A 72089-nucleotide genomic window follows, 5' to 3' on the forward strand; every position below is an offset into this window, starting at 1 on the left:
TGTTCTAAATTATTATTAGAGGCTGTTATAAATTATTATTAGGCTGTTCTAAATTATTATTAGAGGCTGTTATAAATTATTATTAGTCTGTTCTAAATTATTATTAGGCTGTTCTAAATTATTATTAGTCTGTTCTAAAGTATTATTAGTCTGTTCTAAATTATTATTAGAGGCTGTTATAAATTATTATTAGTCTGTTATAAATTATTATTAGGCTGTTCTAAATTATTATTAGTCTGTTCTAAAGTATTATTAGTCTGTTCTAAATGATTATTAGAGGCTGTTAGAAATTATTATTATATCAGTCAGATTTGTGTTCTTTTTCTGGATTTGTGTAGAACTCTAGAACTCATTGTAGAACTCTAGTGGTGATGAATGACTGTCTGACTGCCTTCTGACACATCATTTATAAACTGTGTTCTGTTCAGAGAGGCTGGAGAGGAACAGGGAACTGCTGTACACCGTAGTACTCACTAGGGGCTTAATTAAATTAAATTAATTCAATCTGTAGCACTGAAGATCCGTGGTACAAAGCGTTTTTAAATGTAAAGGCAATGTTCCAACGTTCTTGGTGACTGCATTCACAGTAAATGCTGCATCTGTCGACTCAATGGGACTATAAGTCCACACAAGGATAGATAAACATGGACACTTCGGACAAGTGGGGGGCATTTTGCTGGTCCCCATTAGAAAAATAGCTTTTTTTAGGCGTAGGGATTAGGGTTAGGGTTACAATTAGGTTTAGGGTTAAGATGAGTGTTAGTGGTTAGATTTAGGGTTAGGAGTAGGTCTTAGGTTTAGATTTAGGGTTAGGAGTTAGGTTTTAGGTTTAGATTTAGGGTTAGGAGTTAGGTTTAGATTTAGGGTTAGGAGTTAGGTCTTAGGTTTAGATGTAGGGTTTTGGGATTAAGGTTAGTGTTAGGGTTAAGGTTGGGTTAAAAAGGGTTAGGGGTAGGAGAAAATAGGATTTTGAATGGGAATCAATTGTTTGGTCCCCACAAGGATAGTGTGTGTGTGTGTGTGTGTGTGTGTGTGTGTGTGTGTGTGTGTGTGTGTGTGTGTGTGTGTGTGTGTGTGTGTGTGTATGTGTGTATGTGTGTGTGTGTGTGTGTGTGTGTGTGTGTGTGTGTGTGTGTGTGTGTGTGTGTGTGTGTGTGTGTGTGTGTGTGTGTGTGTGTGTGTGTGTGCGTGTGTGTGCGTGTTGGCATGCAAAATAACGCTCCCTCAGACTGATGGGTGTAAAGTTAATTGTGTTAGTGTGCCAAATGCCGCTGCATCAGACAGTCCCTGATGGGACAACCTACTCCTGTCTCATATAACATTACTAGCATATCCAACCTACCTACATATCCAACCGACCTACATATCCAACCATATCCAACCTACCAACATATCTAACCTATCTACATATCCAGCCATATCCAACCATATCCATCCTACCAACATATCCAACCTACCTACTAATCTATCCATATCCAACCATATCCAACCTCCTACATATCCAACCTACCTACATATCCAACCTACCTACTAATCTATCCATATCCAACCATATCCAACCTACCTACATATCCAACCTACCTACATATCCAACCTACCTACTAATCTATCCATATCCAACCATATCCAACCTACCAACATATCTAACCTACCTACATATCCAAACTATCTACATATTCAACCATATCCAACCTACTCCTCTCTCATATATCATTTCTAGCATATCCAATACTGAAGGACACATTTCTGTCTTCCAAGCTATGAACTTGACTGATCATCTTTGCAATAAGAGACTGCTATTAAAGGGGGAATCTGCCAAACAAACAATAACAACGCCTCTGTTTTGGTAAACAGTTGAGGGACGGGGCTGGAGAAATGTAACCACTATCGAACAGCTGAGGGATGGGGCTGGAGAAATGTAACCACTATCAAACAGCTGAGGGATGGGGCTGGAGAAATGTAACCACTATCAAACAGCTGAGGGACGGGGCTGGAGAAATGTAACCACTATCAAACAGCTGAGGGATGGGGCTGGAGAAATGTAACCACTATCAAACAGCTGAGGATGGGGCTGGAGAAATGTAACCACTATCAAACAGCTGAGGGACGGGGCTGGAGAAATGTAACCACTATCGAACAGCTGAGGGACGGGGCTGGAGAAATGTAACCACTATCAAACAGCTGAGGATGGGGCTGGAGAAATGTAACCACTATCAAACAGCTGAGGGATGGGGCTGGAGAAATGTAACCACTATCAAACAGCTGAGAGGACTGAGGGGGGCTGGAGAAATGTAACCACTATCAAACAGCTGAGGACGGGGCTGGAGAAATGTAACCACTATCAAACAGCTGAGGGATGGGGCTGGAGAAATGTAACCACTATCAAACAGCTGAGGGATGGGGCTGGAGAAATGTAACCACTATCAAACAGCTGAGGACGGGGCTGGAGAAATGTAACCACTATCAAACAGCTGAGGGACGGGGCTGGAGAAATGTAACCACTATCAAACAGCTGAGGACGGGGCTGGAGAAATGTAACCACTATCAAACAGCTGAGGGACGGGGCTGGAGAAATGTAACCACTATCAAACAGCTGAGGGATGGGGCTGGAGAAATGTAACCACTATCAAACAGCTGAGGGACGGGGCTGGAGAAATGTAACCACTATCAAACAGCTGAGGGATGGGGCTGGAGAAATGTAACCACTATTGAATTCATAGCCAAATCTATGGATGCAGGGACTGACCATCCATGATATTGAAATTGTGGTTTTAATTAACTACGTTGAGGCTGTAAAATGTTTGTTTATAATTACATTGTTTACAAACATTGGAGTATTTTGGGCTCTGATGGAGTGTGACAGTTGAACTAATCTCGAGGCATTTAAAAGTTACATTCTTCAAGAAACAAAGGTTAATTAAAGAATTTAAAAGTACAAAAATGTATGTAGCACTCGCATATTACTGTCACGTTCTGACCATAGTTCTTGTGTGTTTTCCTTGTTTTAGTGTTGGTCAGGACGTGAGCTGGGTGGGCATTCTATGTTGTGTGTCTAGTTTGTCTATTTCTATGTTTGGCCTGATATGGTTCTCAATCAGAGGCAGGTGTTAGTCATTGTCTCTGATTGGGAACCATATTTAGGTAGCCAGTTTTGTGTTGGGGTTTGTGGGTGATTGTTTCCTGTCTTTGTGTTGTCTGCACCAGATAGGACTGTTTGGGTTTTGCCACGTTTATTGTTTTATATTCAGTTCACCTTATTAAAATAACATGAACTCTAACCACGCTGCGTTTTGGTCTGCCGTTCCTTCCCAGGAAGAGAGCCGTTACATGTCTAAATAAATGTATTGCCACAGCTCAATTTATGTAGTTTATGTAGTGCGGTTTCAAAATAGAACAGCAAGGTCAGATAAAAATTAACAAATTTACACAGAGGGAAAGACGTAGGAGTACGGCTTTTTGTATCTTCTCTGTGCGCTGGCCTGCTCTCACCATCGGTCTGTAATTCAAGCATCTGGGAGACTTAGGGTTACTGTAATATTGTCTGTGCCAGTACATGTGCCTCCTACCTACACAAATTACTCATCATGCAAAATAGATTTACAAGACTAGCTGCCTCATCTAATTACCTGGCTCCATATGCACCTTCGCTTAAAACTTCTTATGGCTGCAGGGGCACTATTGAGTAGCTGGGATGAAAGGTGCTCAGAGGTGCCCAGAGTAAACGGCCTGCTCCTCAGTCCCAGTTGCTAATATATGCATATTATTATTCGTATTGGATAGAAAACACTCTGAAGTTTCTAAAAGTGTTTGAATGATGTCTGTGAGTAAAACAGAACTCATATGGCAGGCAAAAACCAGAGATTAAATCCAAACAGGAAGTGGAAAAACTTAGTCTGCAACTAGGGAACGCCCTTCATGACTTTGGATTTGTTTACCAAACTTGCTAACAGAAGTAGCTCTTTGGACATAAATGATGGACATTTTCGAACTAAATCAAACATTTAATGTGGAACTGGGATTCATGGGAGTGCATTCTCATGAAGATCATCAAAGGTAAGTGAATATTTATCATGCTATTTCTGACTAATGTTGACTACCCAATATGGCGGATATCTTTTTGGCTGCTATGTTATCTGAAATCTGTACTCAGATTATTGCATGGTTGTCACGCCCTGGTCTTAGTATTTTGTGTTTATATATTTATTTGGTCAGGCCAGGGTGTGACATGGGTTTATTTTGTGTTGTGTTTATGTATGGGGGTTTTAGTAGGGATTGGGATTGTGGCTAGTAGGGGTGTCTAGCATAGTCTATGGCTGCCTGAGGCGGTTCTCAATCAGAGTCAGGTGATTCTCGTTGTCTCTGATTGGGAACCATATTTAGGTAGCCTGGGTTTCACTGTGTGTTTGTGGGTGATTGTTCCTGTCTCAGTGTGTTTGTATTCACCAGATAGGCTGTATAGGTTTTCACGTTCCGTTTCTTGTTTTTGTATTTGTCGTGTTTTTTCATTCATTAAACATGTATCGAACTAACCACGCTGCATTTTGGTCCGACTCTCCTTCGACGGAAGAAAGCCGTAACAATGGTTTGCTTTTTCCGTAAAGTTTTTAAAAAATCTGACACAGCGGTTGCATTAAGGAGAATTGTATCTATATTTCCATGTCTAACAATTGTACTTTCATCTACATTTATAATGAGTATTTCTGTAAAATGATGTGGCTCTCTGCAAAATCACCGGATGTTTTTGGAACTAGTGAACATAATGCGCCAATGTATACTGAGATTTTTTTATAGAAATATGCACTTTATTGAACAAAACATATATGTATTGTGTAACATGAAGTCCTATGAGTGTCATCTGATGAAGATCATCAAAGGTTAGTGATTCATTTTATCTCTATTTGTGCTTTTTGTGACTCCTCTCTTTGGCTGGAAAAATTGCAGAATTTTTCTGTGACTTGGTGGTGACCTAACATAATCGTTTGTGGTGCTTTCGCTGCAAAGCCTATTTGAAATCGGACATTTGGTGGGATTAACAACAAGATTACCTTTAAAATGGTATAAAATACATGTATGTTTGAGGAATTTTAATTATGAGATTTCTGTTGTTTGAATTTGGCGCCCTGCACTTTCACTGGCTGTTGTCATATCAATCCCGTTAATGGGATTGCAGCCTTAAGAAACTCAATATCGTGTCTATTTACAACATTACTGTACACCAGTTAAGCACTTTATCTACAAATAGTCATACCCCCCCCAGACAGTTCACCTAAACCCTTCATTGGATAATTCCAGGTTAATTCTGAAATCTATCTATATAACACAACACTGTGATGACACTTCACCCTCTCCACAGCCTCACCTCACATAGTCAATACAATACTCACAGTCAATATGAGATATAGAGGTACCATACTCTGGAATTAGTATCTTCACACTGACATAACGTCAACATCCTTTCATAACTTATAACCACTTATAACCACTTAATAACCACCGGTGGCCCCCAATCAAGTTGTAGAAACATCTCAAGGATGATCAAGGGAAACAGGATGCAACTGAGCTCAATAGCAAAGGATCTGTATACTTATGTAAATAAGGTATCTGTTTACATTTTTTATACATTTGCAAAAATGACTATAAACCTGTCACAATGGGGCATTGTGTGTAGATTAATAAGGATTTTTAGTTTATTTGATCCATTTTAAAATAAGGCTGTAATGTAACAAAATGTGGAGAGAATCAAGGGGTCTGAAGACTTTCAGAATGCACTGTATATTACACTATGGGGTACATCAGCATGTCTATAACTAGATGGGGTACATCAGCATGTCTATAACTAGATGGGGTACATCAGCATGTCTATAACTAGATGGGGTACATCAGCATGTCTATAACTAGATGGGGTACATCAGCATGTCTATGACTAGATGGGGTACATCAGCATGTCTATAACTAGATGGGGTACATCAGCATGTCTATAACTAGATGGCTAGATGGGGTACATCAGCATGTCAATAATATGAACTAGATGGGGTACATCAGCATATCTATAGCATGAACTAGATGGGGTATATCAGCATGTCAATAACATGAACTAGATGGGGTATATCAGCATGTCAATAATATGAACTAGATGGGGTACATCAGCATGTCTATAGCATGAACTAGATGGGGTACATCAGCATGTCTAGAACTAGATGGGGTACATCAGCATATCTATAGCATGAACTAGATGGGGTATATCAGCATGTCAATAACATGAACTAGATGGGGTACATCAGCATATCTATAGCATGAACTAGATGGGGTATATCAGCATGTCAATAACATGAACTAGATGGGGTACATCAGCATGTCTATAGCATGAACTAGATGGGGTACATCAGCATGTCTAGAACTAGATGGTGTAATTCAGCATATCTATAGCATGAACTAGATGGGGTACATCAGCATATCTATAGCATGAACTAGATGGGGTATATCAGCATGTCTATAGCATGAACTAGATGGGGTACATCAGCATATCTATAGCATGAACTAGATGGGGTATATCAGCATGTCAATAACATGAACTAGATGGGGTACATCAGCATATCTATAGCATGAACTAGATGGGGTACATCAGCATGTCTAGAACTAGATGGGGTATATCAGCATGTCAATAACATGAACTAGATGGGGTATATCAGCATGTCAATAATACGAACTAGATGGGGTACATCAGCATGTCTATAGCATGAACTAGATGGGGTATATCAGCATGTCTATAGCATGAACTAGATGGGGTATATCAGCATGTCTATAGCATGAACTAGATGGGGTACATCATATCTATAGCATGAACTAGATGGGGTATATCAGCATGTCTATAGCATGAACTAGATGGGGTATATCAGCATGTCAATAATATGAACTAGATGGGGTATATCAGCATGTCAATAATATGAACTAGATGGGGTACATCAGCATGTCTAGAACTAGATGGGGTACATCAGCATGTCAATAACATGATCTAGATGGGGTATATCAGCATGTCAATAACATGAACTAGATGGGGTACGTGGAAAGAGTCATAGGATGCAGCACCATCACATGACTCTGAAACCATGTGACCATGTGAAATAGGAACCACAGTCCCGATGTGGTCTCACCTACAGTAACCCTGTTTCAGCACATGTTATCACCATACATTAACCCACATAAGAGCAGATTTCACATGTTAAAGAAAATTATTATTCAATATTTATTTTGTCGTATAAACATGTTTCCATTTAACTATACAATACATACGGTCAACGTCCTTTAACATCAGGAAGAATCAACTGCCCTGTAGACAGTTTTCTACACCATTTATAGATGGCATCGTGTTCAAAATGTATCCACACGTTAAACAGGTATTGAAGGAGTGTTGAACAGGTATTAAACAGGTATTGAAGGAGTGTTGAACAGGTATTAAACAGGTATTGAAGGAGTGTTGAACAGGTATTAAACAGGTATTGAAGGAGTGTTGAACAGGTATTAACCAGGTATTAACCAGGTATTGAAGGAGTGTTGAACAGGTATTAAACAGGTATTAAACAGGTATTGAAGGAGTGTTGAACAGGTATTAAACAGGTATTGAAGGAGTGTTGAATGGGTATTAACCAGGTATTAACCAGGTATTAAACAGGTATTAAAAAGGTATTGAAGGAGTGTTGAACAGGTATTAACCAGGTATTAAACAGGTATTGAAGGAGTGTTGAACAGGTATTAAACAGGTATTAAACAGGTATTGAAGGAGTGTTGAACAGGTATTAACCAGGTATTGAAGGAGTGTTGAACAGGTATTAACCAGGTATTGAAGGAGTGTTGAACAGGTATTAAACAGGTATTAAACAGGTATTGAAGGAGTGTTGAACAGGTATTAACCAGGTATTGAAGGAGTGTTGAACAGGTATTAAACAGGAATTAAACAGGTATTGAAGGAGTGTTGAACAGGTATTGAACGGGTATTGAAGGAGTGTTGAACAGGTATTAAACAGGTATTAACCAGGTATTGAAGGAGTGTTGAACAGGTATTGAACGGGTATTGAAGGAGTGTTGAACAGGTATTAAACAGGTATTAAACAGGTATTGAAGGAGTGTTGAACAGGTATTAAACAGGTATTGAAGGAGTGTTGAACAGGTATTAAACAGGTATTAAACAGGTATTGAAGGAGTGTTGAACAGGTATTAAACAGGTATTGAAGGAGTGTTGAACAGGTATTAAACAGGTATTGAAGGAGTGATGAACAGGTATTAACCAGGTATTGAAGGAGTGTTGAACAGGTATTAAACAGGTATTGAAGGAGTGTTGAACAGGTATTAACCAGGTATTAACCAGGTATTGAAGGAGTGTTGAACAGGTATTAACCAGGTATTAACCAGGTATTGAAGGAGTGTTGAACAGGTATTAAACAGGTATTGAAGGAGTGTTGAACAGGTATTAACCAGGTATTGAAGGAGTGTTGAACAGGTATTAAACAGGTATTAACCAGGTATTGAAGGAGTGTTGAACAGGTATTAAACAGGTATTAAACAGGTATTGAAGGAGTGTTGAACAGGTATTAACCAGGTATTAAACAGGTATTAAACAGGTATTAAACAGGTATTAACCAGGTATTGAAGGAGTGTTGAACAGGTATTAAACAGGTATTAAACAGGTATTGAAGGAGTGTTGAACAGGTATTAACCAGGTATTGAAGGAGTGTTGAACAGGTATTAAACAGGTATTAAACAGGTATTGAAGGAGTGTTGAACAGGTATTAAACAGGTATTGAAGGAGTGTTGAACGGGTATTAAACAGGTATTAAACAGGTATTGAAGGAGTGTTGAACAGGTATTAAACAGGTATTGAAGGAGTGTTGAACAGGTATTAACCAGGTATTAACCAGGTATTGAAGGAGTGTTGAACAGGTATTAAACAGGTATTAACCAGGTATTGAAGGAGTGTTGAACAGGTATTAAACAGGTATTGAAGGAGTGTTGAACAGGTATTAAACAGGTATTAACCAGGTATTGAAGGAGTGTTGAACAGGTATTAAACAGGTATTGAAGGAGTGTTGAACAGGTATTAAACAGGTATTGAAGGAGTGTTGAACAGGTATTAACCAGGTATTGAAGGAGTGTTGAACGGGTATTAAACAGGTATTAAACAGGTATTGAAGGAGTGTTGAACAGGTATTAACCAGGTATTAACCAGGTATTGAAGGAGTGTTGAACAGGTATTAACCAGGTATTAACCAGGTATTGAAGGAGTGTTGAACAGGTATTGAACAGGTATTGAAGGAGTGTTGAACAGGTATTAAACAGGTATTGAAGGAGTGTTGAACAGGTATTAAACAGGTATTAACCAGGTATTGAAGGAGTGTTGAACAGGTATTAAACAGGTATTAAACAGGTATTGAAGGAGTGTTGAACAGGTATTAACCAGGTATTAAACAGGTATTAAACAGGTATTAAACAGGTATTAACCAGGTATTGAAGGAGTGTTGAACAGGTATTAAACAGGTATTAAACAGGTATTGAAGGAGTGTTGAACAGGTATTAACCAGGTATTGAAGGAGTGTTGAACAGGTATTAAACAGGTATTAAACAGGTATTGAAGGAGTGTTGAACAGGTATTAACCAGGTATTGAAGGAGTGTTGAACAGGTATTAACCAGGTATTGAAGGAGTGTTGAACAGGTATTAAACAGGTATTGAAGGAGTGTTGAACAGGTATTAACCAGGTATTAACCAGGTATTGAAGGAGTGTTGAACAGGTATTAAACAGGTATTAACCAGGTATTGAAGGAGTGTTGAACAGGTATTAAACAAGTATTGAAGGAGTGTTGAACAGGTATTAACCAGGTATTAACCAGGTATTGAAGGAGTGTTGAACAGGTATTAACCAGGTATTAAACAGGTATTGAAGGAGTGTTGAACAGGTATTAAACAGGTATTAAACAGGTATTGAAGGAGTGTTGAACAGGTATTAACCAGGTATTGAAGGAGTGTTGAACAGGTATTAAACAGGTATTAAACAGGTATTGAAGGAGTGTTGAACAGGTATTAACCAGGTATTGAAGGAGTGTTGAACAGGTATTAAACAGGTATTGAAGGAGTGTTGAACAGGTATTAAACAGGTATTGAAGGAGTGTTGAACAGGTATTAAACAGGTATTAAACAGGTATTGAAGGAGTGTTGAACAGGTATTAACCAGGTATTGAAGGAGTGTTGAACAGGTATTAACCAGGTATTGAAGGAGTGTTGAACAGGTATTAACCAGGTATTGAAGGAGTGTTGAACAGGTATTAACCAGGTATTGAAGGAGTGTTGAACAGGTATTGAACGGGTATTGAAGGAGTGTTGAACAGGTATTAAACAGGTATTAACCAGGTATTGAAGGAGTGTTGAACAGGTATTAAACCAGGTATTAACCAGGTATTGAAGGAGTGTTGAACAGGTATTAAACAGGTATTGAAGGAGTGTTGAACAGGTATTAACCAGGTATTGAAGGAGTGTTGAACAGGTATTAAACAGGTATTAAACAGGTATTGAAGGAGTGTTGAACAGGTATTAACCAGGTATTAAACAGGTATTAAACAGGTATTAAACAGGTATTAACCAGGTATTGAAGGAGTGTTGAACAGGTATTAAACAGGTATTAAACAGGTATTGAAGGAGTGTTGAACAGGTATTAACCAGGTATTGAAGGAGTGTTGAACAGGTATTAAACAGGTATTAAACAGGTATTGAAGGAGTGTTGAACAGGTATTAACCAGGTATTGAAGGAGTGTTGAACAGGTATTAAACAGGTATTGAAGGAGTGTTGAACAGGTATTAAACAGGTATTAAACAGGTATTGAAGGAGTGTTGAACAGGTATTAAACAGGTATTGAAGGAGTGTTGAACAGGTATTAAACAGGTATTGAAGGAGTGTTGAACAGGTATTAACCAGGTATTGAAGGAGTGTTGAACAGGGTATTAAACAGGTATTGAAGGAGTGTTGAACAGGTATTAACCAGGTATTGAAAGTGTTGAACCAGGTATTGAAGGAGTGTTGAACAGGTATTAACCAGGTATTAACCAGGTATTGAAGGAGTGTTGAACAGGTATTGAACGGGTATTGAAGGAGTGTTGAACAGGTATTAAACAGGTATTGAAGGAGTGTTGAACAGGTATTAAACAGGTATTAACCAGGTATTGAAGGAGTGTTGAACAGGTATTAACCAGGTATTGAAGGAGTGTTGAACATGTATTGAACGGGTATTGAAGGAGTGTTGAACAGGTATTAAACAGGTATTGAAGGAGTGTTGAACAGGTATTAACAGGTATTGAAGGAGTGTTGAACAGGTATTAAACAGGTATTGAAGGAGTGTTGAACAGGTATTAACCAGGTATTAACCAGGTATTGAAGGAGTGTTGAACAGGTATTAACCATGTATTAACCAGGTATTGAAGGAGTGTTGAACAGGTATTAAACAGGTATTGAAGGAGTGTTGAACAGGTATTAACCAGGTATTGAAGGAGTGTTGAACAGGTATTAAACAGGTATTAACCAGGTATTGAAGGGTGTTGAACAGGTATTAAACAGGTATTAAACAGGTATTGAAGGAGTGTTGAACAGGTATTAACCAGGTATTAAACAGGTATTAAACAGGTATTAAACAGGTATTAAAAGGAGGTGTTAAACATTAACCAGGTATTGAAGGAGTGTTGAACAGGTATTAAACAGGTATTAAACAGGTATTGAAGGAGTGTTGAACAGGTATTAACCAGGTATTGAAGGAGTGTTGAACAGGTATTAAACAGGTATTAAACAGGTATTGAAGGAGTGTTGAACAGGTATTAACCAGGTATTGAAGGAGTGTTGAACAGGTATTAAACAGGTATTGAAGGAGTGTTGAACAGGTATTAAACAGGTATTGAAGGAGTGTTGAACAGGTATTAAAACAGGTATTAAACAGGTATTAAACAGGTATTAAACAGGTATTGAAGGAGTGTTGAACAGGTATTAACCAGGTATTGAAGGAGTGTTGAACAGGTATTGAAGGAGTGTTGAACAGGTATTAAACAGGTATTAAACAGGTATTAAACAGGTATTGAAGGAGTGTTGAACAGGTATTAAACAGGTATTAAACAGGTATTAAAAAGGTATTGAAGGAGTGTTGAACAGGTATTAACCAGGTATTGAAGGAGTGTTGAACAGGTATTAAACAGGTATTAAACAGGTATTGAAGGAGTGTTGAACAGGTATTAAACAGGTATTAAACAGGTATTAACCAGGTATTGAAGGAGTGTTGAACAGGTATTAACCAGGTATTAAACAGGTATTGAAGGAGTGTTGAACAGGTATTAAACAGGTATTGAAGGAGTGTTGAACAGGTATTAAACAGGTATTAAACAGGTATTGAAGGAGTGTTGAACAGGTATTAAACAGGTATTGAAGGAGTGTTGAACAGGTATTAAACAGGTATTGAAGGAGTGTTGAACAGGTATTAAACAGGTATTGAAGGAGTGTTGAACAGGTATTAACCAGGTATTGAAGGAGTGTTGAACAGGTATTAAACAGGTATTAAACAGGTATTGAAGGAGTGTTGAACAGGTATTAACCAGGTATTGAAGGAGTGTTGAACAGGTATTAACCAGGTATTGAAGGAGTGTTGAACAGGTATTAAACAGGTATTAAACAGGTATTGAAGGAGTGTTGAACAGGTATTAAACAGGTATTGAAGGAGTGTTGAACAGGTATTAAACAGGTATTGAAGGAGTGTTGAACAGGTATTAAACAGGTATTGAAGGAGTGTTGAACAGGTATTAAACAGGTATTGAAGGAGTGTTGAACAGGTATTAAACAGGTATTGAAGGAGTGTTGAACAGGTATTAAACAGGTATTAAACAGGTATTGAAGGAGTGTTGAACAGGTATTAAACAGGTATTGAAGGAGTGTTGAACAGGTATTAAACAGGTATTGAAGGAGTGTTGAACAGGTATTAAACAGATATTGAAGGAGTGTTGAACAGGTATTAAACAGGTATTAAACAGGTATTGAAGGAGTGTTGAACAGGTATTAAACAGGTATTGAAGGAGTGTTGAACAGGTATTAAACAGGAATTAAACAGGTATTAAACAGGTATTGAAGGAGTGTTGAACAGGTATTAAACAGGTATTGAAGGAGTGTTGAACAGGTATTAAACAGGTATTGAAGGAGTGTTGAACAGGTATTAAACAGGTATTGAAGGAGTGTTGAACAGGTATTAAACAGGTATTGAAGGAGTGTTGAACAGGTATTAACCAGGTATTGAAGGAGTGTTGAACAGGTATTAACCAGGTATTGAAGGAGTGTTGAACAGGTATTAACCAGGTATTGAAGGAGTGTTGAACAGGTATTGAACGGGTATTGAAGGAGTGTTGAACAGGTATTAAACAGGTATTAACCAGGTATTGAAGGAGTGTTGAACAGGTATTGAACAGGTATTGAAGGAGTGTTGAACAGGTATTAAACAGGTATTAACCAGGTATTGAAGGAGTGTTGAACAGGTATTGAACGGGTATTGAAGGAGTGTTGAACAGGTATTAACCAGGTATTGAAGGAGTGTTGAACAGGTATTAAACAGGTATTAACCAGGTATTGAAGGAGTGTTGAACAGGTATTGAACGGGTATTGAAGGAGTGTTGAACAGGTATTAAACAGGTATTAACCAGGTATTGAAGGAGTGTTGAACAGGTATTGAACGGGTATTGAAGGAGTGTTGAACAGGTATTAAACAGGTATTGAAGGAGTGTTGAACAGGTATTAAACAGGTATTAACCAGGTATTGAAGGAGTGTTGAACAGGTATTGAACGGGTATTGAACGGGTATGAAGATGCATGTCAAAACAATTCCTGAAAGTTCCCTCAGTGAGGTAAAGATAATGATCTGTCACTTTCTCTCTTGTGTCCCAATCGGTACCCTATTCCCTATATTAGTGCCCTACTTTAGACCAGAGCCTGTCATAAGTAGGGCACTACATAGGGAATAGGTTGCTATGTTGGATGCAAACTCAGTTACATTGTTCCTGTGTTCCCGTCAAATATACAAACGGAGAAAAACCGCAAGGTTTTATCTTTCATCGTTACAAAGACACAAACACATGAAACAGCTTGAAATCAAAGATTTCCTCTGAATAAAATACAATGAAAAAAGCTCTGTACTTCAATACATTTCAACCCTAAGGGTGTAACGTAAAAGTGCGTCCCAAATCTTCCCCTATATATATATTACACTACTTTGACTGGAGTCTCATATTTCTTTATTGTTCAAACTCTTTACTATTAAACTTCTTTCAAGGATGTAAAATAACCACCATCATCGAAAAAAAAAATGCTTTATTATATTTAGGAGAAACAACTTTGCATATCAGCTTAATATACTGAGAAAAGCCACATGACTAGACCGATAGCATAGAGCACGCTATCAAAACCAACAACAACAAAAATCACTGAAGAAGAAAGACATTTCAATGTAAGGGTGTAATGATCTGTGATAGATCCAGATATAGGTGCAGGTTGTCACCCACTTCTTAAGTGTTTTGGTAGGCCTGGTCCCAGATCAGTTTGTGCCATCATATACCTTGCCACAGCCAAACATATTACAAGGTGTGGAATGTTAGCACAACCAGACTGATGCCCAGGCTAGGTGATATACTAGGTATTAGCCTGGGTGCCAGTCTGTTTGTGCTCTCTTGCCAACTCATTATGGAATTGCCATCCCACACAAATGGCTTGACAATGACAGTTAGCAATGGAGTAGGTGTAATGTGTTTCACTGTGCTTGCTTAACTGTATAGCTTCCTTCCTCACACAGCTGGGAGTTAGCAAGATTGGCAAGATAACACAGAGACGTGGGACCCAGGCTAGCAAAACTGCCCAAGACCAGTATTTAGGGGCAACTTGACCCAACAAATAAGCAGAGCCGTCACAGCTATAGCTGTATTCTATACTGATGTCTAGAATTCTATAGCTGTATTCTATACTGATGTCTAGAATTCTATAGCTGTATTCTATACTGATGTCTAGAATTCTATAGCTGTATTCTATATTGATGTCTAGAATTCTATAGCTGTATTCTATACTGATGTCTAGAATTCTATAGCTATATTCTATACTGATGTCTAGAATTCTATAGCTATATTCTATACTGATGTCTAGAATTCTATAGCTGTATTCTATACTGATGTCTAGAATTCTATAGCTGTATTCTGTATTGATGTCTAGAATTCTATAGCTGTATTCTATACTGATGTCTAGAATTCTATAGCTGTATTCTATACTGATGTCTAGAATTCTATAGCTGTATTCTATATTGATGTCTAGAATTCTATAGCTGTATTCTATATTGATGTCTAGAATTCTATAGCTGTATTCTATATTGATGTCTAGAATTCTATAGCTGTATTCTATATTGATGTCTAGAATTCTATAGCTGTATTCTATACTGATGTCTAGAATTCTATAGCTGTATTCTGTATTGATGTCTAGAATTCTATAGCTGTATTCTATACTGATGTCTAGAATTCTATAGCTGTATTCTATACTGATGTCTAGAATTCTATAGCTATATTCTATACTGATGTCTAGAATTCTATAGCTGTATTCTATACTGATGTCTAGAATTCTATAGCTGTATTCTATACTGATGTCTAGAATTCTATAGCTATATTCTATACTGATGTCTAGAATTCTATAGCTATATTCTATACTGATGTCTAGAATTCTATAGCTGTATTCTATACTGATGTCTAGAATTCTATAGCTGTATTCTGTATTGATGTCTAGAATTCTATAGCTGTATTCTATACTGATGTCTAGAATTCTATAGCTGTATTCTGTATTGATGTCTAGAATTCTATAGCTGTATTCTATACTGATGTCTAGAATTCTATAGCTGTATTCTATACTGATGTCTAGAATTCTATAGCTATATTCTATACTGATGTCTATAATTCTATAGCTATATTCTATACTGATGTCTAGAATTCTATAGCTGTATTCTGTATTGATGTCTATAATTCTATAGCTGTATTCTATACTGATGTCTAGAATTCTATAGCTGTATTCTGTTTTGATGTCTAGAATTCTATAGCTGTATTCTATACTGATGTCTAGAATTCTATAGCTATATTCTATACTGATGTCTATAATTCTATAGCTATATTCTATACTGATGTCTAGAATTCTATAGCTGTATTCTGTATTGATGTCTATAATTCTATAGCTGTATTCTATACTGATGTCTAGAATTCTATAGCTGTATTCTGTTTAGATGTCTAGAATTCTATAGCTGTATTCTGTTTAGATGTCTAGAATTCTATAGCTGTATTCTATACTGATGTCTAGAATTCTATAGTTGTATTCTGTACTGATGTCTAGAATTCTATAGTTGTATTCTATACTGATGTCTAGAATTCTATAGCTGTATTCTGTACTGATGTCTAGAATTCTATAGTTGTATTCTGTACTGATGTCTAGAATTCTATAGTTGTATTCTATACTGATGTCTAGAATTCTATAGCTGTATTCTATACTGATGTCTAGAATTCTATAGCTGTATTCTGTATTGATGTCCAGAATTGTTCTCTGAAAACAGGAGAGGTCTTGAACAGATGAGCAATAAGACATGATAGATAGATATTGAAAACACTGCAAAACGTGTATGTTGATATATTGCAAAGTAAGAAAAACCACCTAGCCTGAAAACCAGTTAAGAAACAATTCATTCGTCCCCGAATGGCACCCTGTTCCCCTATATAACGCACTATTTAGGACCACAATAGAGCACTAAAGTAGAGGTAGTGCACTTTATAGGGAACAGGGTGCTATTTCAGCCAACTAGTTGCTCGTCATTAACATGTTTGTTTTGATTTATATTATTATTATAGGGATACTTGGGGATTTTGGCATTAAGGCTCTTTGTCTACTTCCCCGGAGTCAGACGAACTCATGGACACCATTGTAATGTCTCTGTGTCCAGTGTGAAGGAAGTTAAGAGGTAGTTTGGTGAGCCAATGCTAACTAGTGTTAGCGCGATGACTGGAGGTCTATGGGTATCTGCTAGCATGCTACCTGATCTTCTTCCTTTGGACCAGTCACATGACTCTGTGTTGAGCCTGATGTGGACCATACACAATAATATCATCATATTTGCAAAATGGCTGTTCTGTGTACTTGCATAGCAAAAATATGCAAATGTGCGCAGCTCTGGAGTAACTCGACGCAACTATGCAGGATTCTGACTAACTAATTGTGTTTGCGTTGTGTTTTTGTGGACGGTATGAATTAGGCTGTAGAAACCCTCCTGGCCATATACTGTACACTGCTGTATGTGATGAGCTAGATCTTATAACCTCTTCCAACAGCTAGATCTTATAACCTCTTTCAACAGCTAGATCTTATAACCTCTTCCAACAGCTAGAGCTTATAACCTCTTCCAACAGCTAGAGCTTATAACCTCTTCCAACAGCTAGAGCTTATAACCTCTTCCAACAGCTAGAGCTTATAACCTCTTCCAACAGCTAGAGCTTATAACCTCTTCCAACAGCTAGAGCTTATAACCTCTTCCAACAGCTAGAGCTTATAACCTCTTCCAACAGCTAGAGCTTATAATCTCTTCCAACAGCTAGAGCTTATAACCTTTTCCAACAGCTATATCTTATAACCTCTTCCAACAGCTAGAGCTTATAACCTCTTCCAACAGCTAGAGCTTACAACCGCTTCCAACAGCTAGAGCTTATAACCTCTTCCAACAGCTAGAGCTTACAACCGCTATATCGTATAACCTCTTCCAACAGCTATATCTTATAACCACTTATAAGAGCTACAGTTACAGCTTATAACAGCTACAGCTTATAACCTCTTATAATAGCTAATGCTATCAACCTTTCTCTCCTCTATATGACCCCACACTCGAGTCGTACAACTGGTGTACAACACATTTGGTACAACGGTTGTGATACAACAGAGGATTTTTCAGCATGAAGTATTAGGAAAATATATCAATTGTATCACAACCGTTGTACCAAATGCGTTGTACATCAGTTGTGCAACCTAAGGTCTGGGTTCCATCTGTATGGCTGAAGTTCAGCGTGATTGAAATCTAAAGGCAATGTTCCCGCGTTAGCAGAGACTCCATTCACGGTCAACACTGAGCATGTCGGCTCAATGGGAAATTACCTTTCATTTAGGTGGCACAACCTTCAGCTATACAGATTACAGATGTAATAAAGTCGTCGGTGTGAACGGGTCTATACATGACAGACAGGCAGACAGGCAGACAGACAGACAGACAGACAGACAGACAGACAGACAGACAGACAGGCAGGCAGGCAGGCAGGCAGACAGACAGACAGACAGACAGACAGGCAGGCAGACAGGCAGGCAGGCAGGCAGGACAGACAGACAGACAGACAGACAGACAGACAGACAGGCAGGCAGGCAGGCAGGCAGGCAGACAGGCAGGCAGACAGGCAGGCAGACAGGCAGGCAGGCAGGCAGGCAGGCAGGCAGACAGACAGACAGACAGACAGACAGACAGGCAGGCAGGCAGGCAGGCAGGCAGGCAGGCAGGCAGACAGGCAGGCAGGCAGGCAGGCAGGCAGGCAGGCAGGCAGGCAGGCAGGCAGGCAGACAGACAGGCAGGCAGGCAGGCAGGCAGGCAGGCAGGCAGGCAGGCAGACAGGCAGGCAGGCAGGCAGGCAGGCAGGCAGACAGGCAGACAGACAGGCAGGCAGGCAGGCAGGCAGGCAGACAGACAGACAGGCAGACAGACAGACAGACAGGCAGGCAGGCAGGCAGGCAGGCAGGCAGGCAGGCAGGCAGGCAGGCAGGCAGGCAGGCAGGCAGGCAGACAGACAGACAGACAGACAGACAGACAGACAGACAGACAGACAGACAGACAGACAGACAGGCAGGCAGGCAGGCAGGCAGACAGGCAGGCAGGCAGGCAGCCAGGCAGGCAGGCAGACAGACAGACAGACAGACAGACAGACAGACAGACAGACAGACAGCAGTAATAGTAGTAAGAAAAACCTGATGTCATCGTCCGTCTTCCAACTGGTAAATAAACAACCGACCACCTCCCAACTAGGGTTGCAAAATGACAGTCATTTTCTACAATTCCCAGGTTTTCCATAAAACCTTGAAGAAGGATTCCTGGATGTTCTGCTTGTTGTCTCAATATGGAAATCTCCAAACCAGGATTTTTTTGGGGAAAACCGGGAAATTTAGAAAACATTTTCAAACCTATTCACAACCAACTCTTTCCCTGTGTAGTCACCCACCACCCCACGGGTAGAGAGCACACAGTAGCATGCTCATGTAGAGAATTGGGCTAATATTTTATTCCTAATATGATATAATTATTTAGAGTAATATAATATGTATAATATAGCCATGGCTTGCAGGGTGATTGTTCCCACGATTAAAACTCTTTCGGGGATGTTGGGATCTTTGCTTAAACCAAAATAATGAATCTACGTTCCAAATGGCACCCTATTCCGTCCGTAGTGCACTACGTAGGGCTCTCCAACTCAACTCTGGAAGACAGTTCCATTGCATTTTTGTTTCCCTCTAATCAGGGAATGATTTAGTCCTGGGACACCAGGTGTGCAATTCTTTAGTTATCAGATAGAACAAAAAAACTAGCAGGCTCCGGACCTCATAGGGTAGGAGTTGAACATCCCTGATGTAGGGAGTAGGGGGGACATTTGGGATGCATCCTATCTTTCATATACAATTAAGGAACTAAGCTTTCAATTAATTGCTTCACCCAGCTCAATCTCTGAATGTCCCTTTTCTTCCCTCAATCTCTGAATGTCCCTTTTCTTCCCTCAATCTCTGAATGTCCCTCTTCTTCTCTCAATCACTAAATGTCCCTTTCTGAATCTCTCAATCTCTGAATGTCCCTCTCTAAATCTCTGAATGTCCCTCAATCTCTGAATGTTCCTCTCTGAATCTCTCGCTCTCTCTCTCAATGTCTCTCTCTCTCTCTCTCTCTCTCTCTCTCTCTCTCTCTCTTTATATGTCTCTCTCTCGCTCTTTCAATGTCTCTCTCTCAATGTCTCTCTCTCTCTCAATGTCTCTCTCTCAATGTCTCTCTCTCTCTCTCTCTCTCTCTCTCTCTCTCTCTCAATGTCTCTCTCTCTCTTTCAATCTCTCTCTCTCTCTCTCTATATGTCTCTCTCTCTATATGCTCTTTCAATGTCTCTCTCTCAATGTCTCTCTCTCTCTCTCTCACACACACACAATGTCTCTCTCTCTCTCTCTCTCTCTGTCTCTCTCAATCAATGTCTCTCTCTCTCTCTCTCTCTCTCTCTCTATATGTCTCTCTCTCGCTCTTTCAATGTCTCTCTCTCAATGTCTCTCTCTCACTCAATGTCTCTCTCTCTCTCTTTATGTCTCTCTCTCGCTCTTTCAATGTCTCTCTCTCAATGTCTCTCTCTCACTCAGTCTCTCTCTCTCTCTCTCTCTCACACACACACAATGTCTCTCTCTCTCTATGTCTCTCTCAATCAATGTCTCTCTCTCTCTCTCTCTATATGTCTCTCTCTCGCTCTTTCAATGTCTCTCTCTCACTCAATGTCTCTCTCTCTCTCTCTCTCTCTCTCTCTCTCTGTCTCTCTCAATCAATGTCTCTCTCAAGTGCCAAGAAACGATAGGCTTCACTGTGCAAACTGCATTAGGTCATCTTTACAAACATTGAAAAGAAATGACAAAAACAACCAGAATATTATCAAAAAGTTACTTTCTGTTGGTCTGTTTTTTCTTTAGTTATAATATCTCCTTCAGCTGTCAGTGTGTGTTTTTGTACAGGTAAGAGTATAGTAGTAGTAGTAGTAGTAGACATACATTTGTGTGTAAATATATTCAAATATACAAATGCATACATACATACATACATACATACATACATTCATACTGATAATACGTACTTGTAATTACATTGTTATTAGCATCACTTGAACAGGCTTGTGTTTTGTTTTAATAATAACTTAAGTTTGTAAAAAAATTTGACCAACATTCAATAGAGGGAGACCAGCTCCATACGGGTGAATCCGAGACCCTCCAACACATCATCATCATCATCAAGACGTTGTTGAAGAGCTTGTCCAAGAGGACGACAATGAATCAATGAATGACTGCAGCAGATCCATCTATCTGCGTTTCCCAACTTTGTATGATTCTCTGTACAGTTCTGTACTGCAGCATGAATCAGTCTACATCTAGGACTTCTTCCTTCCTTAGACATAAAATAACAGGCTGGTCAAAAAGATGACAAGATAAGGCGCTTCCCAAACCACTGTGGAGATGAAACAGAAGAACAGTCCTCTTCCTCTCTGAGAGACCAATGATTCAACAAGTCAAACAGACTTCCATTTGGCGTCTGTTCTGCCCCTGTCCTCTTCCCATGTCCATCCACCATCCCAGACTATCCGCTGTCAAAGCCAGCCAGCCTCTGACGATCAGAAGATGAACATTCACATCCAAGTCTCGCCCCTCCTCCTTTTCATGTAGATTCCAGCGTGTCGAGCTGGAACACGTTATGATTGGTTGGCGTGGTGAAGAACAGCTGGTCATTGGTGGAGGTGTGGTTGTCACATGGGCTATTGAGCCCTAACGTTCTCTCAAAGTCCAGAAGCTGACCCATGAAGTTGAAGTTGGGAGAGATGTTGGACTTCTTGCGTTTGACGAAGTCGTAGGCGTCGTTGAGCGACAGGTTGAGCTTCTGCATCAGGTATGCCACCGTGACCGTTACCGAGCGACTGATCCCTGCCAGGCAGTGCACCAGGATACCACACTTTTTGGAACGAGCTTCATCTGGAAGAGAGAAGGTAAAGATGAGTTTGAGATGTTTTTTAATGCAACATAAATTAGTTTTACTTACTTTATTGAACTTGTGTGAAGCCTTTGAGTGTTCAGAAATATTTAAAGGGAACAGCTACAACAACTCCACCTCTGGTTTCAGGAGTTTATAATGAGGGAACAGCTACAACAACTCCACCTGTCTGGTTTCAGGAGTTTATAATGAGGGAACAGCTACAACAACTCCACCTCTGGTTTCAGGAGTTTATAATGAGGGAACAGCTACAACAACTCCACCTGTCTGGTTTCAGGAGTTTATAATGAGGGAACAGCTACATCAACTCCACCTCTCTGGTTTCTGGAGTTTATAATGAGGGAACAGCTACATCAACTCCACCTCTCTGGTTTCTGGAGTTTATAATGAGGGAACAGCTACATCAACTCCACCTCTCTGGTTTCAGGAGTTTATAATGAGGGAACAGCTACATCAACTCCACCTCTCTGGTTTCAGGAGTTTATAATGAGAGAACAGCTACAACAACTCCACCTGTCTGGTTTCTGGAGTTTATAATGAGGGAACAGCTACATCAACTCCATCTCTCTGGTTTCTAGAGTTTATAATGAGGGAACAGCTACATCAACTCCACCTCTCTGGTTTCAGGAGTTTATAATGAGAGAACAGCTACAACAACGTTTTAGGTTATTGTCTTGCTGAAAGGTGAATTCATCTCCCAGTGTCAGGTTGAAAGCAGACTGAACCAGGTTTTCCTCTAGGATTTTGCCTGCCTTGCTCCATTCCATCTTTTTTTTATCCTGAAAAACTCTCCAGTCCTTAACGATTACAAGCATACCCATAACATGATGCAGCCAGCACTATGCTTTAAAATATGGAGAGTGGTACTCAGTAATGTGTTGTATTGGATTTGCCTTAAACATAACACTTTGTCCTCAGGACAAGAAGTTAATTGCTTTGCCACATTTTTATCAGTGTTACTTTAGTGCCTTGTTGCAAACAGGATACATGTTTTGGAATATTTTTATTCTGTACAAGCTTCCTTCTTTTCACTCTGTCATTTAGGTTAGTATTGTGAAGTAACTACAATGTTGTTGATCCATCCTCAGTTTTCTCCTATCACAGCCATTAAACTCTGTAACTGTTTTAAAGTCACCCTTGGTCTCATGGTGAAATCCCTGAGCGGTTTCCTTCCTCTCCAGCAACTGAGTTCGGAAGGACGCCTGTATCTTTGTAGTGACTGGGTGTATTGGTACACCAGTGTAATTAATTATTGCACCATGCTCAAAGGGATAGTCAATGTCTGTTCTGTTTACCTATCCACCAATACAGTGCCTTGCAAAAGTATTCATCCCCCTTGGCGTTTTTTAGCTATTTTGTTGCATTACAACCTGTCATTTATATGGATTTTTATTTGGATTTCATGTAATGGACATACACACAATAGTCAAAATTGGTGAAGTGAAATTTAAAAAATAACTTGTTTAAAAAATAAATAAAAAATGGAAAGGTGGTTCATGCATTGGTATTCATACGTTGCTATGAAGCCCCTGAGTAAGATCTGGTGCAACCAATTACCTTCAGAAGTCACAGAATTAGTTAAATAAAGTCCACCTGTGTGCAATCTAAGTGTCACATGATCTCAGTATATATACACATGTTCTGAAAGGCCCCAGAGTCTGCAACACCACCAAGCAAGCGGCACCATGAAGACCAAGGAGCTCTCCAAACAGGCCAGGGACAAAGTTGTGGAGAAGGACAGATCAGGGTTGGGTTATAAAAAAATATCAGAAACTTTGAACATCCCCCAGAGCACCATTAAATCCCTTATTAAAAAATGGAAAGAATATGGCACCACAACAAACCTGCCAAGAGGGCCGCACACCAAAACTCACAGACCAGGCAAGGAGGGCATTAATCAGAGAGGCAACAAAGAGACCAAAGATAACCCTGAAGGAGCTGCAAAGCTCCACAGCGGAGATTGGAGTATCTGTCTATAGGACCACTTTAAGCTGTACACTCCACAGAGCTGGGCTTTATGGAAGAGAGGCAGGAAAAAAGCCATTGCTTAAAGAAAAAAATAAGCAAAAACTTTTGGTGTTTGCCGAAATGCATGTGGGAGACTCCCCAAACAGATGGAAGAAGGTACTCTGGTCAGATGAGACTAAAATGTAGCTTTTTGGCCATCAAGGAAAACCATATGTCTGGCGCAAAGCCAACACCTCTCATCGGCAGGGACTGGGAAACTGGTCAGAAATTAAGGAATGATGGATGGTGTTAAATACAGGGAAATTCTTGAAGGAAACCTGTTTCAGTCTTCCAGAGATTTGAGACAGGGACGGAGGTTCACCTTCCAGCAGGACAATGACCCTAAGCATACTGCTAAAGCAACACTTGAGTGGTTTAAAGGGAAACATGTCTTGGAATGGCCTAGTCAAAGCCCAGACCTCAATCCAATTGAGAATCTGTGGTATAACTTAAAGATTGCTGTACACCAGCGGAACCCATCCAACTTGAAGGAGCTGGAGCAGTTTTTCCTTGAAGAATGGGCAAAAATCCCAGTGGCTAGATGTGCCAAGCTTATAGAGACATACCCCAAGAGACTTACAGCTGTAATTGCTGTGAAAGGTGGCTCTACAAAGTATTGACCTTGGGGGGTGAATAGTTATGAACGTTCAAGTTCTTTGTTTTTTTTGTCTTATTTCTTGTTTGTTTCACAATAAAAAATACTTTGCATCTTCAAATTGGTAGGCATATTGCATTAATCAAATAATACAAACCCCACAAAAATAGGAAAAATGCCAAGAGGGGTGAATACTTTCGCAAGCCACTGTAGGTGCCCTTCTTGGCAAGGAATTTGAAAACCTCCCTGGTCTTTGTGGTTGAATAGGTGTTTGAAATTCAATTCTCAACTGAAGGACCTTACAGATAATTGTATGTGTGGGTTACAGAGATAGTAGGAGGTAGTCATTCAAAACTCATCTTAAACACTGGAAGTTTTTACTTAAAACAAAGGGGTTGAATACTTATTGACTCAAGACATTTCAGCTTTTCATTTTTTATTTATTTGTAAAGATTTCGAAAAACAATTATTCCACTTTGTCATTATGGGGTAATGTGTTTAGGCCAGTGACACAAAATCTATATTTAATCAAATTTAAATTCAGGCTATAACACAATGTGGAAAAAGTGTGAATATTTTCTGAAGGAACTAAATGACCCACGTTCAGAACTAAATTACCCATGTTCAGAACTAAATGACCCCCTTTCAGAACTAAATGACCCACGTTCAGAACTAAATTACCCCCGTTCAGAACTAAATGGCCTATATTCAGAACTAAATGACCCCCTTTCAGAACTAAATGACCCATGTTCAGAACTAAATTACCCCCGTTCAGAACTAAATGGCCTATATTCAGAACTAAATGACCCACGTTCAGAACTAAATGACCTATATTCAGAACTAAATGACCCACGTTCAGAACTACATTACCTATATTCAGAACTAAATTACCCTTATTCAGAAATAAATTACCTATATTCAAAACGACAGTCGGAAGTTTACTTACACTCAGGTTGGAGTCTTGAAAACTCGCTTTTCAACCACTCCACGCATTTCTTGTTAACAAACTATAGTTTTGGCAAGTCGGTTAGGACATCTACTTTGTGCATGACACAAGTAATGTTTCCAACAATTGTTTACAGACAGATTATTTCACTTATAGTTCACTGTATCACAATTCCAGTGGTTCAGAAGTTTACATACACTAAATTGACTGTGCCTTTAAACAGCTTGAAAAATGCCAGAAAATGATGTCATGGTTTTAGAAGCTTCTGATAGGCTAACTGACATCATTTGAGTCAATTGGAGTTGAACTTATGGATGTATTTCTAGGCCACTGCTCCAAAACCACCATAAAATCCAGACTACGGTTTGCAACTGCACATGAGGACAAAGATGGTACTTATTGGAAAAATGTCGTCTGGTCTGATGAAACAATCCCAAAAATAGAACTGTTCGGCCATAATGACCATCGTTATGTTAGGAGGATAAGAAATGGGGAGGCTTGTTATGTTAGGAGGATAAGGGGAGCTTGCAAGCCGAAGAACACCATCCCAACCGTGAAGCACGGGGATGCAGCATCATGTTGTGGGGGGGGGGCTTTGCTGCAGGAGGGACTGGTGCACTTCACAAAATAGATTTTATCATGAGGGAGGAAATTATGTGGATATATTGAAGAAACATCTCAAGACACCAGGCACATATAAAAAATGTGTATACAAATTTTGACCAGGGCCCATTTTTAAAAGTAGTGCATTTGGGACATAGTCATTGATATAGATGATCCATTATTCACAACCTAGATGATGTTCCTGGGTTTTGTCTGGTGCAACACTCTGCACTATCAAGCCATTAGTGCTTCAAAGGCTACCGCAAAGTAAGTCAGTCCTACTCTCTTTCAACCCCTACTCCTTCCTTCCCTCCCCTCCCTCCCTCCCCAGACCATTAGTCCTCATCCACCAAACTCAGATTTGTCCGTCGGACTGACAGTTGGTGAAGAGTGATTCATCACTCCAGAGAACGTGTTTCCACTGCTCCAGAGTCCAATGGTGGCGGGATTTACACCACTCCAGATGACGCTTGGCATTACACATGGTGATCTTAGGCTTGTGTGCGGCTGCTCGGCCTTGGAAACCCATCCCATGAAGCTCCCGACAAACAGTTATTGCGCTGACTTTGCTTCCAGAGGCAGTTTGGAACTCGGTAGCGAGTGTTGCAACCGAGGACAGACATTTGTTACGAGCTACACGTTTCAGCACTCAGTGGCCCCGTTCTGTGAGCTTGTGTGGCCTACCACTTCATGGCTGAGCCGTTGTTGCTCCGAGACGTTTCCACTTCACAATAACAGCACTTACAGTTAACCGGGGCAGCTCCAGCAGGGAAGACATTTGACAAATTGACTTGTTGGAAAAGTGCTACCCTATGATGGTGCCACATTGAAAGTCACTGAGCTCTTCAGAAAAGGTAATTCTACTGCCAATGTGTGTCTATGGAGATTGCATGGCGGTGTGCTCGATTTTATACACCTATCAGCAACGGATGTGGCTGAAATAGCCAAATCCACTCATTTGAAGGGGTGTCCCGATACTTTTGTATATATAGTGTATTTAAATTAACTCTAGTGTGTCTAGACAAATACAGACAGTAGAACTAATGGAGTCTAGTCAGGAAAAACTCTGGTTCATGTTAGTGTATAACTAGGAGCTAGATGTTTAAACTTGGGTTCCTTCTAGTGTCTAACTAAGACCTGGAGGTTTAAACTCTGGTTCATGTTAGTGTATAACTAGGAGCTAGATGTTTAAACTTGGGTTCCTTCTAGTGTATAACTAAGAGCTAGATGTTTAAACTCTGGTTCCTTCTAGTGTATAACTAAGACCTGGAGGTTTAAACTCTGGTTCCTTCTAGTGTATAACTAGGAGCTGGAGGTTTAAACTCTGGTTCCTTCTAGTGTATAACTAGGAGCTAGATGTTTAAACTCTGGTTCCTTCTAGTGTATTTGATTTGATTTGATTTATAACTAGGAGCTAGATGTTTAAACTCTGGTTCCTTCTAGTGTCTAACCGCCCCAATAGGTTCACTGACGACGCAATCACCATCACACTGCACACTGCCCTATCCAATCTGGACAAGAGGAATACCTATGTAAGAATGCTGTTCATCGATTACAGTGCAGCATTTAACACCATATAGTACCCTCCAAACTCATCATTACCCTGGGTCTCGACCCCGCCCTGTGCAACTGGGTCCTGGACTTCCTGACGGGCCAGGACCCAGTTGGTGAGGGTAGGTTACCTACCCCAAGGTGGTGAGGGTAGGTAACAACATCTCCACCCACGCTGATCCTCAACACTGGGGCCCCACAAGGGTGCGTTCTGAGCCCTCTCCTGTACTCCCTGTTCACCCACGACTGCGTGGCCATGCATGCCTCCAACTCAATCATCAAGTTTGCCGACGACACTACAGTGGTAGGCTTGATTACCAACAACAACGAGATGGCCTACAGGGAGGAGGTGAGGGCCCTCGGAGTGTGGTGTCAGGAAAATAACCTCACACTCAATGTCAACAAAACAAAGGAGATGATCGTGGACTTCAGGAAACAAAAGAGGGAGCAGCCCCCTATCTACATTGACGGGACAGAGTGGAGAGGGTGGAGAGTTTTAAGTTCCTCGGCGTACACATCACGGACAAACTGAAATGGTCCACCCACACAGACAGCGTGGTGAAGAAGGTGCAGCAGCGCCTCTTCAACCTCAGGAGGCTGAAGAAATTCGGCTTGTCACCAAAAACACTCACAAGCTTTTACAGATGCACAATCGAGAGCATCCTGGCGGGCTGTATCACCGCCTGGTACGGCAACTGCTCCGCCCACAACCGTAAGGCTCTCCAGAGGGTAGTGAGGTCTGCACAACGCATCACCGGGTGCAAACTACCTGCCCTCCAGGACACCTACAACACCCGATGTCACAGGAAGGCCAAAAATATCATCAAGGACAACAACCACCCGAGCCACTGCCTGTTCACCCCGCTATCATCCAGAAGGCGAGGTCAGTACAGGTGCATCAAAGCAGAGACTGAGAGACTGAAAAACAGCTTCTAACTCAAGGCCATCAGACTGTTAAACAGCCATCACTAACATTGAGTGGCTGCTGCCAACATACTGACTCACCTCCAGCCACTTTAATAATGGAAAAATGTATGTAATCAATTTATCACTAGCCACTTTATATTATATAATGTTTACTTACCCTACATTACTCATCTCATATGTATATAATGTACTCTATACCATCTACTGCATCTTGCCATCTTGATGTAATGTATCACTAGCCACTTTAAACTATGCCACTTTTATATGCTTACATACCCAACATTACTCATCTCATATGTATACACTGTACTCAATACCATCTACTGCATCTAGCCTATGCCGTTCGGCCATCACTCATTCATATATTTTTATGTACATATTCATATTCATTCCTTTACACTTGTGTGTATAAGGTAGTTGTTGTGAAATTGTTAGATCACTTGTTAGATATTACTGCATGGTCGGAACTAGAAGCACAAGCATTTAGCTACACTCGCATTAACATCTGCTAACCATGTGTATGTGACAAATACATTTGATTTGATTTGAGGCCCTAACTAACTGTCCCTAACTAACTAACTAACAGGCCCTAACTAACTAACAGGCCCCTAACTAACTAACAGGCCCTAATTAACTAACAGGCCCTAATTAACTAACAGGCCCTAATTAACTAACAGGCCCAAAGTAACTAACTAACAGGCCCAAAGTAACTAACAGGCCCAAAGCAACTAACAGGCCAAAAGCAACTAACAGGCCAAAAGCAACTAACAGGCCCAAAGTAACTAACAGGTCCAAAGTAACTAACAGGCCCAAAGTAACTAACATGCCCAAAGTAACTAACACGCCCAAAGTAACCAATTAACAGGCCCTAACTAACTACAGTAGCTTTACATATTTCCCTAAAAGTGGAGCAGCAATCCCTGCTACCACACATTCCAGCGATTGACCCTCCAACTCTGACTCGAAACCTTTCACATGTCATAGTGGGTTTCTTAACTGTGTTTCAAAACAAACACGGCTCAGGATAAATTCCAGAGACAAACCAAAACTCCACATTCCCATGAAGCTGATGAGGGGAATACCCTGGGTATTCGTCTAGTAGTAGGGTGATTAATTAAATACTGAAACTAACCACAAATAGTCTGGTCTGAAATACTGAAATAGTCCTAAGTAAATATTACAAAACAAACCTCTCTGTTATAATTCTTTCACTACTTTATACCAGAGCCCTATTCCCTATATAGTGCATTACTTTATACCAGAGCCCTATTCCCTATATAGTGCATTACTTTATACCAGAGCCCTATTCCCTATGTAGTGGTACTACTTTAGACCAGAGCCCTATTCCCTATATAGGGCACTACTTTATACCTGAGCCCTATTCCCTATATAGTGCATTACTTTATACCAGAGCCCTATATAGTGCATTACTTTATACCAGCAACCTTTCAGTTACTGGCCCAATGCTATGAACCCCTAGCCATCCATCATTCATCAGCCAAAGAACCCTAGTTATCCATCATTCATTACAAACTAACATGCAGACCAGACTGAGCACGTGCGTCTGCCATCGCGCGCATGCTGACTTTGTCCACCCAGACGAGATCAGAACACGCAGGTTGAAATGTCAAAATGAACTCTGAACCAACTATATTAATTTGGGGACCGGTCGATAAGTATTAAACATTGATTGGAATTTAGCTAGCTTGCTGTTGCTAGCTAATTTGTCCTGGGATATAAACATTGGGTTGTTATTTTACCTGAAATGCACAAGGTCCTCTACTCCGACAATTAATCCACAGATAAAACAGTAAACAGAGTTTGTTTCTAGTCATCTCTCCTCCTTCACGCTTCTTCTTCTTCTTTGGACTATATATGACGGTTGGCAACCAACTTTAAGGTGCATTACCACCATCAACTGGAGTGGACCTCAGTTTATTTTCAATCACCCACGTAGGTATACTCTCCTAAAAACCAATGAGGAAATGGGACAGGCGGGACTTGCAGCGCTCCAAGCGTCACAAATAGAACACATTTCTATTTTTGCGCCTGGCTAAGCAGATGCTAGTTGACGCGTGCAAGTAGTGTGGGTGGAACAATTGTATTAATTATGGATCCCCATTAGTTCCTGCCAAGTCAGCAGCTACTCTTCCTGGGGTTTATTATGGATCCCCATTAGTTCCTGCCAAGTCAGCAGCTACTATTCCTGGGGTATATTAAGGATCCCCAATAGTTCCTGACAAAGCAGCAGCTACTCTTCCTGCGGTTTATTAAGGATGCCCATTAGTTCCTGCCTATGCAGCAGCTACTCTTCCTGGGGTTTATTAAGGATCCCCATTAGTTCTTGCCAAGGCAGCAGCTACTCTTCCTGGGGCTTATTATGGATCCCCATTAGTTCCTGGCAAGGCAACAGCTACTATTCCTGGGGTATATTATGGATCCCTGTTAGTTCCTGCCAAGGAAGCAGCTACTCTTCCTGGGGTTTATTAAGGATCCCCATTAGTTCCTGCCAAGGCAGCAGCTACTCGTCCTGGGGTTTATTATGGATCCCCATTAGTTCCTGCCAAAGCAGCATCTACTCTTCCTGGGATTTTTTAAGGATCCCTATTAGTTCCTGCCAAGGCAGGAAGCTACTCTTCCTGTGGTTTATTATGGATCCCCATTAGTTCCTGCCAAGGCAACAGCTACTCTTCCTGGGGTTTATTATGGTTCGCCATTAGTTCCTGCCAAGGCAGCAGCTACGCTTCCTGGGGTTTATTATGGATCCCCAATAGTTCCTGACAAAGCAGCAGCTACTGTTCCTGCGGTTTATTAAGGATCCCCATTAGTTCCTGCCAAGGCAGCAGCTACTCGTCCTGGGTTTATTATGGATCCCCATTGGTTCCTGCCAAGGCAACAGCTACTCTTCCTGGGGTTTATTAAGGATCCCCATTAGTTCTTGCCAAGGCAGCAGCTACTCTTCCTGGGGCTTATTATGGATCCCCATTAGTTCCTGCCAAGGCAGCAGCTACTCTGCCTAGGGTTTATTATGGTTTGCCATTAGTTCCTGCCAAAGCAGCAGCTACTATCCCTGGGGTATATTAAGGATCCCCATTAGTTCCTGCCAAGGCAGCAGCTACTCTTCCTGGGGTTTATTATGGTTTGCTATTAGTTCCTGACAAAGCAGCAGCTACTGTTCCTGCGGTTTATTAAGGATCCCCATTAGTTCCTGCCAAGGCAGCAGCTACTCGTCCTGGGTTTATTATGGATCCCCATTAGTTCCTGCCAAGGCAACAGCTACTCTTCCTGGGGTTTATTAAGGATCCCCATTAGTTCTTGCCAAGGCAGCAGCTACTCTTCCTGGGGCTTATTATGGATCCCCATTAGTTCCTGCCAAGGCAGCAGCTACTCTTCCTGGGGTGTATTATGGATCCCCATTAGTTCCTGACAAGGCAACAGCTACTCTTCCTGGGGTTTATTATGGATCCCCATTAGTTCCTGCCAAGGCAGCAGCTACTTTTCCTGGGGTTTATTATGGATCCCCATTAGTTCCTGCCAAGGCAGCAGCTACTCTTCCTGGGGCTTATTATGGATCCCCATTAGTTCCAGCCAAGGCAGCAGGTACTATTCCTGGGGTATATTAAGGATCCCCAATAGTTCCTGCCAAAGCAGCAGCTACTCTTCCTGGGGTTTATTAAGGATCCCCATTAGTTCCTGCCAAGGCAGCAGCTACTCGTCCTGGGGTTTATTATGGATCCCCATTAGTTCCTGCCAAGGCAGCAGCTACTTTTCCTGTGGTTTATTATGGATCCCCATTAGTTCCTGCCAAGGCAGCAGCTACTTTTCCTGGGGTTTATTATGGATCCCCATTAGTTCCTGCCAAGGCAGCAGCTACTCGTCCTGGGTTTATTATGGATCCCCATTAGTTCCTACCAAGGCAACAGCTACTCTTCCTGGGGTTTATTAAGGATCCCCATTAGTTCTTGCCAAGGCAGCAGCTACTCTTCCTGGGGCTTATTATGGATCCCCATTAGTTCCTGCCAAGGCAGCAGCTACTCTTCCTGGGGTTTATTATGGATCCCCATTAGTTCCTGCCAAGGCAACAGCTACTCTTCCTGGGGTTTATTATGGTTCGCCATTAGTTCCTGCCATGGCAGCAGCTACTCTTCCTGGGGTTTATTAAGGATCCCCATTAGTTCCTGCCAAGGCAGCAGCTACTCGTCCTGAAGGTTTATTATGGATCCCCATTAGTTCCTGCCAAGGCAGCAGCTACTCTTCCTGGGGCTTATTATGGATCCCCATTAGTTCCTGCCAAGGCAGCAGCTACTATTCCTGGGGTATATTAAGGATCCCCAATAGTTCCTGACAAAGCAGCAGCTACTCTTCCTGGGGTTTATTATGGATCCCGTTAGTTCCTGCCAAGGCAGCAGCTACTCTTCTTGGGGTTTATTATGGATCCCCATTAGTTCCTGCCAAGGCAACAGCTACTCTTCCTGGGGTTTATTATGGTTTGCCATTAGTTCCTGCCAAGGCAGCAGCTACTCTTCCTGGGGCTTATTATGGATCCCCATTAGTTCCTGCCAAGGCAGCAGCTACTATTCCTGGGGTTTATTAAGGATCCCCATTAGTTCCTGCCAAGGCAGCAGCTACTCTTGCTGGGGTATATTATGGATCCCCATTAGTTCCTGCCTAGGCAGCAGCTACTTTTCCTGGGGTTTATTATGGATCCCCATTAGTTCCTGCCAAGGCAGCAGCTACTCTTCCTGGGGCTTATTATGGATCCCCATTAGTTCCTGCCAAGGCAGCAGCTACTATTCCTGGGGTATATTATGGATCCCCGTTAGTTCCTGCCAAGAAAGCAGCTACTCTTCCTGGGGTTTATTAAGGATCCCCATTAGTTCCTGCCAAGGCAGCAGCTACTCTTCCTGGGGTTTATTATGGATCCCCATTAGTTCCTGCCAAGGCAGCAGCTACTCTTTCTAGGGTTTATTATGGATCCCCGTTAGTACCTGCCAAGGATGCAGCTACTCTTCCTGGGGTTTATTACGGATCCCCATTAGTTCCTGCCAAGGCAGCAGCTACTATTCCTGGGGTATATTAAGGATCCCCAATATTTCCTGACAAAGCAGCAGCTACTCTTCCTGCGGTTTATTAAGGATCCCCATTAGTTCCTGCCAAGGCAGCAGCTACTCGTCCTGGGGTTTATTATGGATCCCCATTAGTTCCTGCCAAGGCAGCAGCTACTCTTCCTGGGGTATATTATGGATCCCCATTAGTTCCTGCCAAGGCAGCAGCTACTTTTCCTGGGGTTTATTATGGATCCCCATTAGTTCCTGCCAAGGCAGCAGCTACTCTTTCTGGGGTTTATTATGGATCCCCGTTAGTACCTGCCAAGGATGCAGCTACTCTTCCTGGGGTTTATTACGGATCCCCATTAGTTCCTGCCAAGGCAGCAGCTACTATTCCTGGGGTATATTAAGGATCCCCAATATTTCCTGACAAAGCAGCAGCTACTCTTCCTGCGGTTTATTAAGGATCCCCATTAGTTCCTGCCAAGGCAGCAGCTACTCGTCCTGGGGTTTATTATGGATCCCCATTAGTTCCTGCCAAGGCAGCAGCTACTCTTCCTGGGGTATATTATGGATCCCCATTAGTTCCTGCCAAGGCAGCAGCTACTTTTCCTGGGGTTTATTATGGATCCCCATTAGTTCCTGCCAAGGCAGCAGCTACTCTTCCTGGGGTTTATTAAGGATCCCCATTAGTTCTTGCCAAGGCAGCAGCTACTCTTCCTGGGGTTTATCATGGATCCCCATTAGTTCCTGCCAAGGCAGCAGCTACTCTTCCTGGGGTTTATCATGGATCCCCATTAGTTCCTGCCAAGGCAGCAGCTACTCTTCCTGGGATCCAGCAAAATTAAGGCAGATTAATAACATTACATTCCTAAGACTACATGTGTGCCCTCAGGCCTCTACTCTACTACCACATATCTATAACACAAGATCCATGTGTGTGTGGTACGTATGTTATTGTGTGTTTGTATGCATGTGTCTATGTCTATGTTTGTGTTCCTTCACAATCCTGCTGTTCCATAAGGTGTATTTTTATGTGTTTTTTCAAATCGAATAGAATAATGTTTGTGTTAATTTTGCAACGCTCGCACATGCGAGGGCGGTGGTGAGTGGGTGGTGTGGTCAACAAGTAAGTCTATCCTTCATTCTTCAGTCTTCAAGATGACCTGTCCTACTTCATTCCCAATGGCTCTCTAAATGACCTGGCCTACCTCATTCACAGTGGTTCTCCAAATGAACTGGCCTACTTCATTCACAGTGGTTCTCTAAATGACCTGGTCTACTTCATTTACAGTGCTGGTCAAAATGACCTGGCCTACTTAATTCACAGTGGTTCTCTAAATGACCTGGCCTACTTCCTTCACAGTGCTGGTCAAAAAGACCTGGCCTACTTCATTCACAGTGCCTCTCTAAATGACCTGGCCTACTTCATTCACATTGGTTCTCTCAATGACCTGGCCTACTTCATTTAGTGGTTCTCTAAATGACCTGCATTCACAGTGGTCAAAATGACCTGGCCTACTTCATTCACAGTGGTTCTCTAAATGACCTGGCCTACTTCATTCACAGTGCTGGTCAAAATGACCTGGCCTACTTCATTCACAGTGCTTCTCTAAATGACCTGGCCTACTTCATTCACAGTGGTTCTCTAAATGACCTGGCCTACTTCATTCACAGTGCTTCTCTAAATGACCTGGCCTACTTCATTCACAGTGCTTCTCTAAATGACCTGGCCTACTTCATTCACAGTGCTGGTCAAAATGACCTGGCCTACTTCATTCACAGTGCTTCTCTAAATGACCTGCCCTACTTCATTCACAGTGCTTCTCTAAATGACCTGGCCTACTTCATTCACAGTGCTGGTCAAAATGACCTGGCCTACTTCATTCACAGTGCTTCTCTAAATGACCTGGCCTACTTCATTCACAGTGCTGGTCAAAATGACCTGGCCTACTTCATTCACAGTGCTTCTCTAAATGACCTGGCCTACTTCATTCACAGTGCTGGTCAAAATGACCTGTTCTACTTAATTCACAGTGCTTCTCTAAATGACCTGCCCTACTTAATTCACAGTGCTTCTCTAAATGACCTGGCCTACTTCATTCACAGTGCTTCTCTAAATGACCTGGCCTACTTCATTCACAGTGGTTCTCTAAATGACCTGGCCTACTTCATTCAGTTCTTCTCTAAATGACCTGGCCTACTTAATTCACAGTGCTTCTCTAAATGACCTGGCCTACTTCATTCACAGATTCCCTTCTGTTGTATAATGAGTTGTGCTAGAAACCTGTTGGCCAACTTTTGATGAGTTAATTAAAGGCCCACACTGTGATTTGATGATATAATCCCTCCAACGCTAGAGCGACTCAGATCAAGTCATGACTCATAGCATTCATGGTGTGAAATGAGGCGTGTAGCAGGAAATACCACAAACTGCTCAGAAAGACATCAATCAGAGTTGTTTCTTAAAGGATGATGCATCTGAGGCTTGTTAGCTTAAGTTGCTGACTCATACATCTATACTATATATGTTTTGAGTTATAAGCTTTGTTATTGTACTTGTAAATCTATGTTTTAAGCAATAAGACAGCTCGTTTGACTCAGCCAACAACTTAATGAATCTATCGCTGCCTAATTGAGTTTTATAGTTATATAACCTGAATGTTGGTGGGATGAGCTGAGGAAACCATTTTTCAAATGAATCAACTCTGACCTGGGTTCATAAAACATTACGCAAACGAACATTACAACAAGAGACAAGAATGAAAAGACTCTGAACTCCACCTGATCTGTGATTGAACAACATTCAAATGAGCAGGCTACTGCCACAACTCACCAATGAAAGAAATGGCCTCTGGGAAAAACTGCGAGAGGTTTTGGCTCCAGTGATCGGAGATGGGGATCTGTTTGTACTTGAAGTCTCTGTTGTGTTCAAACATGTTGGGCAGGTTGGGTGTGACGTTCAGGATGTACTTAATATTATACTTCCCCAGGATGTCCAGATTGGTGGAGTCTTTGGCACAGCCCAGGTAGAGGTACGGTAAGATCTGGACCGGGAAGGCAGGCTGGTTGTTGGGGAGAGGGCTGCCCTCGGACTCGGTGGCGCTGACCGGTTCTCTGTCCGATGACTCCCCATCAGAACAGTCAGAACTGATCCTCAGCCCCCCCAGCCCCAGGACAGACGCAGGCGGGGAACTGCTGGGGCAGGAACAGTCAAGGTTGATCTCACAGTGTTCTGGGTAGTCTGTCTGGAACTTGTTGAATCCACCTGGAAACAACAACGGAGACGTTTTAAAATAGAAACAAATAGAATAGAATCAAATAAAACAGAAGAGAACTGCTGTAAAGAACAAAAGAGATGTTTTAGAATAGAATCAAATCAAATAGAATCAAATAGAACAGAAGAGAACTGCTGGAAAGAACAAAAGAGACGTTTTAGAATAGAGTTTTAGAATAGAATCAAATAAAACAGAAGAGAACTGCTGTAAAGAACAAAAGAGATGTTTTAAAATAGAAACAAATAGAATAGAATCAAATAAAACAGAAGAGAACTGCTGTAAAGAACAAAAGAGACGTTTTAGAATAGAATCAAATCAAATAGAATCAAATAGAACAGAAGAGAACTGCTGGAAAGAACAAAAGAGACGTTTTAGAATAGAGTTTTAGAATAGAATCAAATAAAACAGAAGAGAACTGCTGTAAAGAACAAAAGAGATGTTTTAAAATAGAAACAAATAGAATAGAATCAAATAAAACAGAAGAGAACTGCTGTAAAGAACAAAAGAGACGTTTTAGAATAGAATCAAATCAAATAGAATCAAATAGAACAGAAGAGAACTGCTGGAAAGAACAAAAGAGACGTTTTAGAATAGAATCAAATCAAATAGAATCAAATAGAACAGAAGAGAACTGCTGGAAAGAACAAAAGAGACGTTTTAGAATAGAATCTAATAGATTAGAATCAAATAAAATAGAACAGAAGAGAACTGCTGGAAAGAACAGGAACACAGATGGGTCAGAATCACAATATGAGAAAGGTTCTGTGACACGTCATTCCAGCGATTCTATAAATACAATACAGAGAAATTAGAATAGATTATAGCTTTATTGTCCAATGTGCAAATTGGAATATCGTCTGTGTGTGTGATAAATGATAGCATGAACAGAGATCTACCAGAATACTGAACGAAAGGTGTGAACAGCATGTATCAATTCAAAATGGCGAAATAAACTCCAAGAACAACCAAAGATACTATTTATATGTGCTAGACAGGAAACGGAAACGGGCCTACTTCCTACATGACGGTAAAATAAATGTATACTGATACGTTAGCACATTAAACCCTATAACACAATAATAAACCCATCTCAAACACTGATGTTTTGGGAATGGGATTACTGTACATCCCATGTTTCCACTCCTTCAACATTTCATATTCTGGGCCCGTTTCCCCAAAAACATCTTAAGGTTAAATTTATCGTTAGAAAGTTCGTAGGAGCATCGTTAAATCTCCGAGCTGTTTCCCCAAAATCCTGGTTATTAACGTTGCACTTGAAAAAGCTCGTAATCTAACGCCCGCGTCAGACCGCTGATAGAATAGCTAAATGTATCGTTAAAATGCATTTTCTCCGCCGCGCGTCACTTAATACACGGAACATCTCCGCTAAACGTGGAATCACACGGTTTATCCGCTATGACCGCCATAACTTTAGAACAAAGTTGACTACCAATTGAAAGTTGCCCAAGTCTTTGCAATTAATACAAACAAGCGGCGTATAAAAATGATGCTTCAAATGAATAGACCTGAGATGAAAGCATTAACATGTAAATACAGTAGGCTATAGGCCTATACATTTAAATCATATTGAATTAAAATCAAATCAAATTTTATTTGTCACATACACATGGTTAGCAGATGTTAATGCGAGTGTAGCGAAATGCTTGTGCTTCTAGTTCCGACAATGCAGTAATAACGAGCAAGTAATCTAACTAACAATTCCAAAAAAAAACTACTGTCTTATACACAGTGTAAGGGGATAAAGAATATGTACATAAGGATATATGAATGAGTGATGGTACAGAGCAGCATAGGCAAGATACAGTAGATGATATCGAGTACAGTATATACATATGAGATAAGTATGTAAACCAAGTGGCATAGTTAAAGTGGCTAGTGATACATGTATTACATAAGGATGCAGTCGATGATATAGAGTACAGTATCAACGTATGCATATGAGATGAACAATGTAGGGTAAGTAACATTATATAAGGTAGCATTGTTTAAAGTGGCTAGTGATATATTTACATAATTTCCCATCAATTCCCATGATTAAAGTGGCTGGAGTAGAGTCAGTGTCATTGACAGTGTGTTGGCAGTAGCCACTCAATGTTAGTGGTGGCTGTTTAACAGTCTGATGGCCTTGAGATAGAAGCTGTTTTTCAGTCTCTCGGTCCCAGCTTTGATGCACCTGTACTGACCTCGCCTTCTGGATGACAGCGGGGTGAACAGGCAGTGGCTCGGGTGGTTGATGTCCTTGATGATCTTTATGGCCTTCCTGTAGCATCGGGTGGTGTAGGTGTCCTGGAGGGCAGGTAGTTTGCCCCCGGTGATGCGTTGTGCAGACCTCACTACCCTCTGGAGAGCCTTACGGTTGAGGGCGGTGCAGTTGCCATACCAGGCGGTGATACAGCCCGCCAGGATGCTCTCGATTGTGCATCTGTAGAAGTTTGTGAGTGCTTTTGGTGACAAGCCGAATTTCTTCAGCCTCCTGAGGTTGAAGAGGCGCTGCTGCGCCTTCCTCACGATGCTGTCTGTGTGAGTGGACCAATTCAGTTTGTCTGTGATGTGTATGCCGAGGAACTTAAAACTTGCTACCCTCTCCACTACTGTTCCATCGATGTGGATGGGGGGTGTTCCCTCTGCTGTTTCCTGAAGTCCACAATCATCTCCTTAGTTTTGTTGACGTTGAGTGTGAGGTTATTTTCCTGACACCACACTCCGAGGGCCCTCACCTCCTCCCTGTAGGCCGTCTCGTCGTTGTTGGTAATCAAGCCTACCACTGTTGTGTCGTCCGCAAACTTGATGATTGAGTTGGAGGCGTGCATGGCCACGCAGTCGTGGGTGAACAGGGAGTACAGGAGGGGGCTCAGAACGCACCCTTGTGGGGCCCCAGTGTTGAGGATCAGCGGGGAGGAGATGTTGTTGCCTACCCTCACCACCTGGGGGCGGCCCGTCAGGAAGTCCAGTACCCAGTTGCACAGGGCGGGGTCGAGACCCAGGGTCTCGAGCTTGATGACGAGCTTGGAGGGTACTATGGTGTTGAATGCCGAGCTGTAGTCGATGAACAGCATTCTCACATAGGTATTCCTCTTGTCCAGATGGGTTAGGGCAGTGTGCAGTGTGGTTGAGATTGCATCGTCTGTGGACCTATTTGGGCGGTAAGCAAATTGGAGTGGGTCAAGGGTGTCAGGTAGGGTGGAGGTGATATGGTCCTTGACTAGTCTCTCAAAGCACTTCATGATGACGGATGTGAGTGCTACGGGGCGGTAGTCGTTTAGCTCAGTTACCTTAGCTTTCTTGGGAACAGGAACAATGGTGGCCCTCTTGAAGCATGTGGGAACAGCAGACTGGTATAGGGATTGGTTGAATATGTCCGTAAACACACCGGCCAGCTGGTCTGCGCATGCTCTGAGGGCGCGGCTGGGGATGCCGTCTGGGCCTGCAGCCTTGCGAGGGTTAACACGTTTAAATGTCTTACTCACTTCGGCTGCAGTGAAGGAGAGACCGCATGATTCCGTTGCAGGCCGTGTCAGTGGCACTGTATTGTCCTCAAAGCGGGCAAAAAGTTATTTAGTCTGCCTGGGAGCAAGACATCCTGGTCCGTGACTGGGCTGGGTTTCTTCCTGTAGTCCGTGATTGACTGTAGACCCTGCCACATACCTCTTGTGTCTGAGCCGTTGAATTGAGATTCTACTTTGTCTCTGTACTGGCGCTTAGCTTGTTTGATAGCCTTGCGGAGGGAATAGCTGCACTGTTTGTATTCAGTCATGTTACCAGACACCTTGCCCTGATTAAAAGCAGTGGTTCGTGCCTTCAGTTTCACACGAATGCTGCCATCAATCCACGGTTTCTGGTTAGGGAATGTTTTAATCGTTGCTATGGGAACGACATCTTCAACGCACGTTCTAATGAACTCGCACACCGTATCAGCGTATTCGTCAATGTTGTTGTCTGACGCAATACGAAACATCTCCCAGTCCACGTGATGGAAGCAGTCTTGGAGTGTGGAGTCAGCTTGGTCGGACCAGCGTTGGACAGACCTCAGCGTGGGAGCTTCTTGTTTTAGTTTCTGTCTGTAGGCAGGGATCAACAAAATGGAGTCGTGGTCAGCTTTTCCGAAAGGGGGCGGGGCAGGGCCTTATATGCGTACGGAAGTTAGAGTAACAATGATCCAGGGTCTTTCCACCCCTGGTTGCGCAATCAATATGCTGATAAAATTTAGGGAGTCTTGTTTTCAGATTAGCCTTGTTAAAATCCCCAGCTACAATGAATGCAGCCTCCGGATAAATCGTTTCCAGTTTGCAGAGAGTTAAATAAAGTTCGTTCAGAGCCATCGATGTGTCTGCTTGGGGGGGATATATACGGCTGTGATTATAATCGAAGAGAATTCTCTTGGTAGATAATGCGGTCTACATTTGATTGTGAGGAATTCTAAATCAGGTGAACAGAAGGATTTGAGTTCCTGTATGTTTCCTTCATCACACCATGTCACGTTGGCCATAAGGCATACGCCCCCGCCCGTCTTCTTACCAGAGAGATGTTTGTTTCTGTCGGCGCGATGCGTGGAGAAACCCGCTGGCTGCACCGCTTCGGATTGCGTCTCTCCGGTGAGCCATGTTTCCGTGAAGCAGAGAACGTTACAGTCTCTGATGTCCCTCTGGAATGCTACCCTTGCTCGGATTTCATCAACCTTGTTGTCAAGAGACTGGACATTGGCAAGAAGAATGCTGGGGAGTGGTGCACGATGTGCCCGTCTCCGGAGTCTGACCAGAAGACCGCTTCGTTTCCCTCTTTTTCTGAGTCGTTTTTTTTTTTGGTCGCTGCATGTGATCCACTCGGTTACACTGGTTGTAAGGCAGAACTCAGGATCCGCATCGCGAAAAACATATTCTTGGTCGTACTGATGGTGAGTTGACGCTGATCTTATATTCAGTAGTTCTTGTCGGCTGTATGTAAAGAAACCTAAGATGACCTGGGGTACTAGTGTAAGAAATAACACGTAAAAAACAAAAAACTGCATAGTTTCCTAGGAAAGCATAGGCGGCCATCTCTGTCGGCGCCGGAAGTACTCATTACATTGCATGTTAAATCAATTGAGTTCTACATTGCTACTTGTAGGCAATGAGTTGGTCCCCCCTTTGCTCCTATAACAGCCTCCACTCTTCTAGGAAGGATTTAATATGGAGTTGGTCCCCCTTTGCTGCTATAACAGCCTCCACTCTTCTGAGAAGGCTTTCCACTAGATGTTGGAACAATGCTGGGGAGGCACTTGCTTCCATTCAACCACAAGTAATTGTGAGGTCGGGCACTGATGTTGGGTGATAAGTCCTGGCTCACAGTCAACGTTTCAATTCATCCCAAAGGTGTTCAAAAGGGTTAAAGTCAGGACTCTGTGCAGGCCAGTCAAGTTCTTCCACACCGATCTCGACAAACCACTTCTGTATGGACCTCGCTTTGTGCACAGGGGGCATTGTCATGCTGAAACAGGTAAGGGCCTTCTCCAAACTGTTGCTACCAAGTTGGAAGCACAGAATCGTCTACAATGTCATTGTATGCAATAGTGTTAGCCCGAACCATGAAAAACAGCCCCAAACAATTATTCCTCATCCACCAAACTTTACAGTTGGCACTATGCATTGGGGCAGGTAGTGTTCTCCTGGCATCCACCAAAACCCAGATTTGTCCGTCGGACTGCCAGATGGTGACGCGTGATTCATCACTCCAAAGAATGCATATCTACTGCTCCAGTCCAATGGCGGCGGGCTTTACACCACTTCAGCCGACGCTTGGCATGGCCCATGGTGATCTTAGGCTTGTGTGCGACTGCTCGGCCATGGAAACTCATTTCATTAAGCTCCCAACAAACAGTTAGTTTACTGACGTTGCTTCCAGAGGCAGTTTGGAACTCAGTAGTGAGTGTTGCAACAGAGGACAGACAATTTTTACGCGCTTCAGCACTCGGGGGTGAGCTTCTGTGGCCTACCACTTCGCGGTTGAGCCGTTGTTGCTCCTAGAAGTTTCCACTTCACAATAACAGCCCTTACAGTCGACCGGGGAAGCTCTAGCAAGGCAGAAATTGTACATGCTGACGTGTTGGAAAGGTGGCATCCTTTGACGGTGCCAAGTTGAAAGTCACTGAGCTCTTCAGGAAGGCCATTCTACTGCCAATGTTTGTCCATGGAGATTGCATGGCTGTGTGCTGGATTTTATAGACCTGTCAGCAATGGGTGTGGCTCATCAGAATCCTTTAAGTTAGACCTACATCCCAACTCGGAGACGAGGCCCTATGTATTTATGATATGAAAGTACTTTCCTGAACCATTTTAGACCATTAATTGAAAACATATTTGGTTCATTCCACATTCTTTCGTCATAACGATGAGACCAAGGCGCAGCGTGAGATGAATACATACTTCTTTAAATGAAGAATAAACACTGAACAAACTATACAAAACGACCGTGACGCTAATAACACGAGTGCTGCCAGACAACTACACATAGACAATAACCCACAAAACCCAAATGGAAAATGGCAACCTAAATAGGATCCCCAATCAGAGACCACGATAAACAGCTGTCTCTGATTGGGAACCAATTCAGGCCACCATAGACCTACATATACCTAGACAAACCAAAACCACATTGATATTCAAAAACCCTAGACAATACAAAAACTAAACCAACCACCCATGTCACACCCTGACCTAACCAAAATAATAAAGAAAACAAAGATAACTAAGGCCAGGGCGTGACACATAGAGCATGTTTAGTCGATTAGATTGGTCTAACAGTCGAAAGTTAAAGGGCTTGAACCATTGTGATTCTTACTACTGTGACAGAGTAAGAAATACGCAACTATTAAGACAATAGAAGAAGAATGGATCATTCCCAACACTGCCTACAGATTGATTCCAATCAGGCCACCATAGACCTACATATACCTAGACAAACCAAAACCCCATAGATATACAAAAACCCTAGACATGGTACACCTAGACAAACCAAAACCCCATAGCTTTACAAAAACCCTAGACAGGTTAAACACCTAGACAATACAAAAACTAAACCAACCACTAAGCCAAAATATAACTGGTTTATTTTGAAGCGTTTGAGAAAATAAAGAGCAGTATTTTTTTTAAATATCCTAATACTGTATATTATGGCAGAGGAAACATGGCTGCCATCCATTGACTTTTCATTCAGACAACAATTATTTTACAACTTTAATATGATACAGACTAGAATGGAAAAGAATAGTGTAACTTGTTGAAAGGGAAACAAATAGATAATTAGTATCATATGGTTGCCTTGATTTAGTGACTATATAACTTTGGCTGTAATCCAGTGGTAACATTAGTATCTTTATTTAACTAGGCAAGTCAGTTAAGAACAGATTCTTATTTACAATGACGGCCTAGGAACAGTGGGTTAACTGCCTTGTTCAATGGCAGAACGGCCTAGGAACAGTGGGTTAACTGCCTTGTTCAATGGCAGAACGGCCTAGGAACAGTGGGTTAACTGCCTTGTCCAATGGCAGAACGGCCTAGGAACAGTGGGTTAACTGCCTTGTTCAATGGCAGAACGGCCTAGGAACAGTGGGTTAACTGCCTTGTCCAATGGCAGAACGGCCTAGGAACAGTGGGTTAACTGCCTTGTTCAGGGGCAGAACGGCCTAGGAACAGTGGGTTAACTGCCTTGTTCAATGGCAGAACGACAGATTTTCGTACCTCGTCTGCTCGGGGATTCCAACGCTCTAACCACTAGGCTACCTACCGCCCCTTAGGAATGGCTGCAACCTGGTTTCACAGCATTTCGTATTATTCTGTATGTAAATTACATGACACTCAAAATTAGTATGATATGTTACGTATGGTATGTATTAATTTGTGGATGTCCATCATCCAATTCGTATGATATGTTACCAATTACAATTCATATGATACAGTATGTTACGAATTGCAACTCGTACAATATGTTACGGATTTGGAGAATGTATGATATGTTGCGAATTCCAATTAGTTGTTGCTAACGTTAGCTAGTCTAGGTGTTAGGCAGGGATGCCAACTGCTGAAGGCCCAGAAAGGTGACGCTTTCTTTTTGCAACGAAACATGTAAATCCCTGCTAGGGGGAAATGTAGGTTTTAACTAATTAAACAACAGAATATCATCTACATGATCCGTCTCTGTGTGTGAAATATAAAGTGGTTCATGTGAACCGAACTCGCAGCTAAAACATGTAAAGAAAACAATCCAATGTTATTTGTTGCCTAAACTTTACTGCAAATGACACAAGTGTTGAGAAAATACAAAACACTAATGTTGGAGTTACCATGACAGCCTTTATAATAGAACACTGGTGACCACACACATCTAAATATTGCACTTGGAGGGGAAAAACCATCTTAAAGTAGAAATAGAATGAAACAAACAGGCTTTCTATTGTTACTCTATTATAGTGGCCACTATAGTAGACATCGAGCAAGGCTACATGTGTGCAAAAATAACATTCACACACAAGTGTTACTGTCAAGTTCAACACAACAAAAGCAATATCTTTGGGCTACACATTATTACATTGTACACTTTCTGCCTGTGGACATCTGTTCTACAATGTGCCAGCAGAGCATGAGACCCTTTGTTGGCATAATTGATCTCTTTCAGGCAGAGAGTAACACCTGACAACCCTTTTATCCACTGTATTGAAGAAGTGAGAAAGAGGGAACGTGTGTGTTGTTCCTTTCACCTCTATAGAGGCATCCAGCTTAAACCAGGTGAGGCTCCAGCTACACTTGGTCCCTGAATCCACCTGTTTAACAATCAATGTCTCATTTTTCACCTAATTCTCTCATTCTGAAAATTAACCACATAGTGTAGAGGGAAAACATTAGTTCACAGATAGTAGTTAGTTCGTTAACTAGTTAACAATATATTTTTTTACCTTTATTTAACTAGGCAGTTAAGAACAAATTCTTATTTTCACACAGATTGCCGGGGTTTAGTAAGCAATTAACGCGTTATAACTTGAGGAACGGCAAGGAGTCATTTACCAGTTAATACTATGGCAAATTAGTTAGGTTACTAATGTTTGCTCATTTCATGTTGTAACGTTAGCTAGCTAACATTAGCTGTCGGACTTTATTAGCAAGCAAATTTTCACACCATAAACTCAATTATTTGATCAGTAAAGTTGGCTAATGTTGCTCAACATTTCTCTGGCTAGCTAGCGGAGAATTCGATCCAGCTAGCAAGATACTTAAAATACTCGTTCCACCACACTTTCTCCCTCACCTCAAACTTTCCAGATGTCAGTTGTTTTTCGGTTACAGCTCATGAAGTACGCATCATCACCTTCTCACCCCTGTCTCCGTGGTCAGGCTTCTCCTCTACCGTTACCTCGCTGTTATCGTTCAGGGGACGCGCTGCTGTAACTGACAAGCTGCCTTTCCAGAGGCTCGCTGATGCTGTAACTAGTCAGTTGGTTGCCTCTTCTTTCTTCAGCTGCGCTGCATTCTGTTGTTATGTGAACGATTGGCTGAGCCTTGGACACAGCCAGTATTGCTCCGCCCCCTACCCCAAAAGTGTTATCATTGGATCTACACAAATCACGTAGGTCACCTATTTTGGATTCAAAATGGCGAATTTCACTGAAAGTTGACTAGTTTGCATCCCTGGTTAATTAAGACAAAGGTTAGGAATTAGGTTAAAGGGTTAGGGTTAACTAAAAGGGTTAAGGTTAGAGTTAGGAGAAAGGTTAGCTAACATGCTAAGAAGTTGCAAAGTAGCTAATATTGCATGTGATGAGATTCAAACACACAACCTTTGGGTTGCTAGACGTTATCTGCCCGACCAACCACCCTCCTTTCATTTTTGCCTTTAGCAACCTCTTGTCTTATGTAACCATACCAAACATAATATATCATAGGAAATGTAAATCCAGACACTGAATTTAGTATGTTACGTCTAGTCTATGAGACCAGGCTGAGGAATAGAACATAGTTTGGGCTATAGTGGATTCGTAGGCTAACAGGTAGTCTAGAACAGAATATAATATACACTCTTAGAACATAAAGGGTTATAAAAGGGTTATTTGGCTGTCCCCATAGGAGAACACTTTTTCGTTCAATGTGGAACCCTCTTTAAAAAAGGTTCAACATGGAACCCAAAGGGGATTTATCTGGAACCAAAAGGATTCTCCAAAGGGTTATCCTTTGGGAATAACGAAAAATCATTTTGTTCTAGACTGCACCTTTTTTCCAAGAGTGTAGAATAGAATACGGAAATATCACAATTAAAGAGCAAAGAAGCTAACTCTCACCTTCCAGATAAAAAGCCTTGGAGCCGTCATCCCGGAGCTTTTGCAGCAGCAAGCCGAGGACAGAGCTCACCAGCCCGGTCTCCTGCCAGTCCGTAGTGGCCTCGTCGTAGAGAAGAATCATGTCCGTTTTGCACCGCTTCACGAATTTCTCCTTATCCTCGTTGTTGGGAATGATGGACCGGATCGGTAGATTCCCCTTCTTTAGTCTCCGCAGCATCAAACCGGGAATCGCCAGATTGATGGCCGACTCTATGTGTGATGATTCGTAGAGCTCGTGCGATCGGCAGTCCAGCAGCAGTAGCGAGCTCACACCGAGCCCGGACTCAAGTTCCTCTTGAAGCCATTCCACACTTTTACTCGACATCATCTCTGTCACGACCCGGGAACCCTTCCAAAGAGTAATTTTCATTAGGGAAATATAGATGCGGCTCTTTGCACTAACACGCGGGCAAAAAAATCAAATCACGGCGCTAAACTTCTACTCGTGTGGATATGGACAGAACCACGTCCGTCCGCTCTGATCCCGGTCGTCCCACGATACAGCAGCAGCTCACCCGGGCTGGTAGACGGAATCAACACACCACCAGGCTTCAACACATTAACGATATTCTCTCAGACCGTTTGATACTGCGTCCCATTACTGAAAAGACCCTATAGGCTAAGTGTTGTCTGGTCTTATAAATCTGATCAAAATGTGGCTTCCAGGTGAATCATAACTACAGCACATTATTTTTGGACATTTGCCTTTCGACCGCCTCCCGTGTGTCATTTCCAGTAACCGCTATGAGAGGCAGACCGAAGTAAAAGGAGTATGCAGACCGGAGGGCATGTCACTGAAGGAGAAGGAGGAGTTGGGGAACAGTTAAAGACGCAGCGCACAGCGGAGCGGAGTGGAAAGTGTTTCGGACATCATGTTCCCTCTATGTCTCTCGCCACTTGAATAGCACACAAAATGGCCTAAAATATGTGACTGATACTTGATTCAACCTGTTCGGATTCCGGGGAAACTGGAGAAGTCTCTTGGGATCTCCAAATGCATAATTTGCATAATTGCATAGAGAAACATTTCGGGCAACCTCTGGCACAGAGACTATTATTCCATGCTAATGTACCATCCATGATTGGTTAGGCTGGACACTGGACCATAACAATACAATTAGCTAAGATTGTCCCTTCTAAACATTCACATACATGCCTTTCAGATTGCAATAGGCCTATAATAATGAGATTAGAAACAAAGGACAATGGGTAATTGACGCTGTCGGTTCCTCTTTAACAGATCTGCCACTTTCCCCCCCCTCCCTCCCCTCTCTCTCTCACCCCTCTCCTCCCTCCTGGGTCTCTCTCACCCCCTCCCCTCCCCTCTATCTCTCACCCCCCCCTCCCTCCCTCCCGGGTCTCTCTCACCCCCCCTCCCCCCCTCTATCTCTCACCCCCTCCCTCCCTCCCCTCTCTCTCACCCCCTCCCTCCCTCCCTCCCTCCCTCTCTCTCACCCCCTGCCTCCCCCTCTCTCACCCCCTCCCTCCCCTCTATCTCTCACCGTCCCTCCCCCGTCTCTCACCCCCTCCCCTCTCTCTCTCACCCCCTCCCTCCCCTCTATCGCTCACCCCCTCCCTCCCCTCTATCTCTCACCATCCCTCCCCTCTCTCTCACCCCCTCCCCTCTCTCTCACCCCCTCACTCCCCTCTCTCTCTCTCAACCTCCCTCCCCTCTCTCTCTCTCTCACCCACCCGACCTGAGAAGACAAGTCATTATGAATGGACCGCCCTGATTGAAAAAATTATAATCTCATGGTTGATCAAATCCTATGGTGAAATCAACTTGTCGTTGACCACAATATTACATTACATTCTATTCAATCTATTTTTTTTTAAACTTTATTTAACCAGGCAAGTCAGTTAAGAACAAATTCTTATTTTCAATGACTGCCTAGGAACAGTGGGATAACTGCCTGTTCAGGGGCAGAACGACAGATTTGTACCTTGTCAGCTCGGGGGTTTGAACTTGCAACTTTCTGGTTACTAGTCTAACGCTCTAACCACTAGGCTACCATGCCACCGTAACAATGTATTTACAAAGAAGTTACATATTTGACAAGTACAATGTTATGACTTTTCTACTCATTTGGACATCTAAGTAGCAGTTGTAGCTCACATCCAGTGGTGAAGAGAGAAAGGTTTGTTTTTACACTCACAGCTGCAGGACAGAAGGCATAGAGAGCCACTGGCAGCAGACAATGCCTCTTTATCCCTCTGTCCCAATGACTTAACATTTACTTCAGACTCTGACAGCTAACTCTTGTGTTTCCATCCCTCTCTTCCCAAACCCCCCCAATGAACAATACGTTACAGACTTACCCACTGAGCGCTGAAGCTACTAGCTACTGTTAGCCTCTCAACAATAAGTTACATACTTACCCACTGAGCATTGACGCTACTAGCTACTGTTAGCCTCTCAACAGTAAGTTACAGACTTACCCACTCTGCACTGACGCTACTAGCTACTGTTAGCCTCTCAACAAAAAGTTACAGATTTACCCACTGAGCGCTGAAGCTACTAGCTACTGTTAGCCTCTCAACAATAAGTTACAGATTTAGCCCTGGCTAAATGTACAGACCAAGAAGAATTGTACAGAATCTTGTTCAATTACCTTTGGGTTTTTGGGAATGATTTGAATCTGTTTGTCCTGTCGTAGGGCAAAGAGTTTCTCCTGTAATAGGGCCAGGAGTTTGTCTTGACCATGTGATTGGACCAAGAAAAAAAAACAGGTCCTAGTTATACACTAGAAGGGCCCAGAGTTTAAACCTCCGGGTCTTAGTGAGACGCTAGAAGGAACCAGAGTTTAAACCTCCGGGTCTTAGTTATACACTAGAAGGGCCCAGAGTTTAAACCTCCAGGTCTTAGTTATACACTAGAAGGGCCCAGAGTTTAAACCTCCGGGTCTTAGTTATACACTAGAAGGGCCCAGAGTTTAAACCTCCAGGTCTTAGTTATACACTAGAAGGGCCCAGAGTTTAAACCTCCGGGTCTTAGTTAGATGCTAGAAGGGCCCAGAGTTTAAACCTCCGGGTCTTAGTTAGACACTAGAAGGAACCAGAATTTTCCCTGAACAGACTCCATTAGTTCTGCTGTCTTTTTGTCTAGACACGGTAGAATTTAGGCAGTAGAATGGCCTTACTGAAGAGATCAGTGACTTTCAACATGGCACCATCATAGGATGCCACCTTTTCAACAAGTCAGTTCATCAAATGTCTTCCCTGCTGGAGCTGCCCCGGTTAACTGTAAGTGCTGTTATTGTGAAGTGGAAACGTCTCCAAGCAACAACGGCTCAGCCACGAAGTGGTAGGACACACAAGCTCACAGAACGGGGCCACCGAGTGCTGAAACGTGTAGCTCGTAACAAATGTCTGTCCTCGGTTGCAACACCTACTACTGAGTTCCAAACTGCCTCTGGAAGCAAAGTCAGCGCAATAACTTTTCATCGTGGAGCTTCATGAAATGGGTTTCCATGGCCGAGCAGCCGCACACAAGCCTAAGATCACCATGTGCAATGCCAAGTGCCGGCTGGAGTGGTTTAAAGCTCAGTGGACTCAGTGGAAACGCGTGGTGGAATGACGAATCACGCTTCACCATCTGGCAGTCCGACAGACAAATCGGGGTTTCGGTAATACATTAACTACATTAACTACTACACCCCTACAGAAAACCAAACACAGATCCCACAACTTCACTGGAAGTTCCTCTGCCTGCAGTTGGACTGACTAGCCCCTTTATCAGTAAAGTCCCTGCAGTTGGACTGACTAGCCCCTTGAACAGTGAAGTCCCTGCAGTTGGACTGACTAGCCCCTTTATCAGTAAAGTCCCTGCAGTTGGACTGACTAGCCCCTTTATCAGTAAAGTCCCTGCAGTTGGACTGACTAGCCCCTTGAACAGTAAAGTCCCTGCAGTTGGACTGACTAGCCCCTTTATCAGTAAAGTCCCTGCAGTTGGACTGACTAGCCCCTTTATCAGTAAAGTCCCTGCAGTTGGACTGACTAGCCCCTTTAACAGTAAAGTCCCTGCAGTTGGACTGACTAGCCCCTTTAACAGGAAAGTCCCTGCAGTTGGACTGACTATCCCCTTTATCAGTAAAGTCCCTGCAGTTGGACTGATTAGCCCCTTTAACAGGAAAGTCCCTGCAGTTGGACTGACTATCCCCTTTATCAGTAAAGTCCCTGCAGTTGGACTGATTAGCCCCTTTAACAGTAAAGTCCCTGCAGTTGGACTGACTAGCCCCTTTAACAGTAAAGTCCCTGCAGTTGGACTAACTATCCCATTTAACAAGTAGATGGAGGAGGAGATGGGGGAGGAGATGGAGGAGGAGATGGAGGAGATGGAGGAGGAGATGGAGGAAGAGATGGAGGAAGAGATGGAGGAAGAGATGGAGGAGATGGGGGAGGAGATGGAGGAAGAGATGGAGGAGGAGATGGGGGAGGAGATGGAGGAGGAGATGGGGAGGAGATGGAGGAGGAGATGGATAGAGGTTTAATAAGAAAAGGATCAGAAGGACGATGCCTTGACAGCGATCAGAGTGTAGAAAATCAGGAGAAGTTAGGTATTGGTTTGTCAGTGTCAATGATGTCAATGATGTATGAATAAACAAATAATTATGTCAGAAGAACAGGAATTCCCGATTAATCAGGAACAACCAGACGTTTTGGTCAGGAGTAGCTGAGAAGTCATCTGAGATTGGGGTTAAATCAGGACAGGACATGGCCACGCTCTGAGAAGAACACATTCCCTTCATGGTGTGTGTGTCTACTGCATTCCTCATAGTCAAAATCACCACTGTTATATCACCTTTTTAAAATAAAAAAAATATGTCACCTTTATTTAACCAGGTAGGCGAGTTGAGAACAAGTCCTTATTTACAACTGTGACCAAGCCAAGATAAAGCAAAGCAGTGCGACAGAAACAACAGCACAGAGTTACACATGGAGTAAACAAACATACAGTCAATAGTACAATAGAAAACAAAAAAAAGTCTATATACAGTGTGTGCAAATGGCATGAGGAGGTAAGGCAATACATAGGCCAATAGTCTCAAAGTAATTACAATTTAGCAAATTAACACTGGAGTGATAGATGAGCAGATGGTGATGTGCAAGTAGAAATACTGGTGTGCAAAAGAGCAGCAAAGTAAGTAAAAACAATATGGGGATGAGGTGGGTCGATTGGTTGGGCTATTTACAGATGGACTATGTACAGCTGCAGCGATCGGTTAGCTGCTCAGACAGTTGATGTTTAAAGTTGGTGAGGGAAATGTAAGTCTCCAGCTTCGGCGATTTTTGCAATTTGTTTCAGTCACAGGCAGCAGAGAACTGGAAGGAAAGGCGGCCAAATGAGGTGTTGGCATTGGGGATGACCAGTGAGATATACCTGCTGGAACGTGTACTACGGGTGGGTGTTGCCATGGTGACCAGTGAACTGAGATAAGGCGGAGCTTTACATAGCATAGACTTATAGATGACCTGGAGCCAGTGGGTCTGGCGACGAATATGTAGCGAGCATACAGGTCGCAGTGGTGGGTGGTATAAGGTGCTTTAGTAACAAAGAGGATGGCACTGTGATAGACTACATCCAGTTTGCTGAGTAGAGTGTTGGAGGCTATTTTGTAAATGACATCGCCGAAGTTGAGGATCGATAGGATAGTCAGTTTTATGAGGGTAAGTTTTGCGGCGTGAGTGAAGGAGGCTTTGTTGCGAAATAGAAAGCCAAATCTAGATTTGATTTTGGATTGGAGATGCTTAATGTTGGTCTGTAAGGAGAGTTTACAGTCTAACCAGACACCTAGGTATTTGTAGTCCACATATTCTGTCAGAACCGTCCAGAGTAGTGATGCTAGTCGGGCAGGCGGGTGCGGGCAGCGAACGGTTGCAAAGCATGTATTTGGTTTTGCTAGCGTTTAAGAGCAGTTGGAGGCCACGGAAGGAGAGTTGTATGGTTTCTATGGTGCAAATGTCAGTGAACAGGTCAGAATGGACCTGTGTTTATAGCTCTGAGTGTGTGTGTGTGTGTGTGTGTGTGTGTGTGTGTGTGTGTGTGTGTGTGTGTGTGTGTGTGTGTGTGTATGTGTATGTGTATGTGTATGTGTATGTGTATGTGTATGTGTATGTGTATGTGTATGTGTATGTGTGTGTGCGTCTGCGTCTGTGTGTCTGTGTCTGTGTCTGTGTCTGTGTCTGTGTCTGTGTCTGTGTCTGTGTCTGTGTCTGTGTCTGTGTCTGTGTCTGTGTGTGTGTGTGTGTGTGTGTGTGTGTGTGTGCTTCAGTGTGAGAGTCAGGGTTTCCGCTAGCAGGTAATAGTCAGCTTTTGGCAAAATATAAATAAATGAAAAGAAGAAAGATAAAATTGCAGCCAGCCAATTGTCCCTCCCCCCACCGCCCCCCAAAAATCCCATTGCAAAAATGCACTTTCGCCTATTAATTGATTGAAATGCCAATCGATGTAGCACGAAGCTGCTGCTTCAGCTCATCAAAGTGAAACATTAACTTTTAGAAGCCAGTCATTGCGCAAGACTTCTAAATGCAATTGCGTGTTAAAAACTGTTTTGATGGCCACGATTAAAAATAGCTACTATTTTTATTTCGGAGATAGTAAGAATTTTGAAAACATTGTTTGAAATCTGAACGTTTTACTCTATATTATGAGGCATGTCTTAGGAGGGGGACTGAGGGATAGTCCCAGACTGATGCCGCTGCCTCAGTGGTACAGAGAGAGAGAGAGAGAGACAAGATGTTGAGACAGAGAGAGGCGAGAGAGAGAGGCGAAAGAGATAGAGAGAGAGAAAGAGAGAGAGAGAAAGAGAGAGAGAAAGAGAGAGAGAAAGAGAGAGAGAGAGAAAGAGAGAGAAAGCGAGAGAGAGAGAGAGAGAGAGAGAGAGAGAGAGAGGCGGCAGAATACCTGACCACTGTGACTGACCCAAAATTAAGGAAAGCTTTGACTATGTACAGACTCAGCGAGCATAGCCTTGCTATTGAGAAAGGCCGCCGTAGGCAGACATGGCTCTCAAGAGAAGACAGGCTATGTGCTCACTGCCCACAAAATGAGGTGGAAACTGAGCTGCACTTCCTAACCTCCTGCCCAATGTATAACCATATTAGAGAGACATATTTCCCTCAGATTACACAGATCCACAAAGAATTCGAAAACAAATCCAATTTTGAAAAACTCCCATATCTACTGGGTGAAATTCCACAGTGTGCCATCAAAGCAGCAAGATTTGTGACCTGTTGCCACGAGAAAAGGGCAACCAGTGAAGAACAAACACCATTGTAAATACAACCCATATCTATGCTTATTTATTTTATCTTGTGTCCTTTACCATTTGTACATTGTTAAAACACTGTATATATATATATATATATATATATATATATATATAATATGACATTTGTAATGTCTTTATTGTTTTGAAACTTCTGTATGCGTGATGTTAATTTTTATTGTTTATTTCACTTTATATATAATCTACCTCACTTGCTTTGGCAATGTTAACACATGTTTCCCATGCCAATAAAGCTCTTGAATTGTATTGAATTGAGAGAGACATTAGAAGAAGTAAGCACAGCATATTCCAGTATTCAGGGTTCATATGTGAATTATTCAACAGTGGCTGTGAGTTTCTGGCTAGTTTAGGGTTGCATCCAAAATTTCAGCCTATTCCCTATGTAGTGCACTACTTTTGACCAGTCATATGGGCCCTGGTCAAAAGTAGTGCACTATATAGGAAATAGGGTGCTGCATGCGATACATATACTCTAAGTGTATTTTAAAGAGCTGTAATACCAGGCAGGGATTTCATTTCTCAGAGCGTCTGTTCTGGTCATTATCTGGTCATTATTAATCATTATCTATTATCTGTGTTGTATCATTATTAATCATTATCTATTATCCATGTTGTATCATTATTAATCATTATCTATGTTGTATTATTATTAATCATTATCTATTATCTATGTTGTATCATTATTAATCATTATCTATTATCTATGTTGTATTATTATTAATCATTATCTATTATCTATGTTGTATTATTATTAATCATTATCTATTATCCATGTTGTATCATTATTGATCATTATCTATTATCTATGTTGTATCATTATTAATCATTATCTATTATCTATGTTGTATCATTATTGATCATTATCTATTATCTATGTTGTATCATTATTAATCATTATCTATTATCTATGTTGTATCATTATTAATCATTATCTATTATCTATGTTGTATTATTATTAATCATTATCTATGTTGTATTATTATTAATCATTATCTATTATCTATGTTGTATTATTATTAATCATTATCTATTATCTATGTTGTATCATTATTAATCATTATCTATTATCTATGTTGTATTATTATTAATCATTATCTATTATCTATGTTGTATTATTATTAATCATTATCTATTATCCATGTTGTATCATTATTAATCATTATCTATTATCTATGTTGTATTATTATTAATCATTATCTATTGTCCATGTTTTGTCCAAAGAAAAAGCAGTACTTAGTCGCTGTGATTGAGTCGGTTATCAGATAGTATGGAATTATTCCAATTTTAATGAACGTTACGATGAACTTCCATGATCTTCCTTGTAGCACTTTGTTCTCTCCGTAACCCAGAATACTCATTCAACATGAGATTGCTTGATTTAGTGAATGTTGTCTTTCTGAAATACTATGTGTTAAATCTGGGAATTTTGGACTGAGGAAGTCCTACTAATCAATTGCTGCTTCGATACAGTTGAGTCGGAAGTTTACATACACTCAGGTTGGAGTCACTAAAACTAACTACCACTCCACACATTTCTTGTTAACAAACTATAGTTTTGGCAAGTTGGTTAGGACATCTACTTTGTGCATGACACAAGTAATTTTTCCAACAATTGTTTACAGACAGATTATTTCCCTTATAATTCACTGTATCACAATTCCAGTGGGTCAGAAGTTTACATACACTAAGTTGACTGTGCCTTTGAACAGCTTGGAAAATTCCAGAAAATGATGTCATGGCTTTAGAAGCTTCTGATAGGCTAACTGACATCATTTGAGTCAATTGGAGGTGTACCTGTGAATGTACAGTGGGACAAAAAAGTATTTAGTCAGCCACCAATTGTGCAAGTTCTCCCACTTAAAAAGATGAGAGAGGCCTGTAATTTTCATCATAGGTACACTTCAACTATGACAGACAAAATGAGAAAAAAAATCCAGAAAATCACATTGTAGGATTTTTAATGAATTTATTTGCAAATTATGGTGGATATTCAGAACCACATTCCTGTAAAGATTAGAGACGATCTCATGTTAAATACTGTTGAAGTAATATGGCTACAGGTTCATTTGCCTCACCTAAAGCCCCTTCTGGTGGAAGCTGCTATAGACCACCAAGTGTTAACAGTCAGTATCTGGATAATATGTATGAAATGCTTGATAATGCTTGTGATTTAAACAGAGATATACTTTCTGGGTGATTTAAATATTGACTGGCTTTCATCAAGTTGCCCACTCAAGAAAAAGCTTCAAACTGTAACCAGTGTCTGCAACCTGGTTCAGGTTATCAGTCAACCTACCAGGGTATTTACAAACAGCACAGGAATTAAATCCTCAACATGTATTGATCACATCTTTACTAATGCTGCAGAAATATGCTTTAAAGCAGCATCCAAATCCATCACAATATAGGAGCCAGATCTAGAAAAACCACAGTTCCAAAGGCTGGGCCTAATAATGTGTGTAAGAGGTCAGGCTGGGCCTAATAATGTGTGTAAGAGGTCAGGCTGGGCCTAATAATGTGTGTAAGAGGTCAGGCTGGGCCTAATAATGTGTGTAAGAGGTCAGGCTGGGCCTAATAATGTGTGTAAGAGGTCAGGCTGGGCCTAATAATGTGTGTAAGAGGTCAGGCTGGGCCTAATAATGTATGTAAGAGGTCAGGCTGGGCCTAATAATGTGTGTAAGAGGTCAGGCTGGGCCTAATAATGTGTGTAAGAGGTCAGGCTGGGCCTAATAATGTGTGTAAGAGGTCATACAATACGTTTTGTAGTCATTCTTAAATTGATGATGTAAATAATATTTGTTGGTCTGTGGTGTGTAATGAGGAACAACCAGACGCTGCACTTGATACGTTTATGAAATTGCTTATTCCATTTAATAATAAGCATGCTCCCATTAAGAAAATGGCTGTAAAAACTGTTGAATCCCTGTGGCTTGATGAGGAATTGAAAAATGGTATGGTTGAGAGGGATGAGGCAAAAGGCAAATAAGTCTGGCAGCACAACCGATTGGCAAACATATTTCAAATTGATATATCAAGTGACTAAACTGAACAAAAAGAATAAGGAACTACACAATACTAAACTAAACAGCCTAGACCAACTCAGTGGCCTTGTGGTTAGTGTGTCTGCCCTGAGATTACAGCCTAAACCAACTCAGTGGCCTTGTGGTTAGTGTGTCTGCCCTGAGATTACAGCCTAGACCAACTCAGTGGCCTTGTGGTTAGATTGTCTGCCCTGAGATTACAGCCCAGACCAACTCAGTGGCCTTGTGGTTAGTGTGTCTGCCCTGAGATTACAGCCTAGACCGACTCAGTGGCCTTGTGGTTAGTGTGTCTGCCCTGAGTTTACAGCCCAGACCAACTCAGTGGCCTTGTGGTTAGTGTGTCTGCCCTGAGATTACAGCCTAGACCGACTCAGTGGCCTTGTGGTTAGTGTGTCTGCCCTGAGATTACAGCCTAAACCAACTCAGTGGCCTTGTGGTTAGTGTGTCTGCCCTGAGATTACAGCCTAGACCAACACATTGGCCTTGTGGTTAGTGTTTGCCCTGAGATTACAGCCTAAACCAACTCAGTGGCCTTGTGGTTAGTGTGTCTGCCCTGAGATTACAGCCTAGACCAACACATTGGCCTTGTGGTTAGTGTTTGCCCTGAGATTACAGCCTAGACCAACTCAGTGGCCTTGTGGTTAGTGTCTGCCCTGAGACTACATGGCCCATCTGTAGCTACAGAAATAGAGGGCATGCCACTCTCCCTTGTGCAGCAGAGCTCAGGTTAAAATCGTAAGAAAAATAATTACATGTATTTCAAGTACGCACATATCTGACAACATGTCATGATACTATTAGAGTAGTGAAATAATTCAACTATTTCAACCTCCCTCATCCCTACCTAACATTTTTACATTTTAGTCATTTTAGTCATTTTATCCAGAGCGATTTCTGTTAGTACATTCATCTTCAGATAGCTGGGTGAGACAACCACATATCACAGTCATAGTCACTACATACTAACCCGTACCTAACCCTAACCTAATCTAACAATAACCTAACCCTAACCTAATAACCTCACCTCACCTAACCCCTACCTAACAATAACCTAACCCTAAATGTTACCTAACCCTAACCTAACCTTTATCTAACCATAACCGTTACCTAAGCCTAACCTAACAATAACTTAAGCTAACCCTAACCTAACAACCTCACCTCACCTAACCCCTACCTAACAATTACCTAACCCTAAATGTTACCTAACCTAACCTTTATCTAACCATAACCGTTACCTAAGCCTAACCTATCAGTAACTTACCCTAACCTAACCTTTATCTAACCATAACCCTTACCTAACCCAACCCAACCCAACCTAACCCTTACCTAACCCAACCTAACCCTTACCTAACCAAACCTAACCCTTACCTAACCCAACCTAACCCTTACCTAACCCAACCTAACCCTAACCTAACCCAACCTAACCCTTACCTAACCAAACCTAACCCTTACCTAACCTAACCCAACCTAACCCTTACCTAACCCTTACCTAACCCTAACCTAACCCAACCTAACCCTTACCTAACCAAAACTAACCCAACCTAACCCAACCTAACCAAACCTAACCCTTACCTAACCCAACCCAACCTAACCCAACCTAACCCTTACCTAACCCTTACCTAACCCTAACCTAACCTAACCTAACCCAACCTAACCCAACCTAACCTTTACCTAACCAAACCTAACCCTTACCTAACCAAACCTAACCCTTACCTAACCCAACCTAACCCTTACCTAACCCAACCCAACCTAACCCTAACCTAACCCAACCTAACCCTTACCTAACCCAACCTAACCCTTACCTAACCAAACCTAACCCTTACCTAACCCAACCTAACCCTTACCTAACCCAACCTAACCTAACCCTTACCTAACCTTACCTAACAACCTAACCTAACCTAACCTAACCCAACCTAACCCTTACCTAACCAAACCTAACCCTTACCTAACCAAACCTAACCCTTACCTAACCCAACCTAACCCTTACCTAACCTAACCCAACCTAACCCTTACCTAACCCAACCTAACCCTTACCTAACCCAACCTAACCCTTACCTAACCCAACCTAACCCTTACCTAACCCTTACCTTATCCAACCTAACCCTTACACAAAGCGGCGACATGATTGGTACACCAGGACAAGCTGACTGGCTGTGAAGGCCCCCTGGATGAGTTGTAGTTTCTGCGGGGGTTTAGTCCTAACTGCCATAGTCTCCTCTGGAAATACATTGAGCAGGTCTCCATAAATATAGATGTAGACAGAGAACAGAGGGATGAACAGAGGGATGGAGAGAGGGAGACCGGTCCAGGGGAAGGTTGGGATTGTCAAGTATATCAGAATTGTAATACTGAGCAGACTTGTGATGCGTTTCTCTGACCACTTCAGCAGTGAAGGAAGAGCCTCCAATACACAGACAACATGCGTTGGTGTATGGAGCCGGGCTGGTCATCACGCAGCAGAGACAGATGGGGTCAACCCCAGATTCTGTTCAACTTAACGGACTTTGAAACATATTTTACATAGAACATTTTCTCTAGTGTTCTTTAGTCTAGTGAGGATGTTTATTGTTTTTGTCTTAAAGCGAGAGAGCAGGAGAATAACAGTGTTGGCCCAGTCCACTTCTATCACTGGTAGCAGGGAGGCTATAGATACACAATACTGCTGAGTTGTAGCCTTGGAACCACATGGTGTTAGAAACCAGCTCACCTCCATAGTTATCTCTCAATTGTCAAAAAAAAAAGTCAGAGAGGAAAAAGACCGAGACACGAGGAGAGAGGGACAGAGCGAGAGAGAAAGAGATACAGAGAGAGGGACAGAGAGCAGTGAAGGCTCCTCAGGAAGGGGAGGACCATCGTCCTCAGTGAATCTCATGAAAATGATCATTTTAAAACATTTAAAAAGTTATAATTTTTAGATAAAACTACATTAAATATAATCACTTCACAAAATAAATGATTAAAGCACACTATTTTGCAATGAAGGTCTACAGTAGCCTCAACAGCACTCTGTTGGGTAGCACCATGGTGTAGCCGGAGGACAGCTAGCTTCTGTCCTCCTCTGGATACATTGACTTCAGTACCAAACCTAGGAGGCTCATGGTTCTCACCCCATTCCCTAGACTTACACAGTAATTATGACAACTTGAGGACGTCCTCCAACCTATAAGAGCTCTTGCAGCATGAACTGACATGTTGTCCTCCCAATCAAAGGATCTGATCATTTTTCTAGTACTGAAAGCATAAGCTACAGCTAGCTAGCACTGCAGTGCATAAAATGTGGTGAGTAGTTGACTCATAGAGAGAGAGAGAAACTTTTCCAAGTCAAGGTAAGCTTTTGGTTTAGTTAATAACCTCTCTGGGATAGGGGGACGCAAATGTCCCACTTGGCCAATTGCCAGGGAAAATGCAGAACGCTAGATTCAAATAAAATAATATAAAATTCAAACTTTCCCTAAATAACACATGCAAGATAGCAAATTAAAGCTACAGTCGTTGTGAATCCAGCCAACATGTCAGATTTCAAAAAGGCTTTTCGGCAAAAGCATAGGAAGCTATTATCTGATGATAGCACAGCAGTAAACAAAGAGAGTAGCATATTTCAACCCTGCAGGCGCTACACAACACGCAGAAATAAAATATGAAACATGCATTACCTTTGACGAGCTTCTTTTGTTGGCACTCCAACATGTCCCATAAACATCACAATTGGTCCTTTTGTTCGATTTATTCCGTCCATATATATCCAAATGTCCATTTATTTGGCGCGTTTGATCCAGAAAAAAACAGCTTCCAAAATGCGCAACGTCACTACAAAATATTTCTAAAGTTGCCTATAAACTTTGCCAAAATAGATTTAGGTATAGGTATTTATAACTTTAGGTATTTTTAAACGTTAATAATCGATCAAATTGAAGACGGGTCTATCGGTTTTAAATAGAGGACGAGAGGAAACTAACGCTACTTTTCAAGTCTTGGCCAACTCTCAACAGCGTTACCCTTTTCCAGGATGGCCGTACTTCTTCATTGCACAAAGGAATAACCTCAACCAAATTCCAAAGACTGGTGACATCCAGTGGAAGCGGTAGGAACTGCAAACAAGTTCCCTTGGCAATAACAAACCAGGTATTGTTTCCCAATGAGAAGTCACTGAACAGACAGAGACCTAAAAAAAAACATTTGAACGGTTAGTCCTCTGGGTTTTGCCTGCTACATAAGTTCTGTTATACTCACAGACATGATTCGAACAGTTTTAGAAACTTCAGAGTATTTCCTATCCAAATCTACTAATAATATGCATATCTTATATTCTTGGCATGAGTAGCAGGAAGTTAAAATTGGGCACGCTATTTATCCAAAAGTGACAATACTGCCCCCTATACCTTAAGAAGTCAAACTTATTGCCACCGGGGCCCCCCAGTGTACTTACTGACTGTTCACTGTAATGTTACTGCAGGATTGTAGCGGGTTTAATAACACATTATTCTCATTCTATTAGCTGTGTCGACTATGATGTTACTTTACAACAGAACCTTGAGGAACACCGGAACTTACCGTGGATTTGTCAGAGGACAAACAATCCACAGAGACAAACTGATATCTTTCCCACAGAAAAGATCTAAAACAAAAAACAAAAACTTGTCCGTGTAGATTAATTACTGAACAAAACTCGCCAACAAAACAACGTTTTTTTGGGATATAAAGAGGGACTTAATCGAACAAAACAAACATTTAATGTGTAACATTTTGAAATCTGACACAGCGATTAACAAGAAGTTCATCTTTAAGTCAATGTATAACACTTGTATGTTTTATGAATGTTTATTTAATTAAATTAAATATGTTTATGTTTATTATGAGTATTTCTGTATGTTTATTATGACTATTTCTGTATTCTGAATTTTGCGCCCTGCAATTTCACCAGATGTTGTCGAGGTGGGACGCTACTGTCCCACCTGCCCATGAGACGTTTTAAGTCACTTCCTGTTCGGTCGTGCGCCCCCACGGGCTCGTGTGATGGGGGAGATCTTTGTGGGCTATACTCAGCCTTGTCTCAAGGTAGTAAGTTGGTTGTCTGTTGATACCCTTCTAATGGTGTGTGGGCTGTGATTTGGCAAAGTGGGTGGGATTATATCCTGCCTGGTGTGCCCTGTCCGGGGGTCTGGTCGGACGGGGCCACAGTGTCCACCGACCCCCAATAGTCTATGTGCTGGGGTCAGTCTGTCATGTGAAATTCTCCTCTCTTATCTGGTGTCCTGTTTGTATTTAAGTATGTTCTTCTAAATCTCAATTCAATACCATTTATATTTAAGGGTCTTTATTGGTATGGGAAACATGTTTACATGGCCAAAGAAAGTGAAATAGATAATAAACAAAAGTGAAAATAAACAATAAAACATTAACAGTAAACATTACACTTACAAAAGTTCCAAAAATAATGAAGACATTTCAAATGAGAAAGAGAGAGAGAAAGAGAGAGAGAGAAAGAGAAAGAGAGAGAAAGAGAGAGAGAAAGAGAGAGAGAGAGAGAGATGAGTTAGCTGTGTGAGAACATCTAGATTGCTGGCCAGAGCAGAAGGCCTTCTCCCTGAGCCCGTGTCTGAGCCTGGGAATGGGGCTGAGGCTGGGCCTGGGTGCCTGTCTGCTCCTCTGGGCAGAGGAGGGCTTGGTGCTGGGGGTCCTGGAGGTCTGGGACTTGAAGGCTCTGGAGGAGAGGCTGCGTGTACGGCTGCCACTCCTCACCTCCGTACGAGAGCCCTGCCCCTAGCCATTACACCGCTCAGAGCCATTACACCGCCCTCTCCCCTTCCTACCTCCCTCTCTCCTCCTTACCTCCCTCTCCCCCTCCTACCTCCTTCTCCCCCTCCTACCTCCCTCTCCCCCACCTACCTCCCTCTCCCCTGCATTCCGCCCTCCCTTAACAGACACTCCTGTTTAACATCTGGTAGACAGGTGCAGTGCAACAAGGACCTCTTTATTTCCCTCTCTCTCTCCTCTCCCTACCCCCTCTCTATTTCACTCTCTCTCCTCTCCCTACCCCCTCTCTCTTTCTCACCAAATCTCTCTCCCTTTCCCTCCCTCCTTTCTCCCCCTCCCTCCTCCTCCCACTCACCTCTCCAAATATTGACAGTGTAGACCAGGACATGTCCAGACAAACAGCCTGTACCATCACACACACAAACACACACACACACACACACACACACACACACACACACACACACACACACACACACACACACACACACACACACACACAGAAACTAACAGACAGACTAACACACACACACGCATACACACACACCATGATGTGGAACAACAGCCTCCCAACAATCACAAGAGAACAGCTTCCTCCTACACACACACTCACTTCGTGTTCAGAGGTGGAGTCTGACAATGGCAACATGGAGAGAAAGAGAGAGAGAGTGGGAGTTGTTCTTGTTCTGTATCCAACCTGGCCCAGACTGCTACAGCAACTGGAGAAAGACAGACTACTGGCGGGAGAGGAGTGGGAGGAGAAGAGATGAGAGGAGGAGAAGAGAGGAGAAGAGATGATGGAGGAGGGGAGAGGAGATGATGGAGGAGGGGAGAGGAGATGATTATGGAGGAGAGAGAGGAGGAGAGGAGAGGAGAGGGAGAGGAGAGGAGAGGAGAGGAGAGGAGAGGAGGAGAGGAGAGGAGAGGAGAGGAGAGGAGAGGAGAGGAGAGAGGATGAGATGAGGGGACAGGAGGAGAGGGGAGAGGAGGAGAGGAGAGGAGGGGAGGGGACAGGAGGAGAGGAGAGAGGAGAGGAGGAGAGGAGGAGAAGAGAATGAGACAGAGGGTCGTGAGTCAAGCAGGAAGAGGAGCCCCTGCTGAGACTTTAACATGGAAATGTTTCATCATCCATCACAGTACTCAGTCTGACTAACACACACACAGACGCGAACACACACACACACAGGCGCGAAGACACACAGGCGCGAACACACATACACACACACACGCTGACTAACCCTCTCTGTGTTTTGACATCAAGCCTAATCTTCTCACTTCCTGCCTGCCAGGGAGACAAGTGTGTGTGTGTGTGTGTGTGTGTGCGCGGAGTCATTTGTCTTTTCTGAATAAACTTTCTTACTAATGATTCCTTTTGGTTGTTTGACTCGAAGGTGATTTCTATTGGTTGTTTGACTCGAAGGTGATTTCTATTGGTTGTCTGGTTTGGTGACAGGGAACGCCACAAGTTGCGTTTTTACCCCATTTGTTAAACGACCCTCACCTTGCAACCTAGCCAGTTCAAATATTGACTTCCACTGACTGAGGTACAGATTGTGTGTGTGTGCGTGTGTGTGTGTGTGTGTGTGTACTTGGACCAGAAGTCTCCATAAGAATAGTAAACAAACTAAAACTGGACCAACTGGGGACATGCTGTTGGTCCAACAGGTAAAATTATATTTCTAGGAGTTAGGACCTAGGGTTAGGGTTAGGAGTTAGGACCTAGGGTTAGGAGTTAGGACCTAGGGATAGGAGTTAGGACCTAGGGTTAGGAGTTAGGGTTAGGAGTTAGGACCTAGGGTTAGGAGTTAGGACCTAGGGTTAGGACCTAGGGATAGGAGTTAGGACCTAGGGTTAGGAGTTAGGGTTAGGAGTTAGGACCTAGGGTTAGGAGTTAGGACCTAGGGTTAGGAGTTAGGACCTAGTGTAGGGTTAGGAGTTAGGGGATAGGAGTTAGGACCTTAGGGTAGGGTTAGGAGTTAGGAGCTAGGGTAGGGTTAGGAGTTAAGGGTTAGGAGTTAGGGTTAGGAGACAGGAGTTAGGAGTTAGGGGGTAGGGGTTAGGACCTAGGGTTAGGAGTTAGGAGTTAGGGGTTAGGACCTAGGGTTAGGGGTTAGGAGTTCGGACCTAGGGTTGGGAGCTAGAGTTAGGAGCTGGAGTTAGGAGTTAGGGTCAGGAGTTAGGAGTTATGGTCAGGAGTTAGGAGTTAGGGGTTAGGGCTAGGAGATAGGGTTAGGGTTAGGGGCTAGGGTTAGGAGTTAGGGGTTAGGGCTAGGAGATAGGGTTAGGAGCTAGGGTTAGGAGATAGGAGTTAGGACCTAGGGTTAGGGTTAGGAGTTAGGGTTAGGGTTAGGAGCTAGGGTTAGGATTAGGATTAGGGTTAGGGTTAAGGTTAATGTTAGGGTTAGGGTTAGGGTTAGGAGCTAGGGTTAGGGTTAGGATTAGGTTTAGGATTAGGGTTAGGATTAGGGTTAGGGTTTGGAGCTAGGGTTAAGGTTAGGATTAGGGTTAGGGTTAGGAGCTAAGGTTAAGATTAGGATTAGGGTTAGTGTTAGGAGCTAGGGTTAGGGTTAGGATAAGGGTTAGGGTTAGGAGCTAGGGTTAGGGTTAGGGTTAGGGTTAGGGTTAGGCAGCACACTGGACAGCAATATGGTTAGAGGATGGGAGATAGTGAAGAGAGAGAGAGAGAGAGAGAGAGAGCAGGAGAGAGGATGGGAGATAGTGAAGAAGAGAAGAGAGAGAGCAGGAGAGAGGATGGGAGATAGTGAAGAGAGAGAGAGAGAGAGCTGGAGAGAGGATGGGGTTAGGAGCTAGGGTTAGGAATTAGAGTTAGTTTTAGGGTAAGGAGTTAGAGTTAAGGTTAGGATTAGGGTTAGGGTAAGGATCAAGGGTTAGGTTTAGGAGAAAATTGCAATTCAAGAGGATCAACTACACGGGCGCCTGTTCTCTAATTCTATTGCTCCTAAGGATACATAATTGTTCTACGGGAAATTAGGAGGTATTCCCCAAGAGCAGGGGTTATGGTTCATACCAGAAGGAAAGCAAATGAAATTAACCTTTTCCTCCAAGAGGATAAACCCCCAGGCAATGCATCGACCCCTGCTCCCTAATTCCCAGGCTCTTCAGGATGCCTCTTTATGGAGCCCGAGTTCAAGTTTAAGAATCCAGTTTAGGGTTAGGCTGGTTAATCTCTATCAGGCCTGAAGGGATTCCTTATGTCCAAATTTTGAGTCCAAGGGTTAGGGTTAGGGTTAGGGTTATAGTCAAAATTAAAATTAGGTTTTAGGATTAGGTTTAGGCTTATAGGGTTAAGGTTAGGGTTAGGGTTAGGAGAAAATTGCCCTGGGATTAGGGTTTAAAGTGGGGTTAAAATTAGGATTATATTTAGGGTCAGGATTAGATCTGAGGTTATTGTCAGGGCTGAGGTTAAATTTAGGATCGGGGTTAAGGTTAGAGCTAGGGTGGGGATTGCTGCGGTTAAGGGTGAGGTTAAGGTCAGGGTTAGGGTTAGGGTTATAGTCCAAATTAAAATTAGGTTTTAAATTTAGGTTTAGGTTTATAGTTAGGGTGAGCCAAGGGTTAGGGTTAGGGTCCAAATTAGACTTAACTTTGAGGCTGGGGTTGAAATTAGGTTCGGTATTGGGGCTGAAGTTTGGGGTTTAGGGATTACGGATTGAAATAGATTTAAGGTTAAGATTGTGGTTAAGATTAGGAATGTGATACTTGGCTAGGGTTTGGAGTGAGATTGCTCAGGTTAAGGTTAGGGTAATCTGGGATTAGGATGGTTCAGGTTTAATGTTCAGATCAAGGTTGGGAGGGTTAGGGTCTCTAATACTTTTCATTAAAACCTGTGGGATTACAAGTACCAAATTTTTTTATCCAACTTCACTCCTTGATCTGTGTATGTTTTAGCGACCACCCTTGGTTAGATTCCAACCCTGCTATTCTTAACTGGGCTACTGGATGAGGGTTAGGGTTAGGAGCTAGGAGCTAGGGTTAGTGAAGAGAGAGCGGGAGAGAGGATGGGAGATCGTGAAGAGAGAGCAGGAGAGAGGGTGGGAGATAGTGAAGAGAGAGCAGGAGAGAGGATGGGAGATAGGGAAGAGAGAGAGAGAGAGCAGGAGAGAGGATAGGATATAGTGAAGAGAGAGCAGGAGAGAGGGTGGGAGATAGTGAAGAGAGAGCAGGAGAGAGGATGGGAGATAGTGTAGTGGTGTCGCGCCGACAAGCTTGAACAAACAGGATTAACTCGTTCAGGATTTAGGAGCTAGGGTTAGCGTTAGGAGCTAGGGTTAGGAGCTAGGGTTAGCATTAGGAGCTAGGGTTAGGAGCTAGGGTTAGGGTTAGCGTTAGGAGCTAGGGTTAGCGTTAGGAGCTAGGGTTAGGGTTAGGAGCTAGGGTTAGGAGCTAGGAACTAGGGTTAGGGTTAGCGTTAGGAGCCAGGGTTAGGGTTAGCGTTAGGAGCTAGGGTTAGCGTTAGGAGCTAGGGTTAGGGTTAGGAGCTAGGGTTAGGGTTAGGAGCTTGGGTTAGGGTTAGAAGCTAGGGTTAGGGTTAGGAGCTAGAGTTAGGGTTAGGAGCTAGGGTTAGGAGCTAGGGTTAGGGCTAGGGTTAGGAGCAAGGAGCTAGGGTTAGGATTAGGGTTAGGGTTAGCGTTAGGACCTAGGGTTAGCGTTAGGAGCTAGGGTTAGGAGCTAGGGTTAGGGTTAGGGTTAGGAGCAAGGAGCTAGGGTTAGAGTTAGGGTTAGGGTTAGGGTTAGGGTTAGCGTTAGGACCTAGGGTTAGCGTTAGGAGCTAGGGTTAGGAGCTAGGGTTAGGGTTAGGAGCAAGGAGCTAGGGTTAGTTATAATGTTAGCGTTAGGAGCTAGGAGTTAGGGTTCGGTTTAGGATTAGGGTTAGGAGCTAGGGTTAGGTTAGCGTTAGGAGCTAGGGTTAGGGTTAGGAGCCAGGGTTAGGAGCTAGGGTTAGGGTTAGCGTTAGGAGCTAGGGTTAGGGTTTGGAGCTAGGGTTAGGAGCTAGGGTTAGGGTTAGTGTTAGGAGCTAGGGTTAGGGTTTGGAGCTAGGGTTAGGAGCTAGGGTTAGGGTTAGCGTTAGGAGCTAGGGTTAGGGTTTGGAGCTAGGGTTAGGAGCTAGGGTTAGGGTTAGGGTTAGGAGCTAGGGTTAGGGTTAAGGGTTAGGAGCTAGGGTTAGGGTTAGGGTTAGGATTAGGCAGTACACTGGACAGCAATATGATGAGAGGATGGGAGATAGTGAAGAGAGAGCTGGAGAGAGGGTGGGAGATAGGGAAGAGAGAGAGAGAGAGAGAGAGAGAGAGAGCAGGAGATAGGATGGGAGATAGTGAAGCGAGAGAGAGAGAGAGAGAGAGCAGGAGAGAGGATGGGAGATAGTGAAGAGAGAGAGAGAGAGAGAGAGGATGAGAGATAGTGAAGAGAGAGAGAGAGAGAGAGAGAGAGAGGATGAGAGATAGTGAAGAGAGAGAGAGAGGGATGGGAGATAGTGAAGAGAGAGAGAGAGAGAGAGAGAGAGAGAGAGGATGAGAGATAGTGAAGAGAGAGAGAGAGCATGAGAGAGGATGGGGTTAGGAGCTAGGGTTAGGAGCTAGGGTTAGGAATTAGAGTTAGTTTTAGGGTAAGGAGTTAGAGTTAGGGTTAGGATTATGGGAGGATGGGAGATGAAGAGTGAAGAGAGAGAGAGAGAGCTGGAGAGAGGATGGGAGATAGTGAGGAGAGAGAGAGAGAGCAGGAAAGAGTATGGGAGATAGTGAAGAGAGAGAGAGAGAGAGAGCAGGAGAGAGGATAGGATATAGTGAAGAGAGAGTAGGAGAGAGGCTGTGAGATAGTGAAGAGAGAGCAGGAGAGAGGCTGGGAGATAGTGAAAAGAGAGAGAGAGAGAGCAGGAGAGAGGATGGGAGATAGTGAAGAGAGAGAGAGAGAGCAGGAGAGAGGATGGGAGATAGTGAAGAGAGAGAGAGAGAGCAGGAGAGATGATGGGAGATAGTGCAGTGGTGTCGCGCCAACAAGCTTGAACAAACAGGATTAACTCGTTCAGGATTTATTCTAGCTCAGCATTAACACAGCTGTGCACACACACACACACACACACACACACACACACACACACACACACACACACTGTTTGAGCACCCTCTTGATGAATCACCTGTAGTGGAAATACCAACAGTGGAAAATTTCCTGGGGCCCAAATGAAACTGAATGGCACTCTGACACAGCCATCAGTACCCACACACACACACACCAGCTCAGACACACTGAACACACACACACACACACACACACACACACAAACACACTCGCTCAGACACACAGACAGACCCAACACACACTGTGTCCAGGAAGAACAGAGAGAGTAGATCATTCTAAGACATGTAATGGAATGGATAGAGAGACAGGTCTAGGATCAGCTCTCCTCCAGGGAAGCCCTCTCTACAGTTAGAGGAATGGATAGAGAGACAGGTCTAGGATCAGCTCTCCTCCAGGGAAGCCCTCTCTACAGTCAGAGGAATGGATAGAGAGACAGGTCTAGGATCAGCTCTCCTCCAGGGAAGCCCTCACTACAGTTAGAGGAATGGATAGAGAGACAGGTCTAGGATCAGCTCTCCTCCAGGGAAGCCCTCTCTACAGTTAGAGGAATGGATAGAGAGACAGGTCTAGGATCAGCTCTCCTCCAGGGAAGCCCTCTCTACAGTTAGAGGAATGGATAGAGAGACAGGTCTAGGATCAGCTCTCCTCCAGGGAAGCCCTCTCTACAGTTAGAGGAATGGATAGAGAGACAGGTCTAGGATCAGCTCTCCTCCAGGGAAGCCCTCTCTACAGTTAGAGGAATGGATAGAGAGACAGGTCTAGGATCAGCTCTCCTCCAGGGAAGCCCTCTCTACAGTTAGAGGAATGGATAGAGAGACAGGTCTAGGATCAGCTCTCCTCCAGGGAAGCCCTCTCTACAGTTAGAGGAATGGATAGAGAGACAGGTCTAGGATCAGCTCTCCTCCAGGGAAGCCCTCTCTACAGTTAGAGGAATGGATAGAGAGACAGGTCTAGGATCAGCTCTCCTCCAGGGAAGCCCTCTCTACAGTTAGAGGAATGGATAGAGAGACAGGTCTAGGATCAGCTCTCCTCCAGGGAAGCCCTCTCTACAGTTAGAGGAATGGATGAATGGATAGAGAGACAGGTCTAGGATCAGCTCTCCTCCAGGGAAGCCCTCTCTACAGTTAGAGGAATGGATAGAGAGACAGGTCTAGGATCAGCTCTCCTCCAGGGAAGCCCTCTCTACAGTTAGAGGAATGGATAGAGAGACAGGTCTAGGATCAGCTCTCCTCCAGGGAAGCCCTCTCTACAGTTAGAGGAATGGATAGAGAGACAGGTCTAGGATCAGCTCTCCTCCAGGGAAGCCCTCTCTACAGTTAGAGGAATGGATAGAGAGACAGGTCTAGGATCAGCTCTCCTCCAGGGAAGCCCTCTCTACAGTTAGAGGAATGGATAGAGAGACAGGTCTAGGATCAGCTCTCCTCCAGGGAAGCCCTCTCTACAGTTAGAGGAATGGATAGAGAGACAGGTCTAGGATCAGCTCTCCTCCAGGGAAGCCCTCTCTACAGTTAGAGGAATGGATAGAGAGACAGGTCTAGGATCAGCTCTCCTCCAGGGAAGCCCTCTCTACAGTTAGAGGAATGGATAGAGAGACAGGTCTAGGATCAGCTCTCCTCCAGGAAAGCCCTCTCTACAGTTAGAGGAATGGATAGAGAGACAGGTCTAGGATCAGCTCTCCTCCAGGAAAGCCTCTCTACAGTTAGAGGAATGGATAGAGAGACAGGTCTAGGATCAGCTCTCCTCCAGGGAAGCCCTCTCTACAGTTAGAGGAATGGATAGAGAGACAGGTCTAGGATCAGCTCTCCTCCAGGGAAGCCCTCTCTACAGTCAGAGGAATGGATAGAGAGACAGGTCTAGGATCAGCTCTCCTCCAGGAAAGCCCTCTCTACAGTTAGAGGAATGGATAGAGAGACAGGTCTAGGATCAGCTCTCCTCCAGGAAAGCCCTCTCTACAGTTAGAGGAATGGATAGAGAGACAGGTCTAGGATCAGCTCTCCTCCAGGGAAGCCCTCTCTACAGTTAGAGGAATGGATAGAGAGACAGGTCTAGGATCAGCTCTCCTCCAGGGAAGCCCTCTCTACAGTCAGAGGAATGGATAGAGAGACAGGTCTAGGATCAGCTCTCCTCCAGGAAAGCCCTCTCTACAGTTAGAGGAATGGATAGAGAGACAGGTCTAGGATCAGCTCTCCTCCAGGGAAGCCCTCTCTACAGTCAGAGGAATGGATAGAGAGACAGGTCTAGGATCAGCTCTCCTCCAGGGAAGCCCTCTCTACAGTTAGAGGAATGGATAGAGAGACAGGTCTAGGATCAGCTCTCCTCCAGGGAAGCCCTCTCTACAGTTAGAGGAATGGATAGAGAGACAGGTCTAGGATCAGGCCTCCTCCAGGGAAGCCCTCTCTACAGTTAGAGGAATGGATAGAGAGACAGGTCTAGGATCAGGCCTCCTCCAGGGAAGCCCTCTCTACAGTTAGAGGAGGATACAGAATAGCAGCTCAGGGAGTAGGACGATTTAAAAGATGTTGCACTGTCATGGATGCCCCGGTACTGCTGCTCGTTCCATTCACCAGCTCCGGAGGTCGACGTCACCGGTCTTCTAGGCGTCACTGAACTGGATTCATTACCACCAACCCAGGACTGTCTTGTCTCATTACGCCTGGTTCCCATTCCTCCTGATTAGTATGTGTATATTCAGTCTGTTCCCCATTGTCCTGGTTGATTAT

General features: G+C 42.7%; 1 protein-coding gene across 1 annotated transcript; it reads right to left on the reverse strand.

The window, feature by feature from the left end:
- Positions 1–20707: 20707 nt before the first annotated feature.
- LOC112235936 (dual specificity protein phosphatase 7) lies at positions 20708–47962 on the reverse strand. The gene is made up of 3 exons (XM_024404487.2): positions 47151–47962; positions 36388–36819; positions 20708–21855 (listed from the first exon to the last, which is right to left on the reverse strand). The coding sequence occupies exons 1-3, from the start codon at positions 47557–47559 to the stop codon at positions 21545–21547; spliced, it is 1152 nt and encodes a 383-aa protein (XP_024260255.1). The 5' UTR covers positions 47560–47962; the 3' UTR covers positions 20708–21544.
- Positions 47963–72089: the final 24127 nt, after the last annotated feature.

Source organism: Oncorhynchus tshawytscha, linkage group LG02 (assembly GCF_018296145.1).
Source record: "Oncorhynchus tshawytscha isolate Ot180627B linkage group LG02, Otsh_v2.0, whole genome shotgun sequence".
NCBI classification, from domain to species: Eukaryota; Metazoa; Chordata; class Actinopteri; order Salmoniformes; family Salmonidae; genus Oncorhynchus; species Oncorhynchus tshawytscha.

Bases quoted from the DNA above. Each gene is read 5' to 3' on its own strand.
- LOC112235936 (XM_024404487.2), bottom strand. From the start codon at position 47,559: ATGAAAATTACTCTTTGGAAGGGTTCCCGGGTCGTGACAGAGATGATG. The intron at 36,820-47,150 runs GTGAGAGTTAGC...TGTTGTTTCCAG, and splicing joins CAAGGCTTTTTATCTGGAAG to GTGGATTCAACAAGTTCCAG. The intron at 21,856-36,387 runs GTGAGTTGTGGC...TCTCTCTTCCAG, and splicing joins AGAGGCCATTTCTTTCATTG to ATGAAGCTCGTTCCAAAAAG.